Raw genomic sequence first — 72089 nt, 5'->3', positions numbered from 1 at the left:
ATATAATATCCTAACCCCTGTCCTGGTTACTCTTAGTGCCTAAGCTAATTTCAGAGATACCATTCTGATTAAACAATGCAACTGTCCACTTAAGACTAAACTGTCATAAGAATAATAAAAAAAAAACTGCTGTCAGCAACACTGAAAACTGGAAACTTTCCTATAAATCTGCCTTTACTCTTCATTCTCTTCTAACGCAATCATGACTACAGGAATGTTTTATTTTTAGAATTAAATTAAAACTTGATTTCCTGCTTTCAGTATGTTTTTGCTTACATGTGCTCTGGACAGGTTCACCATATGAGGCTGAATGTAAAGCCAGGATGTTTCAGTAAGAATCAACAATCTGACAACAACATTGGTGACACTGTCATGTGATGCTGTGGGGTGGAGCAATTTTGAAGCTTTATGGTGTTAACATATTAGATTACAGAAAGATCTCCACTATTTTCACTGAACTAAGACCAGTCATCATGTTCACTGTTATATTCATGTATCTGTGGCTTTCACTAGGTGAGTTAACATTGACTTTTTGTTATATTAACTATAGAAAAATTAACTATATTATGTTAAATATTAGTCTGTGTGGTGATGCAGTGTGAAAATGCAGAGTGTGGGTTTGGGTCTTATGTATTTCCTATTGATTATTTAAAGATTAAAAACATTATGTTCTCTTCTCTATGACAGGTGACTCCATGGCAGATTCAATAGAGCTACGTTTCACTCATAAAGCTGTAGATGAAGGTGATGATGTTACTCTGTCCTGCAGCTACAAATAAAGTAGTACATTAGACTACTTGTACTGGTACAGGCAATATCCAAAATCTACACCTGAGTTCCTTCTTTATATTATTCAAACTGGAACTCTAAAGTCTGACAATCCCTCAGGAATGTCTGTCAAAGTTGATGATAAACAAGTGGATCTGATCATCTCCTCTGCTGCTGTATCAGACTCTGCTCTATACTACTGTGCTCTGCAGCCCACAGTGACAGGAAATCCAGCTGCACTGTACAAAAACTATGACATAGTTTTGTTATATTGAAACAAGTTTTACAGATAATTTTGAGTAATTTACATGCTTTTTCTATGCTATTATCTATGCTTGTGGATACTGCTGGAAGTTGTAAATTTCCCATTGGTATGAATAAAGTATCTATCTATCTATCTATCTATCTATCTATCTATCTATCTATCTCTGAGGAATTCTGTTTCTCTTGCAATTTATACAAAATACATAAATATATTATAGTTTGACAAATGGTGGATTATTAGAAGGCAGCTTATTGGTTTTTTTAGCTTCATTAACCATTTTATTCTGCTCAGAGTTCTATAGATTTTCTGGTGAAAACTGGGAATGAGGGAGGAATGTGAGAAAACCAGAAAAGCCAGAGAAAGCCCATGGACATACAGAGAGACACTGCACAGACAGTAACCTGAGCTCAATTTCAAACTGGGGTCCATGGAACTGAGGCAGTCTTGTTCTGACAGCTCAACAGTCCCTGAAAAGTTTTGTAATTAAATAAGAAGTGCATTAAAGAAATATATATAGGCTTTGCAGGACATAGGAATTAGACATGCTTTATCGCTTCTGATAGGATGGAGAATATTTGTGAAATTTAACACATGCAATGTGTGTGATTTTTTTTGCTTCATGTGTGTATTTTAATTTGTTTGTGTTGAAGCTGCTCTCCACATAACATTATCTCTACAGATGTTATAACCACTACAAACTAATTCCTGTTATTTTTACACAATTTATTAGTGCATCATGTTTTCTGCTCTTTTGCACAGAGTCCAGTGTGAGGAACATAAATGTAATTTGAACACTAAACACTGTTACAAACACAGAGAACACAGATTATTAGATATGTCCTTATTATGTAATGGCGTGGAAGCAGAGACTCTGGCAAAAGTGTGGAAAAGAAAAAGTGTGAAGCAAAGACAATCATCTCTGAAAAGTTTTGAATGGTTTAAAATATTCTGCTGTAATTCACGATCAAGCATTTAAGTGATTTCATCTAAAGAGAATTTGTGTGCTTAATCCCCTCATAGGACAGAATTTGTCAGGTGAATTACCAGATTTCTCAACAGCAATTGCAGTTTAGTTGTTGAGGTTTACGACTGTTTTCAACAACTGTTTCCTGTTAGTATTTACCTTCTGTTATACATTTAGAAATGTTATTGTTTTTATACAAAAACTATACAAAAAAACTATACAAACTCCGCAGCATTTGAGATAGAAATTCATTGGGATTTATAAATCCATTACACACTAGCCAGTGCTGTAAGTGCAATTTAAATATAAGATCTAATGTTAAATGATTAATACAGAACAATTGTGTGGATGTACAGAAAAAAATGAACAAAAATGTCTTGTACGTCATATATACATATACATACACCGATCAGCCATAGCATTATGACCACCTGCCTAATATTTTGTTGGTCTCCTTTTTGCTGCCAAAACAGCCCTGACTCATTGAGGCATGGCCTTCACTAGATTCCTAAAGGTGTGCTGTCGTATTTGGCACCAAGACGTTAGCAGCAGATCCTTTAAGTCATGTAAGTTGCGAGGTGGGGCCTTCATGGATTGGACATGTTTGTCCCACAGATCCCACAGATGCTCGATTGGATTGAGATCTGACAAATTTGGAGGCCAAGTCAACATCTCAAACTTGTTGTTATGCTCATCAGACCATTCCTAAACCATTTTTGGTTTGTGCCATGGTGCATTATCCTGCTGAAAGAGGCCACAGCCATCAGGGAATACAAATGCAAATGCTTGTACATGATCTGCAACAATGCTTAGGTAGGTGTTATGTGTCAAAGTAACATCCACATGGATGGCAGGACCCAAGGTTTCCCAGCAGAACATTGCCCAAAGCATGACACTGCCTCCGTTGGCTTGCCTTCTTCCCATAGTGCATCCTGGTGCTATTAGTTCCCCAGTTAAGGTCCAGTTCTGATGCTCACCTGCCCACTGTTGCCGCTTTTGGAGGTGCACAGGGGTCAGCATGGGCACACTGACTGGTCTGCAGCTATGCAGCCCTTTTACACAACAAACTGCGATGCACTGTGTATTATGGCACCTTTTTATCAGTACCATTATCAAAACTGCTGAAGTTCTTCAGAGCTCATCTGTTGGATCGGATCACATGGGCCAGCCTTCGCTACCCATGTGCATCAATGAGCCTTGGTCGCCCATGACCCTGTCGTTGGTTCACTACTGTTCCTTCCTTGGACCACTTTTGATAGATACTGACCACTGCAGACCGGAAACAACCCTCAAGAGCTGCAGTTTTGGAGATGCTCTGATCCAGTGGTCTAGCCATCTGGCCCTTGTCAAATTCACTCAAATCCTTACGCTTGCCCATTTTTCCTGCTTCTACCACATCAACTTTGAGGACAAAATGTTGACTTACTGCCTAATATATCCCACCCACTAACAGGTGCCATGATGAGGAGATAATCAGTGTTACTCACTTCACCTGTCAGTCAATTTTATCAGTCTGTCAACGTTTGTCAGTTTTATTGTTGATTGGTATATAAATATGTATAGGGATGTAGTTTATTTACAGTTTCTTATGATTCTTTTTAACAAATGTTTATTCATCTATTTAGATATTCACAGTTGCATGTTATGACATGGGCTTGATTGTATAAATAGATGAAATGGATGAAAAAGACTGTCAGTGGAATTTGCTTTCCTTTGTTTTATGATCATATTTGACCTGATTATACTACTAGCACTCATACTTTGTTGAAAACATCGTTTTCATCATCCAACATTTTAAGCTGCAGTTGCAGGGCACAAAGCAGCTGCTTGTATTGTTTGAGGTAGAGAGAGTTTGTGTGTGATTATACATGATTATACATACATAGGTATAACTGCTGTTGGTAGGTCATTTATATTTATTTATATTTATTATTTATATTATATTTATCATTATTTTATTTTCATATTAAACAAAATGTTTCTTTGCAGTGGTGAATGTAGATATAAATCTGTCATTTACATAAGAGAGCTCACAAGCTGACAAAACAATGTTACTTAACCACCCTGTTATACCAGCTGTTATTAATATCAATTAGTCTACATTAACATGGCATTCTAATGTCTATTTGAATGTTTTTCATATGTAAACAAGATACAGATTAATACAAATGCATTTAAATACAGGTAAACAGTTTAATAATGCAAGCTATGAGGAAGCATTCTACAGAATATATGAGCACTTGTATGATAAAGAATTAAAAGTTTAATAGACAAACGTAATTAGTCATGGCTGTTAACTGATGTGTATATTCATGTTGTATTATTTGACTGCAAATGAGTGAGAAAAGGACAATAATAATTCCCAATGTGGTTTTTATATATGTTAAGCTACAACAGCATCACTTCCTGGGTGTGGCCTTCTAGAGACATGTAAAGTTCAGCACATACAACACTATTACACAGAATCTTCACAGAGCTGTGTTCAGAAATGGCTCAACTATACAACTTACTGTACATAGTGAGATACATACCACTGATTCTCACTGTAGTTACAGGTAATTTTCTTATTTTTATTTTTTTATTAATTGATACTCTTTACTTTGAATTAAAAATAATGCTTTATTATTGTTTTTATATCTGTATTATATATTTATAAATATTTTCTGTACACAGACGGTTTAGCAGATAAAATTTGGCCGAAGGAGGAAGATGTCAATATTATGAGGAAGGAAATGGACACTTTTAATCTGAGATGTTCATATGAATCAACCAGTAATAACGTTATTCTTTACTGGTACAAACAAAATCCCAACAGCGCACCACAGTTTTTACTGTTTAAAGGCGCAAAGTCAAGATCTGATGGTTACAACCCCTCTGGCTCTCGATTCAATGCAGAAACAACCCCAGACTCTACTGAACTCACTATCAAAGATCTGCAGATCTCATATTCTGCACTCTATCACTGTGCCCTTATAGTAGTAGCACAGTGATACAGAGTCACTGAGAGACTGTACAAAAACCTATGAAATAATTCATTTGAAGTTCAACGTTTAATATCAAAGATACTTCCTTTACCAACTTATCTCTTAACCACAGAAACAAAAAACATTTGTGGTAACATATGCAGCTGAAGTAACAGAAAAAAATTAAAGAGGCACTGTGTCACTTGTTGCTGGTGTGCACTGTTAAATTAAATTTATTGTACCTGCTGGTCAGTTTTTCCAAGGATTCAGTAAAATTAATTTTTGTGGAACTTGTTTGTGGAAATATCGGCAACAGTTCACAACCTTCAGAAGTGTCTAAATCAAGAGGTGTAGTATAATCTAGTGAAGGAGAATATTTTTTTAAGTTATCATAAAGTAACACTGTCAATCTGGCAGAAAATCGTTCATTGTGGTGCACTAATTACAACTAAAAAACCCTGGCATCACTCTGCCCACTGGTGACACATATTCTGATCAACAGTGTCAGCTGCAGGAAGGGTGGAGCTCCACAGGTTATGACAGTAAACTCCACTCCTTCAGCTTTATCTTTCAGCAACTTATCATCTCTATCATGCTGCTCTTTAATCCTTGTCTGTTAATGCTTCTTCTAGGTATGTTCATCTTATGTTATCATCTTAAGTCTAGGGGTGGAATGTGAGAAGTATGAGAAATGGCACAGGTTTGTATATATATATATATATATATATATATATATACATAGAGAAGGTAGAACAGGATATGTATGTGATATGTGATGCCCCAGAGTTAACAGGAATCGCACAACACAGCAGTGAATTAAAGTGATATATTGTTATAAAGTGATATGTACAGCACAGTGAAGACTTCACTGGGGGGAAGACTTCAGGGTGGACCAACATCAAAATAACAAAACAAACACATTGAGATTAGCTATCTGACCTAAACAAAAAAAGAAATGAACATCAAAGTCAAAGTCAAAAGTCAAAGAAGCTTTATTGTCACTTCAACCATATATAGCTAATGCTGTACACAGTGAAGTGAAACAACGTTCCTCCTAGACCAGAGGTGCTACACATACAAAGACAAAGTACAGTGACACAGATAAACATAGAGCTAAACATAGAGATAAAAACTAAACTATACTTAAGGTGCAATAAATAATCTAGACATACAACAGAAGCGTACAAGATGACAAGACAAGACAGTGCAGACAAACAACATATAGACCGACTTTTGTGTGGATAGCAGTGTATACAGTGAGTGCAAATAAGAAATTGACATTTTGTGCAAAGAACAGTGTATACAGTGAATGCAAATATTAAAGTGACACATGTAAACAGGATTAATATAAAAAAATGTAAAGTGAAATGTAAAGTGACATGTGTGTGCAAACAGGACAATTTAGTGTTTGTGTGTGTGTGTCTGTGTCCAGCACAGTTCAGTTCTTCTTGGAACACAGTTCTCAGCTTTTGTGCATGTGTGTTATGTGTGTGTGAGTACGTGTCCAGCACAATTCAGTTCTCCTGTTGAGATCAGATCTTGGATGTGTGTGTGTGTGTGTGATCAGTTCAGCTCAGTTCTCTGTTGAGATACCTGATTGCCTGAGGGAAGAAACTGTTTAACAGTCTGGTTGTGCAGGTCCGAATGCTTCGGTACCTCTTTCTGGATGGCAGAAGGGTGAAGAGTGTGTGTGAGGGGTGTGTGGGATTATCCACAATACTGTTAGCTTTGCGGATGCAGCGTGTGGAGTAAATGTAATAGAGGGAAGAGAGACTCCGATGATCTTCTCAGCTGTCCTCACTACCCTCACTGAAGGGTCTTGCGATCCGAGACGGTGCAATTCCCATACCAGGCAGTGATGCAGCTGCTCAGGATGCTCTCGATGGTCCCTCTGTAGAAGGTGGTCAGGATGGGAGGTGGAAGATGAGCCTTCTTCAGCCTTCGCAGGAAGTAGAGACACTGCTGGACCTTTCTGGTGATGGAGCTGGTGTTGAGTGACCAGGTGAGGTCCTCCGCCAGGTGAACACCAAGGAATTTGGTGCTCTTGACGATCTCCACGATGGACCCATCGATGTTCAGTGGAGAATGGTCAGTCTTTGTTCTCCTCAAGTCAACAACCATCTCTTTAGTCTTATCGACGTTCAGAGACAGGTTATTAACTTTACACCAGGCTGCTAGTTGTTGCACCTCCTCTCTATATGCTGACTCGTCGTTCTTGCTGATGAGACCCACCACGGTCGTGTCATCGCCGAACTTGATGATGTGGTTGGAGCTGTGCATTGCTGCACGGTCATGAGTCAGCAGAGTGAACAGCAGTGGACTGAGCACACAGCCCTGAGGAGCTCCAGTGTTTAGTGTGGTGGTGCTGGAGATGCTGTTCCTGATCCGGACTGACTGAGGTCTCCCAGTCAGGAAATCCAGCATCCAATTGCAGAGGGAGGCGTTGATGCCCAGCAGACTCAGCTTCTCGATCAGGCGCTGAGGAATGATCGTGTTGAATGCTGAACTGAAGTCAATGAACAGCATTCGTAGGTCAATTATTAAGTGTCATTATTGTCCAGGTGTATGAGGGCCAGATGGAGGGTTGTGGTGATGGCATTGTCTGTGGAGTGGTTTGGATGATACGCAAACTGCATGGGGTCGAGTGAAGGTGGCAGCAGGTTCTTAATGTGTCTCATGACGAGCCTCTCGCAGCAGTTCATGATGATGGGTGTAAGTGCAACAGGACGGTAGTCATTGAGACAGGACACTGGAGACTTCTTCGGCACGGGGATGATGGTGGTCGACTTTAGGCACGTTGCAGATCCGCGTCTCACGATTTGCGACTTCATTAATCCACGAAATTTTCATTAGAGCCTAACTAATTTGCATCTGCAAATTTTTTGCAGACCTGCGAAATCCTTGCAAAATACTGCAAAAGTGTTTACGGCTAATTTTGTGGAAATTTATACATTGTTATGCTTTTTAATGCAAAATTATTAAGAAAAATTTAGTTTATTAATTTAGTAAAATAAATATAAACAAATGAAAAAATATATTTTAAAATATATATAAATTAACAATGTCATCTCTGAGCTCTGGAGGAGCAAGGAGGCGCAGGCTCGAGGGGACAGAGGGGACCAACCTAAAGGACTAAACACATAAGACAGAACATGCAACACAACCTCACTTGGTTGTAACACTTAAAATTAGGTCTAAGCTGTTTGCGTATTACTTTCATTTATAGAAGAAAATTCTCTTTTTTTCCACAGGAAGCAAACGACTGAGCATCTTACATAGATTTTGGTGAGAGACTTCATGTGGATTAGGGGGAAAAACGACAAACACAAGATCTGGTAGAAACTGTTTTTAAACCACTGACTGTAACTAGTGAGGAAACTCACAGAAATGTCAGAACAGACACATGAATCATGTTCATATACTCAGCTGTGCGTTTCTATTGTATTCTGTGTAAATAATACTTTACTTTGGATAAAATCAGCCATCAAATTAAAGAAAACTGCAATTTACTAATGCATGAGTTATGTTGTATATGTACTACATGTGTGGCTGCTGAGAAAATCCATCAGACATTACTGTGGCTAATAAACTCTGGAAAACACAAACATTATGAAAAAGATTGTGCTTGATAAAGACCCATATTAACAAATCTAGCAGTAAATACAGTCAGTCTGCCTAAAGATGTCTATAACCTGGTTAGTTATGCTGCATTTCTTCAGTAAAGACTTTATCCTGATCAGGGTCACGGTGGCTCCAGAATCTATCATGGACACACTAGGCACAAGGAGGAAACACACCATATCACAGGAGTGGAAAAAGTGCTGAGAATCAAGCACATGGACACTAACACACATCATGAAGCCTTGCACACTGTTACTATTTGTGTAAGCCTTTTTTTATGTTGGCTACTGGAACCAGTGCTAGTTGACTCTAGCATTAGCAGTGAAAAGAGATTAATCACTTTTAATCAGTTAATGTTGACCGAGTTTGTGAACATTGCAAGACTTTTGTCAAATTTAGATGGTGTTCATTCCTTCTGAGACAAATAGGACTCATTTTGTCAAGTATTTGTTTACTCCAGCACAGTGAAACATTTTATTTAGGTGTGTTAGAGAGGCTCATTCTCAGGGTAGATACTGCAGTCTATCTTTAGACACAGACAACATTAACTAGAATGTGTAGCATGTAGCACTACAGAATAATTGAAAATAATTTGAATATATATGTCAGGAACAGCTGGACAGTTCCCTGCCAGGCCTGGATAGGGTGCTGGCAGGTGAATTTTGGAAGCCTGCTTCTTTGTGTGTTTTGTGCCATGCCCTTCCTATTGTTCACATGGGGCGGGGGCATCCGGACGTGACAATATGGTTGAATACCGTTATATAAATCTATCAATATTCAGCCGACTTAAACATATATAAACATGACAAAATATTTTATGAACATTCATTACTTGTTTCAGTCAGTTAATTTAAACAATGGATTTAGCACATATAATACCAGAGCTGACATGAGTATGACTAAGTAAAAGTGGGTGGAGCTAGATGTGGTAAGATACAGTTTGTAAACAGCTAGAAAGAGAAAAAACATCAGCGTCTCAGCAAGCAACATTAGGAGAAAGAAAGTTTGTCTGAAGCTCTGTGTGCACACACGCCAATTCATTGTTTTGGATAGGAAACATGACAGAGGAATAAGAATTTAAATTTAAATTTAAACTGGCCAGTGCAGGAAGCTAGCGTCGTCCGTTCTAAGCTTGACGACCGCTTCCTCACCATTTTTTTTTCCAGACCTCCATGCTGAGGTTTCGAGGTCCTGGAAGAACTCATATTCGGTGCACCTATACAACCAGGGTACAGGATCCAGTTCGCCACCCGTCCTCTTCCATTTCAGGCAGTGTTGCCCACAACCGTCTGCACACACCAAACTAAGTTCCTCCAAGAGGAACTTCTCTCTCTTCTGAGAAAATGTTCCCCTTCCAGATCAAGACTCGGGCTTTTACAGATGTTCCAAGAGAGAGGGGAGGCTGCGTCCAATTTTTAGCCTGTGAGCTGAACCCAGAGATGTTTGTACTTTCTACTTCTCAGAGAACCACCTTCTTGGGGGTGATTTTGGATTCCATCAGATCTCCTGCTCGGGTGGCTTCCAAAATGTTAGCACTGGATGCTATTCGGCTAGCGCACTTTTACAAAGTACATGGATGTTTCCCTGGAGCCACTGTGTCTCCAAGGTGTCCTGTTCCTGGTCTGCTCATGCTCTCTCACAGCCCCTGGGACAGACATCGATTGGTGTGTGGCGGCATGGGTATTGACATTCCCATAGCGTCAGTCATGACGCAGTGTTGAGTTCCCTCGAGAAGGGAACTACAACAGTTTACGTATATAACCCGGTTCCCTGAGAAGGGAACGAGATGCTGCATTGCTAGCCACACCCTGAGCATCCTTTAGTGCTTCATTCAGACAAAGGCAAGCTGAATGAATGTGACGTAGATGCCCTTATATGGACATGCTGGCGCTTCAGATACACTTCCTTGACAAAGTGTTCCCATAGCATCAGTTATGACACAGCGTCTCATTCCCTTCTCAGTGAACCGGGTTACATAGTAACCTGTTGTAGTTTTTTTTCATTGTTTTCAGACATTGATGTTGATTTGCTTTGGATATCAGCAATGGTCCTCTTACATATGCTGGTAACCAACAACCAGATAAGAAATCCTTTTAAATAAATGTTAATCTTTAATCAAAAATAATTTCATGCTGTTATTCTGTTATTCCCCTGATGTAATAAAAAATTAACACAAAGTTCAATAACAATATATATTTAAATAATTTAAGATGCTGATTTTTAATGTAACACTACTGTACTGAACACTTCACCCTTTGTTATTTAGCAGCTTATAAAATAGCACTTAATCCAGCACTGATATTAGCCAGTTAGCTTTCTCTGGCAGCTGTGTGCTCCTTCTGTCTGTTAGTGTTGGTGTTACATGTTATTTGTGATCAGTCAAGAGCTGACAGCACAAGTTAGCAAGCTCATTAAAACACAAGGCCGTGTTGAACAGAAAAGTCTTCTCTGCTCTAAACCCTTCGAGCTGCCAGAAAGATATTCAGCCAAAATATTTAGATAAATCACAAGTTCTGGTTGAAATGGAAATGGTAGCAGCTTTTAGCCGACTGACTTTAGGTAGCTTAGTAAATGACAGCGTAAAGTTCACATGCCAGAATACCACAAAGTGTTACACCATTCCAGGAATAATGATATTGAATATTAATTCTGATGAGCAGTTATTTCTTTGTTTATTTTGCTTGAGATTTGATGTGTTCAACATATGTTTCATTGCAGGTTTACTTTGGTCTTGAGTCTTGAATAATAAGAATGTCCCCTAGTTTGATTGCCCAGTATGATTTTGATATTGAAATACTTCAGCACTTAATTGCTGTGGGTATTGGGAATATACACAGTATGTTACCCTTTGAGAACCTGCATCTGCAGAACCTGTAAAAGAAAGCAAGTCTGTATTGGAAACTTCGAACACTGGGCCGGGATCCATCACTGGATTTTGGACCTCTAGCGTTCTTATGTTTTGCATGTAGAGAGTCTGAAAAACACACAAAGAATGTGCTTAGATTTAATGCTTGAATCTTAAATGAAAAGATGGCTGGTTTAATGTGATGAATTCTCACTGGATGTGAACATTTCCCTGCTCAGATGCACACTCCACTGGACTGGACAAGGCTGGATTTCAGAGACAGAATCATGTAAATGACCCTGTAACTACTGTCATGCTGTTTATAGTTAAGAAATCATGAACATATTTATAAATTAAGTGTCAATACTCACAAGCAGTTGAATTTACATTAGCTCCAGCTACCTCAATCTGAATGGGTTTAACTTTCAAACCCATAACTACTGGCATTGCTAGCTCTTTCATCTACCAGCTTGGCTACAGGAACACATTTCCACTATAATTATCTATAACATTATTACAGTCAGTAATACTGGACTCTTCCACAGTTAATAAAATGGAGAGGAAGCTAAATTTAACCTTTAAGATGATCCCTAATATTAGCTTGCCATGTTAGGTCACTAGCATTTAGTTAAAATGCTTGTTCGGTCACTTCTGCTAACATTACAGTTGTAAATAATAACATTTATTTTCTTATGCTGTGCTATGCTAAAATTCTATAACAGGCAACCATGTAACACTGTCTGAAATAAACAGCAGCAAAACTTTAATTCTGAAACTTTTACTGCATGCTTGCTCTAATCACATCAGGGAGCTTGCAAGGACCATGTCGCAGTGCAAACTTACTAGATTAATGTTATGTTTATGAAATTATTTCTTCTGTCTTCCTACTAACACTCTCTCTCATTCTATATGCAGTACTTGTATGTCATAATATTTTGTATTCTCATAATGCTAATCAAATGTACCTCTCCCATCTGTTTCTTTCCAAACAAAGAAATTCTTTCTCCTAATGTTGCTTGCTGAGACGCTGATGTTTTTTCTCTTTCTAGCTGTTTACAAAATGCCCCTCTGTGAACTTTGTAGCTGGGTGATTCTGGCCATTTATCAACATACACACACAGCAGAGTTGACTTTCATATAGCGTATGCAAGCATTTACCCAGAAGCTTCCAGAAAGAAAGGTCCCAAAAAGTATTGAAGTATTGTTAGTTATTGAGGCTGTTGGTGTTAGAGTCCTTTGACACGGCTTTGACCTCTAACTCCAAAAGATATGTTTAAGAGGTGAAGTCAGATGAAGTGGGTTGATCAGCAACAGTGGAATAGTTCTGTGTTGTATTAGTGACTCAGTTCACTGTCACTGATACTGTGAAGTGATGATCTGTGTAAAATTATGCTCCAACAGCATCACTTCCTGGGTGTGTCCTTCTAGAGACGTGTAAAGCCTAGTTCACATTACAGGATTTTAAGCCCGATTTAAGCACGATTTGCAAATTAACGAGCTCGCCGACAGATCGGTCTGTGATCGTGGGAAAATCAGCGGGTGATCAGCTCTCGGCAATCTTTATATGTGAACTATTCAACGACGCATCAAAGAGGCTCACTGACGCGTCGGTGACACCTCGCAGACAAAATCCAGATATCTGGCATGTTAAGGCTAGTTCACACTACAAGACTTTAACCGTCGGCAGATAGCTTTGCTGTTCAGACTACATGACTTCACTGTATGTCTTTTTGTCCTTGTGGTGTTCACACTACGCGATGCTTCGTAAATGATCCACAAGAGGGGGTCGCACACCACACGATCTGACAACAACTCTGCTGCTTTTCTTCCGGTGACCTCAACCTGTTGACTTGCTCCTCTCATTGGCTGGAGGTCGTAGCTACAATTGACACCATGTGATGTCGAGTCAGCTGACCATCCCAGATATTTAACATGCCAGATATCTGGATTTTGTCAGCGACGCGTCAGTGAGCCTCTTTGATGCGTTGTTGAGTAGTTCACACATAAAGATTGCCGAGCGCTGATCACCTGCTGATTTTCCCACAATCACAGCCCGATCTGACGGCGAGCTCGTTAATTTGCAAATCGGGCTTAAATCGGGCTTAAAATCCTGTAGTGTGAACTAGGCTTTAAATATCTGGGACTGTCGGCTGACTCGACATCACGTGGTGTCAATTGTAGCTACGACCTCCAGCCAATGAGAGAGCAAGTCAACAGAGTTGAGAGTTGTCAGATCGTGTGGTGTGCGACTCCCTCTTGTGGATCATTTATGAAGCGTTGCGTAGTGTGAACACCACAAGGACAAAAAGACATACAGTGAAGTCATGTAGTCTGAACAGCAAAGCGATCTGTTGACGGTTAAAGTCTTGTAGTGTGAACTAGCCTTAAAGTTCAGCACATACAGCACTATTATACAGAATCCTCTCAGAGTTGTGTGCAGAAATGGCTCAACTATACAACTTACTGTACATAGTGAGATACATACCACTGATTCCCACTCTAGTTACAGGTCATTCATTTTCATCAGTTTATTAATTATTACAATGATATTTCATCAGTTAAATAATTTCATTAATTAATAACCATTTTTGCATTACTCTAGTAATTTCTTGAATTCTCAAGTCAATATTTGATTTACAAGAAATACTTCACTGACATATTTCTTTATATTTTTTGTCATACCAGGTAGTTTTGCAGATAAAATTGAGCCAACAGATGCAAACATTGTCAGGAAAGAAACAAAGACTGTTACTCTGAAGTGTTCATATGAGACAAGCAGCAATTACATTTTGCTTTACTGGTACAAACAATATCCTAACAGCGCACCACAGTTTTTACTCAATAAAGGTGCAAGGTCAAGAGCAGGTGATGATAGCGCTCCTGATGTTCATCAATTAGAGGCAAAAACAAGCAGAGACTCTACTGAACTTACTATCAGAGGTCTAAAACGCTGAGATTCTGCACTCTCTTACTGTGCTCTGAATCTTTACAAGGCTATACAAAAACATCAACATTGTATATATGAAGTTTCTTAAACCACAGAAGATGAAAGAGACTCACTGAACCAATTTATCAGTTAACCACTGATCTGCAAACAACATTTGTGAATACATTTGTAGCTGGAGCAAATAGCAAAGAAGAACAATGAAGGATTAACACAACTATACTTTATTTGACAAATCTACATGTTTTAGTTGTTACTGTTGCATCCAGTGTGTAATTAAATTAATAAACACACCACAACACACTGTAATATTTTTTTATTTGTTCATTAATTTATTAACTCTTTCATTAGTACATGTGTTTATTATACATGTAGGTATGTTCTTACAAACAGATGTGACTTTGATCATACAGATACAAAAATGTTTGTTTCATGACAAGATTGGACTGCACACAACTTCGATACATCATGTCTATAATCTGCAGCATAGTTATGTGATCAAGGGTTGATGAGCTAGCACTTTTTTTCTTATTAGAATTGTGATTTAAGCTTTCAAACATACAGCTCTGGAAAAATAAGAAGAGACCACTGCAAAATAATCAGTTTCTTATGTTTTTTTCTTACAGGTTCATGTATTGGTGAGATGAACAGTTTTGTTTCATTTTTTGTGAACTGCTGACAATATTTCTCCTAAATTCAAAATTTAATTATTGTTATTTAGAGTGTATATTTAAAGGAAATGACAAAACATTTACCTAGATCCTATATGCTGGAGTCTCTGTGTTTCTTACATATCCCTATCAATTGATTTATATATGCAATTGATTTGATTTTCATGTTTTATTTCTGTATTTCTATAAACACCACACAAAAAGGTAGAAGCTTATAGTATTGAATATATATTCTGTGTTCAGAAATGGCTCAACTATACAGCTTACTGTACATAGTGAGATACATACAACTGACACTGTAGTACCAGGTAATTCATTTTCAACACTTAATACACTGTACTTAATTTCGTACATTGTCAGGTCAGTATTTGATTTTGAAAAATACTTCACAGATTTATTTCTTAATGTTCTTTACAACAGGTAGTTTTGCAGATAAAACTGGGCCAACAAATGAAGATGCCATTGTTGGGAAGGAAACAGACACTGTTAAATGTTCATATGAGACAAGCAGTGACCACATTCGGCTTTTATGGTACAAACAATATCCTAACAGCGCACCACAGTTTTTTACTGTATAAAGGTGCAAGGTCATACAGTTCTGGGAGAACTCCTGATGATCATTGAATAGAGACAGAAACAAGCAGAGACTCTACTGAACTTACTACCAGAGGTCTAAAGCTCTCAGATTCTGCACTCTATCATTGTGCTCTAAGAGTAGTAGCACAGTGATACAGAGTTAAAGAAAGGCTTTACAAAAACTTATAAAACAGTATAAATGAAGATTCTAAAACCATATCAAAGCTCCTCCCTTTATAAACCTGTTATCAGTTAACCACAGACACAAACAATGTTTGTGGTAATTCTGTGGTATAAATGAACAAATAAAAAAAGGAAGCAAGCAAGCAAACTATTAATTATAAATAAAATGACACAATACCACAATAAAGTCACAAATCTACATTGTAATGATCAAAAAGTTTTTTATAGACACTAACAGATCCATTGTGTTAATAGTGCATAGGACATAAAAATTAAGTTCATTGACCTTTTCTTTTGTCAATGATTCACTGTAAGTAAGTTAATTAATTAATTAATTAATGTATTTATTCCACTGTATGTCTGTTATGCATGTATGTAAAGATCCATATTACTTTGTTGGATGTGAGTTAGAGCAATGGTCTTTTACAAACCCCTCAGAACAGAGTAAGATTGTAGAACAGTGAGTTTGATTGTACAGATACACTTGTACAGACTAAACAGAAAATGAAAAGGATAAATAAAGAAACTCCAATAATGAGTAGAAAGTTCAGTAGAAGGTTTTTTTGTCACATTAACTGCATGTACATTTGATTAATAAAGCTCAATGTGTCTTTTATTGTATATATACTAAAACATGACTGTGAGTTTATGAATGTCTCTGATGTTTGAGTTAACTCTGTTTCTTCTAGAACTGTGAAATTCAGGATTTACTGAACAGAATTTTATCTGCCAGTATTTGTTAGGTTGTAGCTACAGGACTCTAAACACCTGTTTATAATGTTTAGAAGGGTAAAGAGGGTTTGTATGTGATTATATAATATGTTGTAGTTTAAATAATGTCATAGACACTGTTACTTTCCACGTATGATGTGTATATTGTGTTTATTTTTTGCTCTCCTTTCCTTTTGTGCTATTCTTTACTCTGCCTCTAGGTTGGGATTATTGGCTGACTCGGCAGTCAATCATAATTGTGCCAATCAGTCAATCATAAATGTGAACTGGTAACTGTATCCATTCAAAGGTGAAACTATGGTTTTGTTCAACATATGTTGATTTATGTTCATCAAGAAAACTATTGTCCTTATGTGCAACAGAATTAGTAGAAAAACTTCCAAAATTAATAAATTATATATAGACACCTATAATCTTCAATTAAACATATAATCAATTCTATTTCCCCTTTTCTCCTGGTGTGAACTACACAGTAGAGTTGAGTTTAAAGTGAGATTTTGTTCAAATATGCTTCTAGTGTTCTATAACATTATTCTAATTATTTAAATTATTCTCCAAATGATATAAAAAGCATCCAAACTGTCAGTGTCAGTTGATAATATTCACCCCACTTTTTCTTTGTGTTTAGAAAATGTTTTAATAAAGACTGGTTGTGTTGTGCAGTAATTACAATTAATAAAACCCTGGTGTCCCTCTGTCCCTTGGTGACACATATTCTGATCAACAGTGTCAGCTGCAGGAAAGGTGGAGCACCACAGGCTATGACAGACACTCCTTCAGCTTTATCTTTCAGCAACTTACCATCTCTATCATGCTGCTCTTTAATATTTTTCTGTTAATGCTTCTTCTAGGTATATTCATCTTAATATTAGTTCAAATATGTTTTAATATTTCATTCATTTAAAAACAAAATCTCTTATTCCAGGGAGCACATCAATGCAAATGTCTGAGCAGCCTGTATTGATTTTGGTTAGAGCCTTAATATGGATTAGGGGAAAACAACAACAACAAAATATATCTGGTAGAACCTTTTTTCAGCTACTGACTGTAACAGTGAGGAAACCCACAGAAATGTCAGACTAGACATGATGAATCATGTTCAAATACTCAGCTCTGTGTTTGGATTATTTGTTCATTTCATTTCATTGTCTGTACCGCTTATCCGATCTAGCATCAGGTCACAGGGAGCCTGTGCCTATCTCAGGCGTCATCGGGCATCAAGGCAGGATACACCCTGGACGGAGTTCCAACCCACCGCGCACACATACACTTATTCACACACTATGGGCAATTTAGAGACTCCAATCAGCCTAGAAGCAGGTAGGAGGAAACCCACCAAGCACAGGGAGAACATGCAAACTCCACACACACAGTGAGTGGGAGCGAGACTCGAACCCAGGAGGTGTGAGGCGAACATGCTAACCACTAAGCCACCATGCCACCTTGTTTGGATTGTGTTCTGTGTAAATAATACCTTACTTTGGATAAGTAAATAGACTTGTATTAAATGTGTGGTTGCTGAGAAAATCCATCATATATTACTGTGGCTATCATATCACAGGAGTGGATAAAGTACTAAGAATCAAGTCCATGGACACTAACACACATCATGAATCCTTGCACATTGTTACTTTTTGTGTAAGCATTTTTTATGTTGGCTACTGGAACCAGGGCTAGCCCACTCTGTTATTATGCTACAGACACAATATGTATGCAATTCAAACAGAGGTTTTTATTCTAGTAAACTGCTAAATATTATCACTAAATACAGCAAAAATCAGTCTCATTAGATTTAAACATGCTATAAAATGTATTATGAACATTCATGGTTTGTTTCAGTCAATTAATTTAAACAATGGATTTAGTGCATATGATACCAGAACTGACATGACTATGACTAAGTAAAAGTGGGTGGAGCTAGATGTGGTAAGATACAGTTTAGAAGGTTTCACAAAGATCCTGCCATTTATACCTACTACAAGAGAGACACAACAGTATGTTGTGTTATTGGTAAGTAATTTATATCATACACAAACTTTAGATAAATGCTGGAGATTTGAACTGATACCTAAAATGACGATTCAGTACAAAAATTACACAATGAAAGTAGAAATGTTTATGTTGTTGCAATGTTTTATAGCAGGTGCTGTTGACAGCAGCATTACACCAGACCAAACCATCATATCTTCAAGTGAAGGCAGCAACATCACACTGACCTGCACATATGATAAATCATCTACCTTTACTGGTATCGACAAAAACCTCAATCAAGACCCAGGTTTCTGCTGATGATTTATGAATACACAGATAGTGACACTAGAGTTGTACATAAGCTTGACCCACGACTTTTTACTTCGAAAAAGGAGAAGAAAGTAGATCTGGAGATCTTTCCTGCTGCAGTATCACACTCTGCACTGTACTACTGCACCATGGAGCCCACAGTGACACAAAACTCAAACAGACTGTACAAAAAGTCAAGCTTGATTTTTTTCTCAGCAGGGGGAGCTATTTCCCTCAAATACAGTTTTCTTTCTTAATTCTCAGAATTTTATGTTTATTTGATTTGAATATCAACAATGATCCTCATATGATGGTAATGCTTATTGGTTGAATAATCAGAGAACAAATCCTTAATGTTTAATCAAAAAGAATTATTTCTGCTAAGATTCATGCTGTTATTCCCCTGATGTAATAATAAGAAAGTAACAAAAATTCAATAACAATAATTATTAAACTTAATTGCTGTAGGTATTGGGAATATGTCTGTTACCATCTGAGACCCTGGATCTATAGAATCTGTAAAAGAAAGTCTGTTAGGAAACTTCTAAGTGAGATTTTTGGAATATTTAGGAGCGAGGAAATTTCATGACTGGATTTGTTGCACAGGTGGCATCCTATCACAGTTCCACACTGGAATTCACTGAGCTCCTGAGAGCGACCCATTCTTTCACAAATGTTTGTAAAAACAGTCTGCATGCCTAGGTGCTTGATTTTATACACCTGTGGCCATGGAAGTGATTGGAACACCTGATTCTGATTATTTGGATGGGTGAGCGAATACTTTTGGCAATATAGTGTATGTTTGAGGTGAAGTCAGATTCAGTGGGTTGATTAGCAACAGTGGAATAGTTCTGTCTAGAGACGTGTAAAGTTCAGCACATACAGCACTATTATACAGAATCCTCACAGAGCTGTGTTCAGAAATGGATCAACTATACAACTTACTGTACATAGTGAAATACATACCACTGATCCTCACTATACTTACAGATCATTCCTTTTCATCAGTTCATCAGTTAATTACTACAATGATATTTGATCAGTTAATAAATTGCATTAATTAATAATCATGTTTGTATTCATCTAATGATTTCTTAAGTGAACATCTGGTTAACAAAAATACTTCACTAATATATATCTTTATATTCTTTTTTACACCAGTTAATTTTGCAGATAAAATTGGACCAATAAATGAACATGCCAACATTGTCAGGAAAGAAAAAGACACTGTTACTCTGAAATGTTTATATGAGTCAAGTAGTGAAAACATTTATCTTTACTGGTACAAACAATATCCTAACAGCGCACCACAGCTTTTACTGTATAAAGGTGCAAGGTCATATAGTGGTTTAGGGAGCACTCCTGATGATCGTCAATTAGAGTCAAAAACAAGCAGAGACTCTACAGAACTTACTATCAGAGGTCTAAAGCTCTCAGATTCTGCACTCTATCACTGTGCTCTGAGGCACAGTAATACAGAGTCTTTACAAGGCTAAACAAAACATCAACTTAGTTTAGTTGTTACTGTTGCATCCAATGTGTAATTAAATTTGATTGCACACAACTTCGATAAATAAGAGTCATGTCTATAATCTGCAGCATAGTTATGTGATCAAGGGTTAATGAGCTAGCTTTTCTTATTAGAATTGTGATTTAAACTTTCAAACAATTATTTAGGTAGACTGGAGACACTAAATTGCCTAAGTCTGAATGAGTGTGTGAATGTGCCTTTGCTTGGTGTCCTGTATTGGACTGGTGTCCCATCCAGGGTGTATTCCTGCTTTTTTGTTTCTGTTACGTCTTGTTTGGTCTCTGAACACCAGAGGGAACCCTCGCCCGAGTTTTGAACATGAACACATGGTTCCCTTCTCCGTTTCAGACGGACATTTAAGCTCCAGGCACACACCATTATTCACGAAGTATCACTTCTTGATTACTAAGTGTTCTCGTGCTATCGTGTGCTATTTGTGTATGACTTTGCCTTTTTGACTTTTGCCTACCTCTTATGCTGTTTCCCGTGCTTGACCTTGCCTGTTTTTTGACTTTTTTTTTTTTGCGTGCTGCTTTTTGGTTTTGTTTGCTACGTTTCCTCTTTCCGGTATTTTTAAATATTTCTGCCTTGTATCCTTGTTTCCGATTATTGTCTGCTATTTTGTGATGTTAATTCTGCTTATGGATTCTACACCTTCTGCCTACGGCAGATCCTTACAGGATACTTCGCCTGTGATGAATCCAGCGGATTACCAAGCTGCATTACACCGCCAAGGTGAGCTTATACTCGCTTATCAGAACCAAGTCGCGCCTCTCCAGGCTGAAAACAGCCAACTGCAGCAGGCCGAGGCCTGAACCCATGCAGCTTGGGAGGGCGCGAGTTTAAAGGAGGAGCGCCTCCACCATACTGAGAAGCACCTATGCTACTACTGCGGCAACCCAGGACACCAGGTTTACCACTGCCCTGAATGGACCTCCAAATCTCAGATGGGGTTCCAGTTTCCTCATGTCAATGTTTCTGTACCTGCTGTGTTGAGTCACACTCATGACCATTTCTCTGTATCAGCGTTAATATATTCTGGGGCGGCCTTCAACATCATTCACAACATGCTTGTAGAGAAGTTCCATCTACCCACCATTCCCTGTGTTCCACCTTTACGAGTGACAGCCGTCCACAATCAACTTATTGGAGAGGGTTTTCTCTACTGTCACACTATGCCACTGGTAACTTACTGTGGGATTACTTCACAAGGAGAGGATTTCCCTCTATGTCATCAACTCTCCTGCCTACCCCGTCAACCTGGGACTACCCCGGTTACAGCTACACGATCCTCTCATCTCCTGGAGGGATAAGGAAATACTATGCTGGTCATCCCACTGCTTGCAAACCTGCGTGTCAGGAGTTCAGCCTCATCCATGTCTCACCACGTGTATCGAGAGCCCCATAACCAGCTCTACAGTCACCCTCCTCATTGACCCTGGAACTGCGCCACTGAGCTCTTCCCCAATGCTACGCCACTCAAGAATCGCGTATACCCTCTCTCTCTCCCTGAGACTAAGGCGATGGAGGATTACTTCGAGGAAGCACTCTCTGCTGGCTATATCCGCCCCTCTACCTCCCCGGCAGCAGCAGAATCCACACCACCATAGCTGGAGCATTAGTGAGTCCATAGTCATGCCTTATGGACTCACTAATGCTCCAGCTGTTTTTCAGTCTATGATCAATGAAATATTCAATGATATGCTCAATCTGTTTGTCATAGCATACATAGACAACATCCTGGTTTATTCCCAGTCTAAAGAAGAACACATCAACCATGTCCATGCCATGTTAACACACCTCAAACAACATAACCTCTACATGAAACTTGAGAAGTGTGAATTTCACTGCCGAACCATGATGTTTTTGGGATACGTGCTCTCCCCCAACGGGGTGGAAATGGATCAAAAGAAGGTGAAAGCTGTCACAGACTGGCCAGAGCCCACCACCATCAAGGAACTCCAGTGGTTTCTGGGGTTCACCAACTTCTACTGCCAGTTTATAAGGAATTACAGCACCATTGCAGGCCCACTGACGTCTTTATTAAAGGGCAAGCCCAAGAAACTCTCATGGTCTGAACCACCACAAGAGGCATTCATAAGGCTTAAACACAGCATCACGACCAACCCTATCCTCCGCCACCCTGATCCTGAAAACCCTGTTCGTGGTAGAGTTGGACGCCTTGAGCTCAGGTATTGGGGCCGTGCTTTTGCAGCATCAGAGAGACACCAGTAAGCTTCACCCTTGCGCCTTCTTCTCAAGGAAATTCATGCCGGACGAAGCTAACTATGATGTGGGTAATCGTGAACTCCTGTCCATCAAGGCAGCACTGGAGGAGTGGCGCCACTGGCTAGATAAACGTTATCCGTTTCTCGTTCTCACAGAACATTGGAATCTGGAATACCTTCATCCCCGCAGTGGATGACTGGGCCAGGCATAGTCAGGAGATCTGGAAATGAGCCACGTACATCTACAGAGGGCGGTTCGTCTACAGAGGCTTCAGGCAGACCGACGTCACTGCCCACATCCCACTTACCGGATAGGACAATGGGTCTGGCTATCGACAAGGAACTTATGGCTCCAGTTACCATGCCATAAACTCCACGTTTCATAGGGCCATTCGAGATTATTCGCCAGGTCAATCCTGTATCCTATCGCCTATGGCTCCCTCCTACCTACCGCATCTCCCCCACGTTCCACGACTTACTTCTCTAGCCCGTACATGAATCTGTTACTCTCTGTTACTTCTCGTTCGGTCTCTGAACACCAGAGGGAACCCTTGCCCGAGTTTTGAATGTGATCACATGGTTCCCCTCTCCGTTTCCGATGGACATTTAAGCTGCACGCACACACCATTATTCACAAAGTATCACTTCTGGGTTGATTACTGAGCATTCTCGTGCTATCATGTGCTATTCGTGTATGACTTTGTTTGCCTTTTTGACTTCTGCCTTTTGCCTACCTCTTATGCTGTTTCCCGTGCTCAATCTTGCCCGTTTTTGTGTTCTGCTTTTTGGTTTTGTTTGCTACGTTTCCTCATTCTGGTATTTTTGAACCGGTAGTTTTCCGGGTTTCCGATTATTGTCTGCTGTTTTGTGATATTAAATCTGCTTATGGATTCTACACCTTCCACCTCCAGCGTTGCTGGCTATTCAAATATTATTATGGTTCATTTAATTGTCTGCTATAGTATACTGGAGTTGAAATTAATGAATGGATATGAGATTAAAGTGCAGACTTTCAGCTTACTCTCACTTTACTAAACACGCTCTAAGTGAAAACCAATGCACTACAGATATGCACTGAGAATTAATTTCTGCATGAGTGATAGATTTAGGCAATGTTACTTTATTAAAAATTAATTTTAAAAAGAAAACATTTTTTGTCTACTGTCAGTGGTAATGGCCTAACGTATTACTTATTAGTACTACTGCCTTATTAACTTTAAAAACACATTTTTACCATAGGTCTGTTCAAACTGGCTCAACATTTAAAAAGTAATATTCTTTGATTTAAATATTTGTCATGCTGTAGCTCACACAGTTCTGCTCTACAGAGCAGCAAATCACAAAAAATAAATTTTAGGCTTTTTTGACTTTGCGTAATTATTGATAATTAAGTTAAGTTGTTAATTGTTATATAAAGACAATCAAACATGCATAATGCAGTAATACACAGCTTAAGCATAAGTAAATCTGCCAAAATATAATGAGATGGCTATTTTTGTCAACTATAAACAACATTTTATTGATTTGGAAAAAATATTGTTGTTTTGAAAAATACTGTAGTTCCCTAGTTTACTCAGTTACATTAGATAGAACGTTTTCCAGAAATGTCCACAGAAATTCTGAATTTAATTAAAGCAGCTAAGGCTCTGTACAAGTTCAGAAGTTGAATATTTCTAATTTGTCTAATTATTATTATTAATTGTTATGATTTGTGAATTAAAAAAAAAAGACTTCTTTGTTGAAGTCTTCCTCTTTTCTCCAGAAGATGGCGTAGTGAGTTATCTTATTGTGGGCCAAATACTAGGACCCTGCTCACATCTCCAAAAATGTAGACTTCTGTGATTATAAATACTTCTTTGCAAAATAATATAGACTCTATCTATTATTCAATCCTACATACATAGTGCTAGACCTATATGTAGAATTTGCAGTTATTACATACAATTTCATTAAAAATGTGTGATCTATATTAGTAATATATTTGTCTCCAGGAAGAACAAGCACAGTACAGCTGTACTAAATAAAATGGGCTCTGGTCAGATTCTCTTGCCATAGGATAAGGTAAATACTCCACCCTTTCTTTATAAACACAGTTTCATGTTTAAATGACCAATCAGCAGATATGAGATCAAGTCAACTAGTTTTACACAGCGGTTTTATTAAGCAATGAGTTAAATGGCAATAAAGAATAATAGATAAGAGAAAGAGCCTGTTTGTTCCACACCTCATAAAATACCACCTTATGAAATGTAATCCTATTTAATAAACATGCTTTATCACAACAGTCAAATACCCAAATGCCCACACACCACTTATAAACTGACAGCAGGAAAAATATTCTATTTTATAAAAATTTACTAATAATTAAAATGAGTAAATATTTTAATTACCAGTTACCAGTTCATATAAAACAATTGTCCACTTTAGACTAAAATGTTTTTTTTTCTGATTATACCTCAAATGTACTTGTAATAATGTTGTATCTTAACCTTGTGTTGTTAGAGCCTTCCTGTCCACCTCACTCTTGAATGTAAAGCCACACACTGCTGACACTGTCATGTGATGCTGTGGGGTGGAGCTTCATGAACCTTTATGATGTTAACATACTATTGTGCAGAAAAACCTCAGACATTTTCATCCAGCTAAAACCATTCATCATGTTCACTGTTATAATCATGTGTCTGTGGCTTTCACTAGGTGAGTTTTTTTTTTTGTTTGTTTGTTTCAAACAATTTTAAAATGAAGTGATGAAACAGTGACTGATTAATCAGTGTGTTAAGAAAAGGCAGAATATGAGTCTGACTTATGCACTCTTGACATTATGTTCTCTTCTCTATAACAGGTGACTCCATGGCAGATTCAGTAGAGGCACTTTTCACTCATAAAGTTGTAGATGAAGGTGATGATGTTACTCTGTCAGAGTAACTCTGTTACTCTGCAGCTACAAAATAATCAGTGGCACAACAAACTACCTGCAGTGGTACAGGCAATATCCAAAATCTAAACCTGAGTTTTTTCTTTACATTCACCAAAATGGAGATACAAGTCTCAACAATCATTCAAGAATGTCTGCTAAACTTTATGAAAATAAACAAGTGGATCTGATCATCTCCTCTGCTGCTGTATCAGACTCTGCTCTATACTACTGTGCTCTGAGGCCCACAGTGACAGGAAATCCTGCTGCACTGTACAAAAACTTTCACACAGTTCTATTATATTGAAAAATTTACATGAACTTTTGGGGGAAATTCTCTCTCTCTTGTGATTTATAGAGTTTATATTTTTGAAACATGTTGCATTATTAGAAGACAGCATATTTATAGAGAAAATCTATCACTAGCTATCCTCAGTGATCAATATGTGCTCTGTTGCTGGTCTTGGATTTTTATTTTTATTTTATTTTGTATTACTATACAGTATACAATATTACTTACAGGCGCAGTAACTGAACTAATATAAATGAAACAATATCTAATCAGCATGACAGGTCCTCTGCTAAAGCACAGGATTCTGAGTAGTTTTTGTCAGAAACTAGAATATACTATATCAGTACCCAACAGTTTTATGTTTTAATACTGATAAACAAATAAAGTGTTGTTTCTAGATAACATTCAGATATTGTACAGCTGATCTTTATTACTCAGTCAACTGGTCAGTAAACATTAATCACCAGCACTTAGCTATTTTTAATTGAAAATTAAAAATTAGCTATTTATAATTAAAAATAAACAATAACTAAATAAACATTCAAATATTTAATTAAGTTAACTAATAATAAAAACATGAAAAACAGCCAATTGAAGGTATTTTGTATGTGTAGACAGAAAACAATTGTTCACGTGCACGGGGCGGACTTAACCAATAAGCGAGGTAAGCAGCCGCTTAGGGCCCTGGGGAATTACTGTAGGAGTAATACCAAGAAGCCTATATAAATCATATAATACTTATTACTTTTCTATCATATATTGTATGTTCTGTCTATAACCATTAAGATTTTAACGTTATTATTACATCATTTCACATGCGGGGCCCCACTATGATTCATGAATAGTGGAAAGTTGCTATCGTACTGCACATGCGCGAGATTCCCATACATGGAATCACTTAGGGCCCCCAAATCACTAAGTCCACCCCTGCACATGCATATACCTGCTTTACTTTTGAGAATGTTTCTTGTAAGCGTACAGTAAACAGACTAATTAATCAATTTCCAACCTGAAGTTTTGACCTCTATTTGTAGCTACTGTAGGTTTCATTCATTTTCATACTTAAATAGATCAGATTAGTTAAACTGAATTAGTTAAATTCAATTCATCATTTATTTATTGTTATTAGTTATCCAAGATTATGATCCTGAACAGCAGCTCTTCCTGGGTGTGGTCTTCTAGAGACATGTTCCCTCAAATTCAGCACAATGTTGTAATTGCAACAATATATTTTGTAAATTAGAAAAGGTTTACTTTAAAGAAATAGTAAGTATAGGAACTAAGAGTAGAAATCTTTTCCTTGTTGCACATCCTGCACTCTGATAAAACAGAGGGATGCTGCAGTTGAAGCTTTGTACACAAGAAATGCTTAGATGCTTCACTGAAGACAGAGTAGAAGGAAACTTGACATTTACAGTAACATAAAAAGGAGACTTACAGAAGAACAGAGGAAATTAAAACATGATGGTTTTCTGTACAGTTCTGTTTTTTACCATGTTCATAGGTAATCTTATATTTTATTTATCCCACATATCTTGATTAAACGATTTATAACTAGTAAACAAATGTTTCCATGTGTAAATGTTTTAGATTGTAAGCATGTACTGCATGTATGCTGTATACTATATAATAATAATATTTTGAAATAAATGTCCTCTTCAGGTGAGAGCACACAGGACAGCATTACTCCAACATCTTCTGCTGTCTATGTTAAACAATATACAGTGGTATCGACAATATTCCAATGCAGCACCAGAATTCCTCATTCTATTTATGGAATACAGAGCCGTTCAAACAGGTGATACTCCTCATCCTCATTTGTCTGCTAAAGTTCATAAGAGTCTGAAGCATGTAGATTTGGAGATCTCGCCTGCTTCAGTATCAGACTCTGCACTGTACTACTGCGCCTTTCAGCCCACAGTGACAGGAAAGTCAACTTCACTGTCCAAAAACCTACAGAGACCTCAAACATGAAAGTGTTAAAGAATCACAATAAGAAGAAAAGACTGTATGCATAACATCAGCATTCTGATTATTGATCCAATAGAAATGTATGTATATAACCTTATATGAACACTTTATTTGAATTGAATAGACAAAACATTCTAAGTGAATCCAAATACAGATAGAAACATTAGGTATGTGTTTTAAGAAGCCACATGTTCACTCACTCTGCAGTATTAAGTGCAGTTCTCATAAACAATTAATCAGTTCTTGAGATGAGCTACAACAGCTAAAGACCACATCAGGTTCCACTCCTGTTCACCAAGAACAGAAATCTAAGACAGTGGGCACAGGATCATATATTTGTGATCCAGGATTCTGTCCTGAACACATAAATTAAAAATGATCAAATAATGTTAAATCATGAAACATAACACATATATCTAACTCCAAAAGATATGTTTAAATGGTGAAAGTCAGATGCAGTGATTTGATCAGCAACAGTAGAATAGTTCTGTGTTGTATTAGTGACTCAGTTCACCATCACAGATACTATGATCTGATAGTCTATACAAGGTTATGCTACAGCATCATCAAGTCCTAGGTGTAGCCTTCTAGAGACGTGTAAAGTTCAGCACATACAGCACTATTATACAGAATCCTCACAGAGCTGCGTTCAGAAATGGATCAACTATACAACTTACTGTACATAGTGAGATACATACCACTGATTCTCACTGCAGCTACAGGTAATTACATTTGATCATGATATTTAATCAGTTAATTAATTGCATTAAATACATCAATAACTACATTTATATATTAATCTATTCATTAATTTCTTAAGTCAATTATTTGTCAATTATTATTTAACTAGAAATCCTTCAGTGATATTATTCTTTATATTCTTTTCATAGCAGGCAGTTTTGCAGATAAAATTGAACCAGCGGATGCCGATGCCAACTCTGTCAAGAAAGAAACAGACACTGTTACTCTGAAATGTTCGTATGAGACAAGCAGTGAAGGCATCTATGACAGGCAACTGTCTGAAATAAACATTAGCAAAACTTTAATCAGAAACATAACTCATAATCATAAACATAACTTTTACTACATGCTTGCTCTAATCAGATCAGGCAGCTTACAAGGAACATGTTGCAGTGCAAACTCACTAGATTAATGTTGTATACTCTCTCTCCTTCTATATAAAGTATATGTATTTGTCATAATATTTTGTATTCTTATGATGCTAGTCAAAAGTACCTCTGCCATCTGTTTCTTTCCAAACCATGAAATTGTTTCTTAATGTTGCATGATGAGACACTGATGTTTTTCTCTTTCTTGCTGTTTACAAAATGCCCCTGTGTGAACTTTGCAGCTGTTACTAAATTCTGTGGCTGCACCTGGTAATTTCTGGGTGACTCTCGGCACTTATTAACATACACACAGCAAAAATTGCTTATTCAAGCATTTACAAAGAACTGTCCTTAGGCCCAAAAAGTATTAAAGTATTGTGAGTTATTGAGTCTTTTGGTGTTAGAATCCTGATACACAGCGTTGACCTCTAACTCCAAAAGATATGTTTAAGAGGTGAAGTCAGATGCAGTGGGTTGATCAGCAACAGTGGAATAGTTCTGTGTTGTATTAGTGACTCAGTTCACTGTCACTGATACTGTGAAGTAATGATCTGTGTAAAATTATGCTCCAACAGCATCACTTCCTGGGTGTGTCCTTCTAGAGACGTGTAAAGTTCAGCACATACAGCACTATTATACAGAATCCTCACAGAGCTGTGTTCAGAAATGGATCAACTATACAACTTACTGTACATAGTGAGATACATACCACTGATTCTCACTCTAGTTACAGGTCATTCATTTTCATCACTTAATTGCTTAATTGTATTAATTACCAATATATTTAAGAATGTCTTCCACTGTTTGGGTTTGCTTTAAATATACTTAACAGATTCTTTGTGTTACATAAAACAGCCAGTTAAAATTGGGCCAATGGATGAAGTTTCCAACATTGTCAGGAAAGAAACAGAACTGCTTCATTTGTGAATAAAATGATTACACTAAGAGAATGAACAAGGATTTGCTGAATCACTGATGCTGTTTTTTCAGATCATCACCCTTTCAACAAGAAGAGAGAGGATGGAAACGTGTGTTTGAAACGTGTTGCACTTATACAATCTGCTATAAAACAAAGATGTAAAAATGACTAATGGATATATTTAAAAATTATTTTTGCATTGAAAACTTTTTCATACACTGAAGTAAAATGTTTATTTTTAGTTACATTTGTTACATTTACATTTGTTACATTGTTACAAGTTACATTTGTATTACTCAATCACCAGAGCTTCCTTAAATTTGGATATGGCAATTTGAATAAATTATAATACAAAGATTTGACTCTTTTAAACTTAAAAAAAAATATTAATGAATGTATTGAGGGATTAAAAGGCCAACTGGCGTAATGATGTAACTTAGTGAAAGAGTCATCAGCAAATTAATTTGAGCGAATCTTTTTGGTGAACAGAATCAAAAAATCCCACAATTCCTTATCTTATAATGAAGGTTTCATCAATACACATACATTTTACATTTTATTTTTATAACATTTTATTTGTGTTTTCTGTAGCTGAGTAATTTACCCATTTAGTTGATGACACCTATACCATTGTCACATAATCGAGGTGAAGTGCAGAATTCTTTTATAAACAGTGTTGAATAAACTATTACAAAGAAACAGAAACTGCGGTAAAATAAAACAAACCAACAATAGATTCAGAAATATGTTACTCTAGGCTAGGGTAAGTGAGACTAGGCTAAATGAGGCTATGCTATGCTAGGCTAGGCAAAGAAAAGTGCATCAAACAGAAGCTAGGCAACTACAAGGAGCTTAAATCGTGTAGTAAATTCCTGCATCACTACTCACATAACACAAAACAGGTGAACCAACTGAACAGGTGAAAGGAACAAACAAACCAAAGAATTCAACTCTTATGTACAGGGTTGTTCTCTGGTGATATGGGAAGGAAATATCCCAGATATCCATGATACTACTCATATGCTGCATTTTAAGATGGGTGTGCTATACTCAAAGTAACTGAGGCAATCGGTTGCCACAAAATTTTTAAGTTGTGAGCCAAATAATTTCGAGTTTATTAAGTCAAATTGTTTGACTTAAGTGTAATTAAAAATAACCACATAAGAGAACAAATAAATCAAGTTCCATTAACTTAAAATTGTGTGTTCTTGTACTTTTAAGGCAAGCAGTTGCCTTAATTTTTTTGAGATCTGTTAACTTATCGGGGTTTACAAAGAAATATTTCTACTCTCATGGTACAATTCCATATTCACTGATAACAAGTGCACTAAATCCTCTTTAGTGCACTAAATGCTCAATCCTCTTATTAAGTTTTACGTATTTTGATGCCTCAGCTTTAACAAGCCATAAACATATTTGCCCAAAACAATATTTAATTCTTTTTATTTTCTTTCATAATATTTCCTAGGCTATTGTCACTGACCCTTTCATTCTACACAACTTAAATTGCATGTGATAAGTTTATTGGTGTTGTAGGGGTGTGTACACTACCTGCTCACTCGCAGATGATGTTCACACACTACACCATATTTCACCTGCTGAAGTGTGCCTGAATCCCTCTTTCTCATGAAAATAATCATGAGATCTGTGAAAGTCAAGCTTTGTTTATGTATTTGTGGTGAATGGAATGTGTTATTATCAATATTAGAGTTTGGCTTAAGAGAGAGTGTGTGAGTCTGTCTTCAGCTCTCACAGCCTGAGTAGCTACAACATGTATAATGTAATGAATTGGAAGCTTAAGCGTTCTTCCTCATGTCATCTCAATGGTTTTTTCCTTGTAACTGTTACCTCTGGGCTACTCATGAGGGATTTAAATTTACATTTGCATAGAGTTTCATTTAAATAAAGTATCTATAATTATTTAATGAACCTGTTTTCCTAAATCATTAGTTTACAAAAAATTCACGCTAGCATGAAGCCAGAACAACAGAGAAACTAGTTTCAACAAGAAGAGAATAAAATTCCTCTCCAGGTTTCTTCCTCATATCATCTCAGGGAGTTTTTCCTTGTCACCATCGCCACAGGCTTGCTCATTAGGGATAAAATAAAATAAGGATAAAATAGTTTATTTTTTTTTTTTTCTTTGTTCCTCTTCTGTTGTAAAGCTACTTTGAGACAATGTCCATTGTAAAATGCACTATACAAATAAATTGAATTGAATTGAATTTTTTTATTGTGTGGCTTGTTGTGTATTGCTAGAATGTACTATATTCATTTATTGCTAGTTTATTTAAGCATTAAACAGAGAAAATGGACAAACGATTGGGGTTCCTAGAGGGGGGTCCTGCACGGCCATAAAGAGCAGAGCGCACATCCAGTACGACACGAAGTTTCGTCACTCATGGACTTACTAAGCATTGCCTTTTGGTTTACCATTTGTGGATTACCTTGGACTGTTTTCTGATTACGTTTCTCTACCTAGCCTTTGATATAGTTTATGAATGTTATTCTGACCCTGGACTGTTTTATTCGCTAGTCTTTTCCCCTTTGGATTATCTTCTGTGTTGTTTGGTTTCCTGGATCGCTACTCTCTGCACATGGATCCAGCCTCCTCCACCTCTGATGGACAACTGCAACAGCACTCTGGTCAGTGGAACAAAAGCCACACTAAAGCTTGTCTAAGGGAAATCCCTGAAGTAAAACAAAACGTGATCAGGATTAATCTGCAGCAAAGTCCTTGATCAGGTTAGTAATTTAGTTCAATCACTCTACATGAAAATAACATTGCAACAAGTGCTCCTGATAATAAAAAATAACTTTGTCAGGTAAGGCAGATGAGCACCCAAATGCAGAACACAGTCAAAGTTCAAAATAAGAGTCTTTAATAAAGACAGGCATTGAAAATTCAGAGTTCTCAGATAACACCCATAGAACAACTGAAAACCAGGGTAAAGCAAGCTGGGCAGAATCAGCAACAGAAAAACAGTCCAATAATCCATAATGGTGAACAGGGTAAATACAATGCAGGCAGAGTCAGCAACAGAATACAGTCCAATAATCCAAATCCAGAGAACAGGGAAAACACGGGTCAGGCAGAGTCAGCAACTGAATACAGTCCAATATCCAAAATCCAGAGAAAAGGGTAAACACAGGGCAGGCAGGGTCAACAACAGAATACAGTCCAACTAGCGAACAGGCTTGGACAGGCTTGGGTATGGAGACATGGAAAGTAGGGTGGATGCAAAGGGCCTGGGGGAGCTTGAGTTGGATGGATACTGGATTGAGCACTTTAGAGATCGGGAATGGACCGACAAAGTGAGAAACAAGCTTCCGACAGGCGATTTTCAGGGGCAGATCTTAAGTGGACAGCCAAACTCATTGGCCAACATGGTAGGGGGTGCCGGGTGGCACTTATGATTGCCCCATCAAGCATAGCTTTGGGATGAACGGAGAAGCGCTCTGTGGGTCCTCTTCCAGAACCATCGACACCATTTAAACAGAGCAAGGGCAGAGGGAACTGAGGCTTCTACTTCTTAGAAGGAGAACAGACGTGGTTGATAGCTGTAAGCAGCCTGGAAAGGGGAGAAGCCTGTGGCCACCAAGGCAAAAGAGTACAGGCATATTTGACCCATATGAGGTTGAATGACCAGGGTGTAGGGTCTTCAGAGCAGAGGATTCTGAGCCCAGTCTCCAACTCTTGGTTTAATCACTCAGTCTGACCATTGATTTGCGGGTGGAAGCCAGATGAAAGGCTGATGGAGGTACCCAGGAGGTGGCAGAACTCCTTCCAGAATCTCGAGGTGAACTGCAGACCCCGGTCCGACATGATATTGCGGGGCAACCCGTGTAAGCGGAAGACATGTAATAGTAGGATTTAGGCAGTCTCCTTGGTGGAGGGAAGTTTGGCCAAGGGCACGAAATGGACCATTTTGGAGAACTGATCAACCACAGTAAGAATGGTGGTGTGGCTGGCAGATGGTGGTAGTCCGGTGATAAAGTCCAGGGAGATATGGGACCAGGGTCATCTGGGAGTCGGAAGGGGGCGCAACAGACCAGCAGCCACAAATCTCTGGACATCGTGCTTGAGTGACGGCCACCAGAAATGCTGCTGGAGGGTGGATAAGGTGCGGGAAACCCGATGACAGAAGAGGTGACTGCTGTGGCACCATTGGATTACCTGAGACCTAAGGTGATCTGGGACAAAGAGTCTGTTCCTGGGGCAGTTGTCTGGAACCGGTACCCCTGAGGTCACCTGATGCACTCTCCTTTTGATCCCCAGGCGGAGGGTACCGATGGTCACAGATGAAGGGAGGATGTGTTCAGGAGCCGGGACATCCTTGTCGGGGGCAAACTGTTGTGAAAGGGCATCCGGCTTACCATTCTTAGAACCGGGGCAGAATGAAAGGGTGAAGTTAAAACACCCGAAGAACTGCCCCCAACGAGCCTGTCGAGGATTGAGTCGCTTGGCTGTCTAAAGGTATTCTAGATTTCTATGGTCTGTTCATACAATGAAAGGCTGCTCTGTACCCTCCAACCATTGGCACTACTCATCCAGGGCCAGTTTCACTGCCAGAAGCTCATGTTCACCGATGGCATACTTCTGTTCAGCTGGGGAGAGGCGGTGAGAGAAAAAGGTGCAGGGATGAAGTCGACTGTCCATAGGAGCCCACTGGGACAGGATGGCCCCCACCTCACAGTCTGACACCTCCACTTCCACCACAAACTGGCAGTTTGGGTCGGGAAGGGTCAGGACAGGGGCAGTAGTGAAGAGCCTCTTAAGTTGGGCAAAGGCTTGCTCAGCCTCTGGAGTCCATGAAAAGGTGTGCAGCGAGGAAGTGAGTCAGTGCAAGTGTGCCACAACAGCACTGTATCCTCTGATGAACTTCCGGTAGAAATTGGCGAACCCCAGGAAACGTTGGAGCTGCTTCCGGCTTTCAGGGTGCAGCAGTCCCTCACTGCCTCCACCCAGCTGGGATCTATCTGTATGCTACGGGCCGAGAGAATGAAACCCAAAAAGGTGGTGTGGAATTCACACTTCTCGGCTTACAACTATACAACTTACTGTACATAGTGAGATACATACCACTGATTCTCACTGTAGTTACAGATAATTTATTTTCATCAGTTAAGTCACTATATTAACTAATTGCAAAGCTTTTAAGTATCAATCTAACAATCTCTGAAATGCTTGTTTACAAAATACTTGAAAAATGTCTTACATTTATTAGATTTTCTTCCTTATAATAGACAGTTTTGCAGATAAAATTTGGCCAACAGGTGAAGTTGCCAGCATTACCAGGAAAGAAAACAACACTTTTACTCTAAAATGTTCATATGATACAAGCAGCAATAACATTTGGCTTTACTGGTACAAACAATATTCTAACAGTGTACCACAGTTTTTACTGTATAAAGTTGCAAGGTCAGAGTCTAGTAGGAAAAGCACTCCTGATGATCGTTGATTAGAGTCAAAAAATATAAAAGTGAGGTCCACTCAAGGGGGCCCAATAAGGGCAAGACTAGAAACAAGAATGTGTATGTGAGGACAATTTGAACAACAAAAGGTACTAATCCATTCAGGCGGGCCCCACAAGGGCAACACTAGAAACTTACATGTCTAAGGATGACTAGAGACATCAGGGCTGGACTAAAAGGGTATTTGTCAGAATAACTCTCCTGTCACCAAATGATTCAACTTGACTCATAAATATCTCACCTTTATGCACCATGACTATTTGGAATCACCATAGTTGTAATCGATTTCAGTTCCTGCTTCTATTTTCCTCACAGCGAATAGACACAAATGTGGCCTGTCATTTACTATGACTTTTTTTATTACACAATTTGGGGATTTGTTGTTGTCATACACTAGTCTTCTAAAAGATCCATCTTCCTTGCATACATCAATACTAAACAAAATAATAAAAGTCACTGCATGAAAAGGCAGATTTTCGTCCCCGTGAATGCCTGATGACCTCTAAAATCACCGGCAGTTATCGACAATTCACAGCCTGGGAAGTTCCCGTTCGCGAGTGACAGAAACAGTTGTTATCGTACCAGGGGGTGTATGGGGAGGGAGGTGTGTGTGGAGGTCCAAGGTGCGAAAGGCAAATTAGCATATGGATGAAACCACCTTGAATGTTCTACAGTACCTACTGGATGAAAGCACAATTTTCAAAACAGAAAGATCACCTGTGATTGGCTGAGACATGTGTTGCTATTGGTCAGTCTGGGCAATTATAATAACGTTTTGAGTAGCCACCCCCTTTCCCTTATGTTATTTTTGTTATGTTATTATTTTGTTATATGTATATATATATATATATATATATAAGAGTTTTATTAAATAGACATATGAAATATAAATACACAAAAAGTAGCCAGAGATTATTGTCATGGCATCACATTTGGCATCAAATGTCTTTTTGCTGCCTCAGGGTCATAGGTATGCGGTGGCATTCTGTTAGATGGCAGCCCCGTTCACAGACACCGGTGATGCAGTGCTGCATACTTTGGACTGGCTTCTAGTCTCATCTGCAGCTTAGCACACAGATTGCTGAGCTCCTGGCTGCTGAACAATGGAGGTCTCACAATCCACCCTGAGACTCCATCAACGGCACCGTCTTCTTCATCTGACATCATGTCAGTGGTGATTCCCCTCCAGAAGTCCACTTCGTTCGCAGCCAGTGCACTTTGCCTCGCCTCCAAAAGCTGAAAACACAATTGTTACATATATTAAGCAACGTGTACATTATTACAGTTTATACTGATGCAACAGAAATAAGTAAAACAAATTTATTTCTAATCTGTCTTACCCTCTTCCTCCTCTGGCAACTCCGGGCTGAGGTCTTATTAGCTGCATCCACATTCGCTAGCTCAGGCTGGCTGGACTGGAAATTTCCACGCACGGTCTCGTAGTATGTCTTGCAGGCAACTAGAAAAAAAAAAAAGGGTTTTTTAAAAACTACAACCAACCAAACATAACTACACAGATAAATAACAAAAACAGAATTAAGAACAACAACATGGTGACAACAAAATATAATAACACTTTACACTTTATGTGGCTTGAACGAACTTTCGGTCCTAGCTTTGTGTTGAACTCTATGTTGTATGTTTCTGTAGTACCAGGTCCTGGAGAAACATTGTCTTATTTCACTATGTTCACTATTAGCTATATGTGGTTGAAATGACAATAAAGCTTCTTGAATCTAACAACTAAATAACAACAACACAGTGAAAATTACTTACCAACAATGTCATTTTTATTCAGGCCTTCATCGCGCAATTCTGGGCTTATGGACAGTGCTCCACTAAAACGAGCTTAATCTGTGGAGGCAAAAGTACGGAGTTAAAACATGTTTATTTGCTTCTGAAACAACAGAGTGCATGTTAGTCCATATCTTTCATCTGTACCCTTGCTCCGGGTCATAGTGCCTACAGTTTACCTCAGAGTTGTGTAGCGGACGGACTGCCTCCTACAAAATACAAGTAAAAATGCTTTGTTACAAAACTTACACTGGTTCTGCGAAATGAAAGCATGGGTTATGTCATTAGAAGAATTTAGACTTACTGCGATTTTAGGATTGTGCAGCCGCCTCTTCTTCTTCAGTTCCTTGTCTAGCCATTGTAAACAGCGAGGTAAATGTAAAGAGCGATGTAAATATAAACAACGAAGAAAATTAAAAGAATGAATAAAATGTAAAGAGCGAAGTAATTGTAAAGAGCGGTGGTAAAAATGAAAGCAGTGGCGAATTCCAGGAAAGAGTAACATCTCTGTTTGTATGTTTTGGTTCCACGCCGTCTCATTTCCTCGGCTGTGATTGGAGGAACATACCCGCCACCATGACCTAGCACCTGATTGGCGAGGCTCATCACATGCAGTGGCGTAACCAGGAAGAGCTCGTAGAGCATTAAACTGTACAATGGAGCCTCTGTCTCCATTTCAGCAAACAGTCTTGGATGAGGATGACAGAAATGCGATGTTGACCATGTAACATCAAATGTACCCTGAAAATTGTATGAGATTGACTGTTTTGCCAAGACATGCAAAGGGTAACCCACCATTGACCCTGTAGCAGAACCACAGCTGGCTATTATCAAGAGGTTTATTGTTGTACATGTTGTGTCAAAGGTAATAATTTAAACATGTCATTGCACAAGTCTTCTGGCCTCATCCCTATCCAGACCGTCATTTTTATGAAAAACATAGAAATTTGGAGTTTGCGGGGAAAGACATCTGATACCCAGCATCATTTCTCCCTGTTGAGCACATTGCTGGAAGATGTGTGTTAAACACATCCACTGTGCATTTAAGCAAAACAACAGAAAAAGTTACTGTAGTCATGCCACTATGTACAGTGGTTGAGGTCTAGGAGTGCTGTGAGGATCAGACTATTGTCTTAAAATGTTATACTATTTTATTGTTTTACTTTATGTAATCATTTGCTATATCCTTTGTTAGTTGTATACAATAAAAAGTATTTATTTGTTTATTATTATTAATGTTTTGTGTCTTTTAGTGGTACAGAAGGTAATTAGTCTAACTAGACACGACGTGATATGATTCCAGCAATAGGAAATTTGTGTCCATACTGAACACGATCAATCATAAAACACAGCCAATCATAACAGTTTTCTCTGTTTGTGTGCTTTCTCATACTGCAGCTGAAGAGATCGCAGTCCACACACATACTTACATACAAGAGCACACATGCATAGAGAGATACACCCCTCCACTTCTTATGGCTTTCCTTATAAAACTTGAGGGATTCATTATATATTTCTGCTATTAAACGTCTATAATCAGTCTCTCCTCATCCATGTTTGATGATTAATATTAATAATGTGCAGAACTTTCATTGAGATCTCTGTATAGGAGCTGTCAGCCATGGCGTCGCAGAAAGAAAAACAGTTTCTAAAATTGGCTGGTCAGGACAAAAATGGATTAACATGGAACGCTTGAGTAAAATGTATCACGTCGCGTGTAGTTAGGACACGGTGTAAGACAAATCTCAATTCAAAATTCAAGCAACAATTTAAAAGTCTATAATTAAAATAAGACTGATCTTTTTATACTAGATTTTCTTTACATTTGGGTAATAAGCCCACTCTCAATCAGTGAGTGCCCCCTCCCCAAACTACCCTGGTTTGCATTTGTATAGCTCACTGTAGTCATTTACATATGAAAGCTAAACCCAGGCCAAGGTGATAGGAACATGGGGGTCAACTGCCAAGCCTATTTCACGTCAATTTTTGGCAGTTCCCGACAATTATCTGTGCTGCCTGCACATTCTCGTGAACAGTCGTTAACCTGAAATTCTGTGGCAATTTACAGTGTCGTTAACTGATGAAAATCACACTCTTCATGTAGTGCAATCTGGAAATTCAAATTCAAATTCAAATTTTATTAGTCACATACATAATCGAACACAGTATGATATGCAGTGGAATGCTTACACGACCGTTATGACCCTAGGAAAAGGAGAAGGAATAAGGACAGAACAAAAGACAGGATAAAATATAAAAATAAAATACAAAAATATGAAATATAGAAAAAATAAGAATATGAATTATACTAAAATACAGAAATATAAAATATAAAAATAAGTTCACAGTAAGCAGAACAATATAATAGAATAAAAATATAATAAAATATAATAAATATAAATAAAGTAAGGTATGTATATATCTATATAGAATATGTATATAAAATAAGATATGTTAGAATAAGAATATGTATATAGGAAGTGTAAAATGTACATACAGGAAGTATAAAATACAACAGCTGTGATGCAAAATTATATAAAGTGAATAGTGTGTAGTGCAATAGTGTCCAAGGTGCAGACAGCAGCAGTACAAAATTATTGCAAAATTATATAAAGTGAAGTGTGTAGTGTGCAATAGTGTCCAAGGTGTCCAAGGTGCAGACAGCAGCAGTGGAATGAGGTGATGAGAGCAGTGGTATTGTCCATCTTTAAAGTGCAGATGTGCAAAAGTCCTCTTTGTATGTAAATGGGAGCAAACTGTACAACATGTATGTTTATGTGTGTATTGTGTCTTGAAATGTGCAAATGTACATTGTGTGTTTATTGTGTGCCACAGTCCTGTAATGTGCAATGTCCAGTTTGGTTGGTTGGAGTTCCAACACATGCGTGTAGGAGCATAGTAGGTCTAATCAGATGAGTCCTATGTGAGGTTTTGATTGAGAGACCATATAGCCTGTGGAAAGAAGCTTCTCCTCAGTCTCACTGTGTTGGCCTTCAGGGAGCAGAAGCGCTTCCCTGACCTCAACAGAGAGAAAAGTCCATTGTTGGGATGGCTGAGGTCCTTCCACGATCTTCCTGGCCCTGGTCCAGCACCGCTTGTTGTAGGTCGAGTGCAGGTCAGGGAGCTCGGTGCGGATGGCGTGCACAGCTGATCGCACCACCCTCTGAAGAGCTCGTCTGTCCTGCATGGTGCTGTTCCCGAACCAGGTGGTGATGTTTCCCGTCAGGATGCTCTCTATGGTGCAGGAGTAAAGTTCCTTAGCACCTTAGCAGGCAGTCTAAAGTCTCTTAGCGTCTGAGGTGGAAGAGATGCTGTCGGGCCTTCTTCACCATGGTGTTGATGTGACAGGACCATGACAGATCCTGCGTGATGTGAACACTGAGGTATCTGAAGCTGTCCACTCTCTCCACTGGGCTGTTGTTGATCACAGGGGTCTGGTAGTTCCTCTCCTGCTTTCTGCTGAAGTCCACTATCAGCTCCTTAGTCTTGCTGATGTTAAGATGGAGGTTGTTCCGCTGGCACCAGTCCTCCAGGGTCTTAATCTCCTCCAGGTAGGCCATCTCATTGTTGTCGGAGATCAATCCGACCACCACGGTGTCGTCAGCAAACTTGATAATGTTGGTGGAGTTGGTAGTGGCCATGCAGTCATACATGTACAAAGAGTACAGCAGTGGGCTCAGAACACAACCCTGGGGGCTCCAGTGCTGAGGGTGTGTGAGGCTGAGACATGTCTGCCCATCCTTACTGCCTGTGGTCTGCCAGTTAGGAAATTGGAGATGCACTGACAAAGAGATGGGCTGAGTCCCAGGTGCTCCAGCTTGGTGGTGAGTGTGGAGGGGATTATAGTGTTAAACGCTGAAATGTAGTCAACAAACAGCATTTTAACATAATTCCCCTTTCTAGTGTCAGGTGAGTGAGTGATGTGTGAAGGAGGTGGGAAATGGCATCATCGGTTGAGCGGTTCAGGCGGTAGGCGAACTGTAGTGGATCCAGTGTGTCTGGTAGTGAAGTAATGATGAAGTCTCTGACCAGCCCCTCAAAGCACTTCATCACTACTGAGGTCAGGGCAATAGTCGTTGAGGGAAGCAGGATGGGGTTTCTTCGGTACAGGAACAATGATGGACTCTTTGAAGCACGTGGGAATTGCCGACTGGGTTAAGGAGAGGTTGAATATATCTGTGAACACAGGTGCTAGCTGGTCAGTGCAGGCCCTGAGGACACGACCTGAGATTCCGTCTGGTCCTGCTGCTTTCCTGATGTTCACTCTCCTGAAGGCTCTCCTCACGTCATGCTCAGAGATGATGAACGCATTGGTGTTGGCATTCTCTTCCTGTGTACAGCCATTAGCATTAGCTGTAGCATTAGCTTTAGCATCGTTAGCTGCAGCCTTGAAGCGGCGTAGAAGGTGTTCAGCTCATCTGCCAGAGTCACTTCGCATTCATCATACCAGATGTTGGTGCTTTATAGTCTGTAATTGTCCTTAATCCGCCACAGGCTCCTAGAGTCACTCTATTGGGTTGTGACTCTAGTTTTCTCCCGTAGCGCTGCTTCGCCTCCTTCACTGCTTTCCACACGTTGTATGGCGCAGCCTTGAAAGAGGTCATGTCACCCGATGCAAGTCCCGCGTTGTAGGCAGCAGTGCGAGATCTCAGGCGTCGTGGATGGTCTTATCCACCCACAGCTTCTGATTGGGAAAGCGTTCTGATGGTGGTTTTCTGCACAGTATCATCTGCTAGTTTCGATGAATCCCACAACTGCTTCCGTAAACACACTGATGTCATCAGAGCTGTGCTGGAACATGTCACAACATGCGTCATCCAGAGCATCCTGTAGAGTGGCCACCAATTGGTCCATCCTGCGTGAGACCTCTCTCTGAGCCGGAACTTCCTGCTTAAGCCTTTGTTTATATTTAGGCATCAGGAAGATGGTGGCATGGTCAGACTTCCCAAATGGTGGGCGAGATTGTGCCTTGTAGCCATCTTTAACTGTAGTGTAGCAGTGGTCCAGTGTCCTTTCACCTGGTGGGCAGCTGATGTGCTGTTAGAAGTTTGGTGCTGTGCGTTTGAGGTTGGCGCTGTTAAAGTCCCCACCACAATAAGCACAGCGTCCCAGTGCTGAGTCTGGTGTTGTATGAGTGCTTCATGCAGCTCGCATAAAGCAGTATCCTTGTCCGCCTGAGGTGGAATATAAGCGGTGCAAACTCCCAAGGAAGATAAAAAGGACGACATTTGAAGGTCAATAGTTCCAGGTTAGGTGTGCAGGAGCGTGTGACAGGAACAATGCTAGTGCTGTTGCACCAGCTACTGTTCACCATTAAACACACCACCGCCCCTTGACTTCAGTGTTCAGTGATTCCAGTGTTCTGTCCATGCGATGAACCAAGAAGAACTCAGCCAGCTGGATGGCATGGTCGGTACCGCTGGGTTCAGCCATGTCTTGGTGAAGTAGAGAGATTGCAGTCGAATGTCTCTCTGGAACTTTACCGGGCCCTGAGGTCATCGAGTTTGTTCTCCAGCGATTTGACATTGGCGAGCAGGATGCTAGGCAGAGGTGTGCGGTGTGCATGGGCTCTCAGCCTGTTCCTGATGCCGGCTCGTTTCCCCGGGCCGCCGCTTGGTCGCGTCCTTTGTTCTCCCTCAGGATCTCACTCGGCCAGCTTGGATCTGGGGTTAAGCGTCAAATTGTGAGTACATTGTATACCAATAGAAATAAGAGTATCTCTATCGTACTCAATGCACTCCATTTGGAAGAAATTGCCGGTTTAAAAGTACTGTAGGTTAACTTAAAATACAAAAACAAAGAAAGAGGGGTTGGAGCAGTCATGATGGCAGCCGACCTCACGGCGCCATCTTGCAACTGGTGACCATGGAACTGTGAGGCAGCAATACTACCTGATGTCTTGGTCTGATTCAACAGTCCCTGAAAAATAGAAAATAGGTGAATATTTGGCATTCACTAATAGTATGATATTTGGTTTAGAGAATAATTATTAATATAACTTTTAAGAGTAGTTTTACCTTTGGTTTTGGTACTCAGTGTATTTAGGTATTTCTTTAGATCCTAAAATCACTTCTGACCAGAGGCGTCGTAAGTGGGGAGAAAATGGTGACTGAGTGCATAGGGCCCTGGCATCAGTGGCAGGTGAGGGCCCTGGCTGCCCTGCCCTTCAAGATCCTCAAATAGTATTATTATTATAGTGAAATTGAGTGTACAGTGCCTGCGCTTGCATGCAGTATTCTGATCCTCGCTGTTTTAGCAAGATTCAGCACACCCACACGTTTGTGTCGACACCTCCTATAGGAAGAGGGTGCACGCAAATATGAATAATTTAATTGGTCATTCAAGAACAATGCCAAATGATAACTGGCTGTGAAGGAGCACCGGGCGTGGATTCGGCAGTCAGAACTAAGTGGCGCTGGCGGGCAAGTCGAGACCGATGCTGCGATATGTACAATGTCCAAACAAAAATCAGGCTACCAAAAAGAGGGAGAGAGGAAAGGAAAGGAAAACAAAATGAAGGAAAACAACTTCTCCCAAGTTTTTTCCCCTAAGAAACAGGTGAGAACATGTTTTGTGATAAGAGAAACAATGTTCTGAAGCTAGCAAATAAAAATCTTAGCTTACTCTAAACTTTGAAATAACATGTAAAGTGTTTGAATGTGAGGCAGTTTTTAAGAGATAAAATATGAAGAATAATATGAAATCTATGTGTGTACTGTACAGTACATTACAGATTTCATGGATCTTACTCAAAATATTAAAATGAGAAACCCTCTGTTCACGGCCCTGTCTCAGAGAGTGCAGCAGTGGGTCCATCACAGCAAGGTTCTACTGCTAGTTTTCAGCCTTTTTCACTTCTGATTATTTTATTTATTTTTAATTAGCCAGACATGCTTTGAAAGAAGGCAAAGTGGTGATTTGAGTTATATTGTGTTTATTTATTTATATTACTGATTGAAAGAATAATAATGTTCTGGACAACGAGCACAACGTCTCTTAATAAAACACAATTCAAATAAAAAAAAATCATTAAGCTGTCATTTTTATCTATAAGGGGATACCTGAGGTACTTTATTTATAGCAGGGTGTCCGTTCTTATCTGCAAAGGGCCGGTGTGGGTGCAGGTTTTCATTCCAACTGAAATCCATTTGTGCTGAAGAGAAGAGGAATGAAAGTTGTGTGTGAATGAAAGGGAGGCAAGTGGAACAGTTAGATTACAGGGTGAAGAGGTGAAAGAGGTACAGGAGTTTAAGCACTTGGGGTCAATGGTCCAGAGTAATAGAGAGTATGGGAAAGAGGTAAAGAAGTGAGTGAAGGCAGGTTGGAATGGGTGGAGAAAGATGTCAGGAGTTCTGTGTGATAGAAAAATATCAGCGAGAATCAAGGGGAAGGTGTACCAGACAATGCTGAGACCGGCCATGCTGTATGGTTTAGAGACAGTGTCACTGAGCAAGAGACAGGAGTCAGAGCTGGAGGTAGCAGAGCTGAAGATGTTGAGGTTCTCTTTGGGAGTGACAAGGTTGGACAGGATTAGGAGCAGTACATCATAGGGATAGCATTTGGGGAACAAAGTTAGGGAGGCCAGATTAAGATGGTTTGGACATGTTCAGAGGAGGGAGAATGAGTATATTGTTAGGAGAATGTTGGACATGAAGCTGCCAGGCAGGAGGCAAGAGGAAGGCCAAAGAGGAGGTATATGGATGTAATAAATGAGGATATGAAGCTAGTGGGTGCAAGTGTTGAGGATGCAGAATATAGGGATAGGTGGAGAGAGATGATTCGCTGTGGCAACCCCTGTAGGGAAAAGCCAAAGAAGAAGAACAGGAGGACTGTGAAGGATCATATCACTGGTCAGACATTCTGAATGAACATGCCTGAATAAATTTAGGCCTGAATAAGAAAGCAAATCACACCATAACTGTGAAGTTTACACCTAAGCCTAAACTATCTTTCAAAAGATCTCCAACAAGAAGGTTATTGAAAGTCTCCATAGTTCTTTAAGGATGCAGGACTGGTATTCCCATGCCATTATACTAGCAACAAGAACTTCAGCAACAAGAACTAACATATTAGTCTCTGCATCTCGAACAATTGTTTTGAATTAACGTCAGTAATATGCTCAGTTCATTAAACCTAGGCTGAATAACAGTAGGCAAAGCATCAAGGGCACAGTGGCACACAGCATTGCAGGCAGATGTATTTGGTCTTTCTCGTGCATACAACATCATTGCATCTGTTTGAATTTTTCACCTGGTTGAGTTGGGATCAGTGATTTCCTGTGCGAAACCTGACCTCACAGGGTACTTTGGTGACTGCTCTGCACTTCACCGGAGGTGGGTCCCACTGGGTATTCCTCTTTTGCTTTGCTGGAGGGAGCCTGCATTTATCAATGCACGAGCTACAGAAGGTTTGAAGAGGAGGAGATTCACCTTTTCCATTCTAGATATCAGGCATTTACAACAGTCACAAACAATGAAAAACACTCGGATGTACCACCGCTTGTTCCTACATCTGAGGGCTACATTGCCACACATTGGTCAACAAGATCGACCCTAACCTATATGTTGATTGTAAAGGGCAACAAAGGAGGGTCCCTGAGCATCATTTTTTCCTTCTTGACCCATCTGTTGGCGACATCTTCAGGGAGTGATCAGCACAGGGCGGGGCCATGTGGATGACTGAACTGTCGAGTCAACATGTGACAGTGAATATAGCAAATATACACTGACTTACAAACAAAGAAAAGGTGAAGCAATTACATGACTTGTGTTGGAAATATACTTGGCGATGCATGATGTCTACTCCATTAGATACATGGTTAATCGTAATTTACTACTTATTTGAAATAAATAAATAAATTGTGCAAAAATAAAATAATATTATTACTTAGATGTTACTGTGTATTTATATATATATATATATATATATATATATATATATATATATATATATATATATATATATATTACCTCAAGTGTATTTCTGGAGTAGAAGGATTGACAGGATATGCCAGCAGCACTCAACAAATGTGGCAGTTTGTCAGCCATCTTGGATTCAGAGGAAATTCACTTGCAGTTACAACAACTGACCACTGAATTAACCTCAATAGAGTTGTGCAGCAGAGAGCACTCTAGAGGCTGATATGCAACTCCACCATAGAAACCATTGCATTTAGGAGAAAAAAAGATTTTAATTAGCTGTCCACTGCAATGACTACTATGCATCAGAGGATAAATTCACCAGACATTCTCTTAAATATTGGACTTTTTAAATGAATGTATTAAGTCACTGAAACATGAACTGGTGTAATGATGTAACTTACTGAAAGGGTCACTGAGAACATCAGTAAATGAATTTGGCGAATCTATTTTGTGAACAGAATCAAAAGATCCCACAATTCCTGTTCTTATAATGAAGGATTCATCAATACAAATACATTTTAAAACCTTTTATTTTTATAAGTGCAGGATTCTTTTATTAACAGTGCTGAATGAACTATTACAAATAAACAGAAACTGTGGTAAAATAAAACAAACCAACACTAGATTCAGAAACACGATAAGCTAGTCTGGGCTAGGCTAGGCTAAGCGAAGCTAAGCTAAACTAAACTAGGTGGGGCTAGGCTATGCTATGCTAAGCGAGGTGGGGCTAGCCTAGGCAAACAAATGGGTATCATACAGAAGCTAGGCAACTTCAAGGTAAGACAAAGGAGCTTAAATCAAGTAGCAAATTACTGTCACTACATAATTAACATAAAACAGGTGAACTATTAGAACATGGGAAAATAAGATACAACATAAAAAGAGTTCAGCATAAATGTTCAGGGCTGGCTTCTGGTGGTCTAGCAATGAAATATCCCAGATATCCATGATACTACTCATATGTTGTATTTTTAGGTTGGGTGTGTTATTGTTATTTTTAAACCATCCAGGTCTTCAGCCTGTAGTATAGCAAAGCAATAAAGAAGCAGGTTTGTTTGTAGCCTTTTCTACATTCAGGCACATGAAAAAGATAACCAATTATTTAAAATTAAATTGGGCTAGTTTTTTAGTACACAGTGGAGGTATAGATATTTTAATGATGCTGATGTTGGAATAGAATTAAATGTGAAAAAAAGTTACTCAGTAAATTTTACTCTGAGTAAGCTTGAAATGAGTTACTTTACTTTTACTTTTTACTTTAGAGCGGAAACTTTACTTGTACTTAAGTAAAATTTCATTGAAGTAACAGTACTTGTACTTGAGTAGGATATTTTATTACTCTTTCCACCTCTGATCATTTTGCTTGCAGCCAATTTACATATTTGATATCTCTTTAAAAAGGAGCACCCACAGTACAGATTGCTCTTGACAAGCAAAACAAAGCAAAAAAAGACAGTTATGATATAAAAACTGAAGATTTTTCACCTTTAGGAAAAGTTTGACTCTCTGACAAATGACAGAAATGATCTCTGACTAGTTAATGTTAAGTAACAGGGTTGTGAACTTTCTTTCACGTTGTGTGGCGTCACTTGTTGGCTTAGTTTGAAAATACAGAGGCATGTGAAACAGAAATTTTGATGTTTTAGTGACCCAAAACATGAGCAGTGTAACTGTTGAAGGATTTAAAGCCAGCAGACCTGATTAACATAGACCCAGTAGTAAAAACAAGAACAGCCACACCTAAGACTAAAACACAGGAAAATAATATTACAGAACTCTAGTTTTAAATGTTAAAAAATAACAGCATCTGGTAAATAAATGAATGTTATAGTATTAATTCCACCCTTGTGTTCAAAGGAGCAGAGAGCTGGACCTGAGCCATCAAGAGCACATAGTAGTACTACAGTGGGATTGGAAGATAAATGAATGGAGAAGGATGCAAATGGGTTGAGATGAAATTATTGGTGTATATTATTAGTGTGTTCTTCTCTGTTTAAGAAAGAGGATCAGAGTACATTATGAAAGTAATCCAGTGTCATCCACTGTTGTTTGTATGTGCAGCTGCATGTGGCAAATTATATAAATGAACAAACATGTATGTAAGGTGGTATTATTCCCACATGAATTCCTAAAACTCACAGCATAGTTAAGGTTGAGTCTTTATTAGTTGGTGATTAGTACATGTACATACACAACTCTTCATTAGATTTTAAGTAAGTAATTTAGATTTAAGTAAGTAATAATTCAGGTATTAATTCATGATTATTCATGTACTGTTACTGTAAAATGTTACTATAAAAATAAAAATGAATTAAACATGACAACTACACACAATCACACTCAATTCAGAAATCATGATTACAAAAATATTTTCTGACACTACAATAATCAAGAATCATACAGACTATAAGGCAGAATGTGGCACAAATAGCACCAAATAACAGCAGCGACAACGGAAGTATCATTTTTTTTAATTGTGATTTAATGTTTGTTTAATAATTATTTCAATAATAACATGATGAAACTATATTATAATGATTGATAGCATTTATTGTCAGTTCCTGCTTTTAGATTTGCTTTTTGTGTTTGTTTAAACAGTAAAGGATACAGCAAGGGGCAGAGCATTCTAATCCCCACCATTATGGAACAACCTTCCATTTAATGTTTGGGACTCAGACAAAGTCTCAATGTTTACGTCCACATTTGTTTACTGAGGCTTTTGAGTCTTCCTCATATTGTCTCAGGGAGTTGTTTCTTGCCATTGTTGCCTCAGGCTTTCTCATAAGGGATGAATACATATTAAATTTTAACTTTGTAATTTCTATTCTGAATTTCTATATTCTGGAAAGCTGCTAAGAGACAATGTCCATTGTTAAAAGTGTTATAAAATAAAATTGAAGTGAACTGAATTACCTTTTGTGCATACACAAATCAAATTTACTTGTTATAAAAGATTTTGTTCAAATGTGTTTCTATTATTATATGATGAACACTGTGAACATTTTACATTCATCAAAATAGCATGATAGTTGCCAGTGAACCTATTTATCACATTTGCCAATCCACATCAAAATATCCTAATTATTTACAGGTTTAAAAATAATTTAAACACTATACAAACACGTAGAGGCTTATAGTATTGTATAGGTGATAAATCTTTAAATACAACACCAGCCACACTAATGTGTGAAGTGATGATCTGTACAGAGTTACACTACAACAGCATCACTTCCTGGGTTTGGCCTTCTAGATGAGTGTTCCCTCATGTGTAAAGTTCAGCACATACAGCACTATTATACAGAATCCTCACAGAGCTGTGTTCAGAAATGGCTCATCTATACAACTTACTGTACATAGTGAGATACATACCACTGATTCTCACTCTGGTTACAGGTAATTCATTTTCATCAGTTTATTCATTGTAATAACTGATTGCAGAGTTTTAATGAATTAATCTAACAACCATTAAACCTTTCTTAAGAAAATATTGCATTTACAAAACAGTTTTCTTACATTTATTACATTTTCTTCCTTACAACAGGCAGTTTTGCAGATGAAATTGGGCTGACGGGCAAAGTTGCCAGCATTTCCAGGAAAGAAACAGAAACTGTTACTCTGAAATGTTCTTATGAGACCAGAAGCAATAACATTTGGCTATACTGGTACAAACAATATCCTAACAGCGCACCACAGTTTTTAGTGTATAAAGGCGCAAGGTTGAGTTATACCCAGAGCACTCTTGCTGATCGTCGATTAGAGGCAAAAACAAGCAGAGACTCTACTGAACTTACTATCAGAGGTCTAAAGCTCTCAGATTCTGCACTCTATCACTGTGCTCTTAGAGACATAACACAGTGATACAGAGTCACTGAAAGGCTTTACAAAAACATTAACATGGCACGTACACATGCAAGAGGTTTCTAAAAACCACAACAACTTGTTATCAGTTAACCACAGACATAAATAAAAGCTGTGGTAACATATACAGCTGAAAAGAAATACCAACTAAAAATAAAGAGTTTTCAAACAAGACAACTACACACTAGTCACAGTAAATTCACAAATCTATGTTTCAGGCTAAATTTTTTTTTTTACTGACTCTATCAGAGCCATTGGATCAGGTGTGTTTGCTGTCAATTTTGAATGAAAGTTATTGACATTTTCTTCTGTTCAATTTTCATTCATTCATTTTATGCATTATGCATGTACATACTGTAAATGCTTGTTACTTGGCTGGATGTGTGATAAGGCGATGGCCTTTTACAATCAGAGCAGATGTGAGTTTAATCATCCAGATTAAACAAACATGAAATGGATGAATAAAGGAAACAGCAGCAGCTCAATGCATACAATCATGCAGATACAGGTCAAGTGCTTCATTTATTATTTATATCAATATTTTAGTACTTCACAAACTGTTAATCTCCTGGATTTTCATGCACAACAGTCTCCCAACAAAACCCTCTTTAAAATCACGGTGAACAGAAAAGTATCTATAAAAGCACATGTCTAATCTTTATGTGGATCAGCTACAACACAGGAGGACAGTACAATGAAATCTTTTTTCCCATATCCCACAGGGTCAGCCTTGATACAGATGTGGCATTTAAAAATGCGTGCTTTTTCCCACGGCATGCCTTGAGATTCTGCAGTCGGCGCTTTGGTATTTAAATGCATGTGTTGTACTTCACAGAATTCCCACCAGGTGGCACATGGTACAACTCATTATACAGTATAACGCAGTTCTTATATATATATTTTAATACTTTAATACATATATAATAATATTTACATTTTAAATGAATATATATAAATTTACCCGTGACTGTGTGAGTGTAAAGCTGCGAAGTATTTTATGTGCTTTGTAAATACTTAATTGCGCTGGTGTTGTCCTGCCATTTGCACATAACTTGTTTTTGTTCAACTTTAAAGATGCCTGTGCAAAGATAAAAATTAAAATGGAAAACCTCTTCAGATTAAAGTCATTATAATGCAAAATTTAACTGGTAGTTATTCCAGAAAAAGTCAAATTAAATAAAATTGTGTCAAAGTAGTAAGATTTTGCGAATAAAGTTAACACTATGAGAATAACGTAAAAATCACGAGATTCGTAGCAATACGGGATTAAATTCATGATATTTTGAGAATAATGTCATTATTTACATTAACGTGTTTAGAGTGATGAATAATATATTAGGCCTATTTGTGTATAGTGAAATTAAGGTATTAATAAAACGACTTAATGCATATGAGAATACGCATAAAAGTGAAACTTTACTCGTTACAGTTACTCTCATTGGTTGGTGATTATTGTTTAGCGCGCAGAGCAGCGGAAAAAGAATGGTTTATTGATCTACCTAAATAAATATGATATTTTAAAAATGTCAAAGAGACTGTCAAACATATTTTTAATTTTTTAAAATCCATGAGAAAAGCTGATGGTGTGCCTGATCAAAGAGATCCTGAGAAGATGGAACTGCACACCTTTTATCAAGATAGTGGGAGACAGAAGCAAAGCGAGTTACACGGAGACAGAAACCTCCACTGATCAGATAAATGATACTGAGCACAGTCCTACTAAATCGCATATGGTAGCAGATAGCAGAAAGCATATGGTAGTAGCATGGACGACGCCAGGCCATGTTAAGGTGGGCTTTAGCCCTAACAATTTTACTCAGCCATTCTCCATAAACTCTACACCAGGAACGATTCTAGGATTTTCATTTAAGGGGCTCAGCCCCAATGTGGGTATAATAGTAAAAAAAATAATTAATTAAAATAAAGTTTTGACTAACAGGGTAGGATGGTAAACGTATTGCAGCATTCCACTGTATTTCATAGATGTGTATAACATTTGAGAACTGAACAAGCCAAATATGAGTCTTCCTGATCACACACACACACACACACACACACACTTGTCCTGTGATCCTCGCTCTGTGACGCCGCGGTCTGCGGATTGAACGCGCTGAAAGACGGGGAGGAGCCGAAGTCTGCCAGTGTTTTCATATGAAATTTGAGGAGGTCCTAAGTGATAATATTCCCCAAGAATGAATGCTACACTTCAAGATAAACAAGTGGATCTGATGATCTCCTCTGCTGCTGTATCAGACTCTGCTCTATACTATTGTTCTCTGGCACCCACAGTGATAGGAAATCCAGCTACACTGTACAAAAACTGTGTCAGAGTTTTGTTATATTTAATAAATATAAGTTATATAATATAAGTTATATTTTATATTAAACAGTTTTTATATTTAACAGTATTTAACACCGATATATAGCATCTAAGATCTTTCCATAAACTAGCTATGAGAAAATGAGATAATCTCCAGAACTAAGGAGTGAGTTTTAGGCTTTGCAGAAATAAGAATTAGACCTCACATGCTTTGTCAATTCTGTTGTGATGGAATATATCTGGTTAATTTAACACTGCAGTGTGTGCGGTTTAAGGTTTTGTTGCTTCATTTTATATGATGTGTGTACTTTAAATTGTTTGTGTTAAAACTTTGCCCAGGAAATCTGCTCTCCACATAGCATTATCTCTACAGATGGTATAACCACTAGAAACCAGTTATTGTACACAAGTGACTAGAACTGCCTTATTTATTAGTGCATCATTTGTTTTCTGCCCTTCTGTATAATTTTTAGTGTCAGAAAGTTCAATTCAATTTCAACAATGGTAATAGGATTAATAGGGGACATCTCATTAATTAATTCATTCATTAAGCTGTAACTACAACTGTAACTGTAACTTTATTTAATCTGTCCTAGGAGAAAAGTGGATATTAGAAAAACATTCAAAACTCTACACAGTAACCTGAGCTCAAAATCAAAAAGGATTTACAATGTTTTTAAAATGAAATATGCTTTTATTTATAGAGCCATCAAGCTATAGCTCACACTATCCACATGCCACGCATGAAAACATTATTGTTAACAGAAAATGTTATTTAAAAACATCAGGTAAACAAATTTTACAGTGATTTACTGAACAGAATAATGATATTAAAAGAAATCAGTCAAATTAAATTGATAAAAAATTATAAACAAGAAAAAGAAAAGAGGCTGGTAAAGCCAGGATGTTTCAGTAAGAATCAACACTAACATCACTGACACTGTCATGTGCTGCTGTGGGGTGGAGCTTCATGAACCTTTATGATGTTAACATATCAGAGTAAGGAAAGAATATTTTCATTCAGCTAAGACCAGTCATCATGTTCACTGTTATATTCATGTATCTGTGGCTTTCACTAGGTGAGTTAACATTGATATGTATATTCAGAAATTGTGTTTAATTAGATTACTTAGTCTTATTAGTTAATTGTGTGGCATTAGAAATCCTGACTTAAGTAATTCTGGCTTGATTGTGTAAAGTCTAAATACATTATGTTCTCTTCTCTATGACAGGTGACTCCATGGCAGATTCAATAGAAACGCTTTCCACTCATAAAGTTGTAGATGAAGGTGATGATGTTACTCTGTCTTGCAAATACAAAGCAAGTACTATAACAAAGAACTACCTGCAGTGGTACAGGCAATATCCAAAATCTAAACCTGAGTTCCTTCTTTATATTCACCAAGATGGAGATAAAATATCCAACACTCCCCTAGAATGTCTCCTAAAGTTTATGGAGATGAACAAGTGGATCTGATCATCTCCTCTGCTGCTGTATCAGACTCTGCTCTATACTACTGTGCTCTGCAGCCCACAGTGACAGGAAATCCAGCTGCACTGTACAAAAACTTTCACACAGTTTTGCTACATGACCTTTTGGAAAAGTCTCTCTCTTTCTTTCTCAAAATTTATAAAGAGTTTATATTATTATAATGTTTGATTATTAGGAGACAGCTCATTCATTCATTCATTCATTCATTCATTCATTCATTCATTCATACATAAATTCATTCATTCATTCTTCAATAACTATTCTATTCTGGCCAGGAAACCAGAACTTTCTCAGTTACATTAGATAGAAAGTTAAACATAAAGGTACATAGATGGTCCAATTAGGATCAGTTCTGATCTTCAGTGAAGCAGCTGAGGCTCTGTACAGGTTCAGGAGTTGAATACACTTTGTTCTGCAAATTATTATTGCCATAATGTGTTAAAAAAAAAAAAAAAAAACATGGCTTCTTATTCCCAGCAGGCTTTTTTTCTGTGGAAATTGGGGTACAGTATTATGATTAAGTAAAATAAATAAATAAATAAATAAATAAATAAATAAATTCAAACAGAAAAGACCTTGGTGTGTTAAAGTCTCTTTCCTTTCACCACAAGATGGCGTAGTCTGTTATCTTATTGTTGGCTAGGTACTAGGATTCTGATGCTGACTTCTTTGATTATGAATACTACTTTACATAATTATAATAATAATACAGCTATTTTCAGCCTTACATAGATAGAACTTTTATATATAATGCATTGACTAAAAACAGACTGTAAATGAGTTTAATGCAGTCTAGAACCAATCAGAATGTTTTAATAATCTCTGATTGTACAATCAAACCATTTAGTGTCATTTTCAACACATCACCTTGCCTTGAATACAGTTTACTTTAATCAAGAAAGGAAACTGAAATTGCAGTAGGCATATACATGCAAATTCTGTAAAAAGGCATGACCTATAATACATAAAAATTTACTCCAGCAGAGACAAGCACGTTATAGCTGCAATAAATAAAAGCACCTCTGTACATGTTCACTTGCAATGTGATGTTTGTCATGAGATACTCAAATACTACACCCTTTATTTGTACACAGTTTCATGCTAAAATGACAAAATAACGATATTATAATCCAACAATTCAGATGACACTGATTTAAAAAATAGATAATAAATAGATAAGAGAAAGACAAGAGGTTGTTTGTTTCTCACCCCAGTGGATAGGGTTAGGAGCGAGTACATCAGAGGGACAGCTCATGTTGGGCGTTTGGGGACAAAGTTAAGCGAAGCCAGATTAAGATGGTTTGGACATGTTCAGAGGAGGGAGAGTGAGTATATTGGTAGGAGAATGTTGGACATGGAGGCAAAGAGGAAGGCCAAAGAGGAGGTATATGGATGTAATAAATGCGGATATGAAGCTAGTGGGTGCAACTGTTGAGGATGCAGAAGATAAGGATAGGTGGGCGATTCGCTGTGGCGACCCCTGAAGGAAAAGCCAAAAAAGAAGAAGGTGACAGAACACAGCGGGAAGAGAACTCTAGTTCAAATATACAAATATGTATAAATATACAAATTTACTGACACAAACTCCAAGTCCCAGAACACACACACAAACACAAACTTTCCAGCTGTGACTTGCCTTGCCACAGATTAAGCACAGGTGTGCCAAGCGATACACATTTCATTCAAAGAAAGAAAAAAAAAAACACTGCTTTATTTGTGCTCACATTTTGTACCATAAAGGTTAAAAAATCACAAAAACAAAGATAAATTGTAAAAAAAGTTACATTTTACCAGGAACCAGATAAAGCATTTTATCCCTTTACATTGCTTTCAGACATGAAAACTATGTTGACTTTTAGGTTTTGAACAAACACTGAAGAAAGAACAATAAAAAAATCTTTACTTATCTTTAACATAGATAAATTTTAACATAGATAAAGATTTAACTGTAGCATTAGTGTCATTAGCTGCAGCCTCGAAGCGGCGTAGAAGGTGTTCAGCCCGTCTGCCAGAGACACTTTCGCATTCATCATACCAGATGTTGGTGCTTTATAGTCCGTTATTGTCCTTAGTCCCTGCCACAGGCTCTTAGAGTCACTCTGTTGAAGCTGTGACTCTAGTTTTCTCCTGTAGTGCTGCTTCACCTCCTTCACCACTTTCCGCACATTGACATCAACAGTTTACTCCCACATTTGAGCACCACTAAAAACCACCCTGTTTTTGTAGAGCTCTAATTTTGTTGCACACATAATTTTCACACCAGTCCGTGTTCTCTCCTTCAAAGCCTCCATCGCTGCTGCTATGCATTTTCACAGCCTTGCTTACCAGGGACTTTGCATCTCTTGATGAACTCAATCACATGCTTTCCTACAGCCTTTATCTCTTTTTCCTCCCACTTCAGTTTGAAAAAGGCTTTGAAATATCTGTTACAATTAAAAATAAAAAGCTACGTAACTAATGTCAAGGTAAATTCAACATAAAATCAATATCGATCCAACAAGTATTTTAACATTGTACTAGAGCTTTAAAAAATAAATTTTAGAATTTTTGGATTAGTACAATTTTTCTTGAGAGTAATAAGTGTGAAGATATTGTCTTTCAGATTAGTTTAAAACCTGATAGCCATAAAACCACAAACATAAGGAAGTTGGCTTTTTACTATCTGTGATACTAAAGGACAGCTCCTTTTTATCTATATTCAAATTCAAATTTTATTGGTCACATACATAATCGTACACAGTATGATATGCAGTGAAATGCGTACAAGACTATTTGCTTTGACCCTTGAAAAGGAAAAGGAGTAAGGACAGAAAAAGACAGGGATGAAATGTAAAATATAAAATACATAATATAAAATATTAAAAAAACTACAATTATAAAATATAAAAAAGGTAAATAAAAAGAGAATATAACATAAATAAAATAAAAATATAAATAAAGTAAGGTGGGGTATCTGTGTATACAGAATATGTATATAAAATATAGAATATATATAAGAAATGTAAGATATGTAAAATGTAAACAACTGTATTATACAGAACTATATAAAGTTTAGTGTGCAATAATGTGCAATGTGCAGACAGCAGCAGTACAGGGTGGTCATTTAGTGAAATAAGGTGATGAGATGATGAGAGCAGTGGTATTGCCCATCTTAAAGCGGAAATGTGCACAAGTCCTCTTTGTGTATAACAGGACCAGAATGTCCCATATATGTGCCATATATGTTTATGTTTTATGTATTGTGTTTCACAGTCCTGTAATGTGCAAATGTGCAAATATGCAGTGCAGTTTGGTGTTTTCCAACACATGCATGTAGGAAGCATTGCAAGTCCAATCAGTGAGTCCTATGTGGAGTTCTGGTTGAGAGACCGTATGGCCTGCGGGAAGAAGCTTCTCCTCAGTCTCTCTGTGTTGGCCTTCAGGGAGCGGAAGCACTTCCCTGACCTCAACAGGGAGAAAAGTCCATTGTTGGGGTGACTGAGGTCCTTCACGATCTTCCTGGCCTTGGTCAGCACCGCTTGTTGTAGATTGAGTGCAGGTCAGGGAGCTTGAGTGCGGACGATGCTCTCAGCTGATCGCACCACCCTCTGAAGAGCTCGTCTGTCCTGCATGGTGCTGTTCCTGAACCAGGTTGTGATGTTTCCCATCAGGATGCTCTCTATGGTGCAGGAGTAAAAGTTCCTAAGCACTTTAGCAGGCAGTCTAAAGTCTCTCAAGCATCTGAGGTGGAAGGGATGCTGCCGGGCCTTCTTCACCACGGTGTTGATGTGACAGGCCATGACAGGTCCTGCGTGATGTAAACACTCATGTATCTGAAGCTGTCCACTCTCTCCATTGGGCTCTCGATCACAGGGACCTGATAGTTCCTCTCCTGCTGTCTGCTGAAGTCCACTATCAGCTCCTTAGTCTTGCTGATGTTAAGGTGGAGGTTGTTCCGCTGGCACCAGTCCTCCAGGGTCTTAATCTCCTCCAGGTAGGCCGTCTCATTGTTGTCGGAGATCTATCCGACCACAGTGGTGTCGTCAACAACCTTGATGGTGTTGGTGGAGTTGGTAGTGGCCATGCAGTCATACATGTACAAAAAGTACAGCAGTGGGCTCAGAACACAACCCTGGGGGCTCCAGTTCTGAGGGTGAGTGAGGCTGAGACATGTTTGCCCATCCTTACTGCCTGTAGTCTGCCACTTAGGAAATTGGAGATCCACTGACAAAGAGATGGGCTGAGTCCCAGGTGCTCCAGCTTGGTGGTGAGTGTGGAGGGATTATATTGTTAAATGCTGAACTGTAGTCAACAAACAGCATTCTAACATAATTCCCCTTTCTAGTGTCCACGTGAGTAAGTGATGTGTGAAGGAGGTGGGAGAAGGCATCATCGGTTGACCAGTTCGGACAGTAGGCGAACTGTAGTGGATCAATGTGTCTGGTAGTGAAGTGATGATGAAGTCTCTGACCAGCCCCTCAAAGCACTTCATCACTACTGAGGTCAGGGCTACAGGGCGATAGTCATTGAGGAAGCAGGATGGGGTTTCTTGGGACAAGAACAATGATGGACTCTTTGAAGCATGTGGGGATTCAAGCTTTTTTGGGACTGTGCAGGCGTGTTTTCTGAGCTCCATCAAGCTGACCTACAATTTCGCAAAGTTTTCTAGATTTCTTTCCTAGAACATAACTTTTATAATATTTTAATTGGCTGATAGTGTCACATAACATTCTCATTCCAAGCGCTTTTTAAATCACTAGTTTTATTTGTTTTCCTGAACACCTGCTTACAGCTGGTTAGCCCACTAGCACACTAACACGGCTATTAGCATGCTAACCCACTAGCCTGGCTATCTCGAGTCTGTTTAGATTCTACATTTTTCACCAATTATCTCTGTTATTCTACTTCGTTTTAACATTATGTCTGTCGTGGGTTTGCCTTTGAGTGCAGGTGAGGATTCCTTTGAGCTGCACTCGGTGGATGTGGAGCTGGAGGCCGTGGAGAAGCAGATCTGTGACCTTCAGGTGAAGCTAGCCCAGCTGCGACAGCGGAGAGCCACGCTGGAATCATCCGGGCTGGCGCACCTGTCCCAGGTAAATCCGAGGCATGATCACGGTTACTCCCACTACCTCAACACCGCATGTTTCTCTGTCCAGGCCCAGCGCAGCTGGATTGCAACCTGCCCAGGTTTTGTTCACTCCGGCGCCGGGTACCCACGAGCCTGGATGCAGCAGCAGTGGAAGACACGCGCCTTGCCCCAGCCGAGAACCTCTCCCCTCCGCCGCCACCTGTCTTTGAGATCTCGACACGCATAACCGCCGCTCCCCTTCGGCGAGACAGCGCGACACGGTGATCATCAGAGACTCCATCGTCCGACACGCCCGTGCTACCGCGGCTAAAGGTAAGGTGCGCACTCATTGTTTTCCTGGTGCTCGTGTTGTTGATGTTGCTGCACAGGTACCCGCAATCCTCACCAAGAACATTGGAGCTGTGGTCCTCCATGCTGGCACGAGCGACATCAGGCGGAGGCAGGCGGAGATCCTGAAGGACTTCAGGAGCCTGGTGGAGAAAGGTTTGCACCACATCGCCCCCAACAAGGATCATGTCAGGACCACTTCCCACGTTCCAGCGAGGAATCGAAAGGTTCAGTAGGCTATTTGCATTTAATGAATGGTTACAGTCTTGGTGTCAAGAACAGAAAATACCATTTGTTGATAATTGGAATGTTTTCTGGGGCGCCCTAGGCTCTACCATTACTATGGCCTGCACCCAAGCAGAGCTGGAGCAGCAGTCCTCTCCGACAACATATCCAGGACACTGCGCACCATCTGACTGGTAAGTCATACCTCAGATTACATCCATAATAGCTACTGTTCAACTTGCCAGACTAATACAAGCAGGTTAATCCGACCGTCTGCTAGCTGCAATGAGTCGTCACTCAGGGTTCATAACATTGAGACTGTGTCTATTCCCCAAGCCAAATGAAAATGTTTTAACAGAAATCAGAAAATTTGTTTTAGTAACCTGATTAACATAAAAAATGATCATAGTGAATGTACAGCCAGCACCTTTAATCTGAAGTTAGGACTGTTAAATATAAGATCTCTGTCAACTAAAGCACTTATTATTAATGAACTGATTATTGATCAGGAGTTTAGTGTTCTTTGTTTAACAGAAACATGGATTAAACAAAATGAGTATGTAGCATTAAATGAAGCTTGTCCGCCTGGTTTTAGCTATATGCACCAACCACGTCTAACAGGCAGGGGAGGAGGTCTCACAGTTTTTCATGATAATAAGCTAGGCGCCACACAAAAACCCATACATCAATTCAACACATTTGAAGTTCTTTATACTAACATAACGTATGCAGCTACAAATAATAAGTTCACAGAGTCAGTCACACTAATTGTTATTTACAGACCCCCAGGGCCATACTCTGAATTCCTCAGTGAATTTGGAGATTTTACTTCAAACCTTTACTTCGTAAAGAATTAATAGTAGAAGACTTCAACATTCATTTTGATAAGCCAGAAGACCCTCTGAGAACAGCAGTTGTATCCATCTTAGATTCATTAGGTGTTAATCAAAATGTAATAGGACCCACTCATAAAGGAGGTCACACTTTGGATCTCATTTTTACATTCAGATTAAATATAGAAAACATAGTCACTCTTCCACAGTCAGAAGCTATCTTAGATCACTATCTTGTTTCATTTAAAATGTGTCTTAGACACAAGATGCATAATCTGCCACGTTACCGTATGGCGTACATTTCGTCTGCTACTGCAGAGAGATTTACCAATAGTCTCCCAGAATTATCTCACATGATTGGTTCGGCGTCTGACCCCACAGAACTTGACCAGGCAACTGATTACCTGAAGTCAATGTTTGAACACCCTATACACTGTAGCTCCACTTAAATGGAAAATAATTAAAGAGAAGAAACTAGCACCCTGGTACAATGACCACACCACGAGCTTTAAAACAATCAGACTATCAGACAAAAATTCAGACTATAAATTTAAAACCAAATTATTTGTTAGATAATTCTTTAGGTAATATAGCTATTTCTGATCAGAGCTTAGAATGCTTCACTCCACTTCAAGAACCTGACCTAATTTCACTAATTTCCTCTTCAAAACTCTCTACCTGCATCCTTGATCCTTTACCCACGTCTTTCCTTAAACAGATATTACCAGTAGCTACCAAACCCCTTCTAAAAATCAACAATTCTTCCTTACGCACTGGCTATGTGCCTAAATCCTTTAAGCTAGCAGTTATAAAACCCTTGATTAAAAAAATGGACCTCGACCCTGGTCAGCTGTCTAACTATAGACTAATATCAAACCTGCCCTTTTTCTCCAAGATCCTAGAAAAGGCAGTAGCACAGCAGTTATGTTCATACCTGCATAGAAATAACATTTATGAAAAAAAATCAGTCAGGATTTAGGCCTCATCATAGCACAGAGACAGCACTGGTTAAAGTGGTCAATGATCTGTTACTTGCTTCTGATCAGGGTTGTGTCTCCTTACTGGTGCTACTGGAGCTTAGTGCAGCTTTTGACACCATTGACCACACTGTTCTACTTGATAGAGCTAGAACATTTTGTTGGTGTAAAGGGATCAGCCCTCTCCTGGCTCAGGTCTTATCTGACTGACTGATATCAGTTTGTAGATCTAGATGGTGACTTCTCTCGCTTACCAAGGTTATGTTCGGTTGTTCCACAAGGTTCTGTTTTAGGCCCACTGCTTTTCTCCCTATATATGCTACCACTTGGTGCAATTATTCATAAACATGGTATTAGCTTCCACTGTTATGCCAATGACACAGCTATATGTTCAGCTAAGTCAGATGAGAGAAAACAGCTTATTAAGATTGAAGAATGTGTAAAGGACATTAGACATTAGGCCACTGCTTAATTCGGACCAGACAGAGGTGCTAGTACTAGGACCACATACAGCTAAGTGAGCTTTCTGATTACAGAGTAATGGTGGATGGTCTTTTGGTTTCATCTTGTCCAGCAGTAAAAGATCTTGGTGTGATTATTGACTCTGGTCTTTTGTTTGAAGCTCATGTAGATAATATCACTAGGGTAGCCTTCTTACATCTCAGAAATATCGCTAAGAAAAGAAATATGATGTCACGTCATGATGCAGAGAAACTAGTTCATGCTTTTGTTACCTCTAGGTTGGATTATTGTAATTCCTTACTGTCTGGATGTTCCAGTAGGAGCATACACAAGCTCAGTTAGTCAGAATGCAGCAGCTAGAGTCTAACTAGAACCAGAAGATATGAACACATCACTCCTATTTTAGCCACACTACATTGGCTCCCAGTAAAATTTTGCATTGATTATAAAATACTGTTACTATACTTTAAAGCACTAAATGGTCTCGTGCGCAGTACTTGGCGATCTTTTAGTTTTTTATGATTCGCCACGCCTACTCCGATCAAAGGGTGCTGGCTACTTGGTAGTACCTCAAGTAGCAAAGGCTACAGCAGGGGGCAGAGCATTCTCTTTCAAAGCCCCAAAGTTATGGAACAGCCTTCCAATTAGTGTTTGGGATTCAGACACAGTCTCAATGTTTAAGTCTAGGCTGAAGACACATTTGTTTAGTCAAGCTTTTAATATATAGTTCTTAGGAAAAGGAGCAGATCTGAAAGGTTCATGGGCGTTTGGTGTACTGGGATGTTTGGCTGCTGTCATCTTTCCACCCTACTTAAGTCGCTCAGGTTTTGCTGACTGTGAAGTGGTTCGGCGTCTTATGTCCCAGGAAGCCTTCATGTCTGTCACCTTCTGGCTCTCCCTTTTAGTTATGCTGTCATAGCTAGTCTTGCCGGACTCCCTGCCTGCACTTTATACATCATCTGCATTGTCTTAAACATCACATGATCAGAATCTTTCTTAATATCTTTCTCTCTCTGTCTTTCTCTGCCAGGCTATACACCCCACTCCTGAGCTCCCACTGTTTGCCAGTTCCATTGTGACCACTGCCCTACCCCTGGTGGAGTCTTGTCGCTTGTTGGTGCCCACTGATGCTGTGGATGGATCTGTGTGGACCAGGGAGACAGCCATGGACAGAGCCACTTGGGGACTTTCACACCGTCACAGATCTGCCATTACATCTGTCAGCTTGTGACAGCAAAGAATTAGTGTCTATAATGACCTTAGAAACTACACTGACCTAATAGTTCCTCATGGGCCATTGATTTCTGTTGTAGAAAGGACATTAATCAGTTACAGTTACCTTATTTCCTGTTTACTGTCACCCAAATGAGGATGGGTTCCCTTCTGAGCCTGGTTCCTCTCAAGGTTTCTTCCTTTTCCATCCCAGGGAGTTTATCATTGCCACCATCGCCACAGGCTTGCTCATTAGGGATAAGATTTCTAGTCTCTAAGATTTCTTATTTCTAGTTATTTAGTTTTTATTTATTTTGTTTTATTTTAATCCCTCCCCTTTCTCTGTTTTTCTTCTTTTGTAAAGCTGCTTTGAGACAATGTTCATTGTAAAGGCGCTATACAAAATAAACTGAGTGAATTGAATTGAAAATTGCCAATTGAGTTAAGGAGAAGTTGAATATGTCTGTGAACACTGGTGCTAGCTGGTCAGCGCAGGCTCTGAGGACTCGACCTGAGATTCTGTCTGGTCCTGTTGCTTTCTTGGTGTTCACTTTCCTGAAGGCTCTCCTCACGTCATGCTGGAAGATGATGAGCGCATTTCCGGTGTTGGCATTCTCTTCCTGTCCGCAGCTATCAGCATTATCTGTAGCAATAGCGTCATTAGCTGCAGCCTCGAAGCGGCGTAGAAGGAGTTCAACTTGTCTGCCAGAGACACTTCGCATTCATCATACCGGATGTTGGTGCTTTATAGTCCGTTAGTCCCTGCCACAGGCTCCTAGAGTCACTCTGTTGGAGCTGTGACTCTATTTTCTCCCGTAGTGCTGCTTCACCTCCTTCACCGCTTTCCGCTGCGTTGTATGGCGCAGGCCTTATGCGAGTTCATGTCACCCGACTCAAGTCGGGTTGTAGGCAGCAGTGCAAGATCTCAGGCGTCGCAGATGGTCTTATCCACCCACGGCTTTTGATTGGTAAAGCGTTCTGATGGTGGTTTTCTGCACAGTATCATCTGCTAGTTTCCGATGAATCCCACAACCGCTTCCGTAAACACATTTATGTCATCAGAGCTCCGCTGGAACATGTCTAGTCTGCATCATCCAGGCGTCCTGTAGAGTGGCCACCTATTGGTCCGTCCAGCAGGCAACCTCCCTCTGAGCTGGAACTTCCTGCCTGAGCCTTTGTTTATATCTTGGCATGAGGAAGATGGCGGCGTGGTCGGATTTCCCAAGCGGTGGGCGAGATTGTGCCTTGTAGCCATCTTTAACTGTTGTGTAGCAGTGGTCCAGTGTCCTTTCACCCCTGGTGGGGCAGGTGATGTGCTGATAAAGTTCGGCACTGTGCATTTGAGGTTGGTGCTGTTAAAATCCCCGCCTCAATGAGCATAGCGTCCGGTGCTGTGTCGGTGATGAGTGAGAGCTTCATGCAGCTCGCATAAAGCAGTGTCCGTGTCTGTCTGGCGGAATATAAGCGGCGCTGACTATGGCCCATGTAAACTCCGAGGAAGGTAAAGGATGACATTTGATGGTCAATAGTTCCAGGTTGGGTGTGCAGGAGTGTGTGAGAGGAACAACATTTGCGCTGTTGCACCAACTACTGTTCACCATTAAACACCACGCCCGACTTCCCTTGAATTCTCCGAATCCAGTGTTCTGTCCATGCGGTTAACCTGAGAAGAATACCGGCGTGGTCTGGTACCTCTGAGTTCAGCCATATCTTAGTGAAGCAGAGGAGATTGCAGTCCTGAATGTCTCTCTGGAACTTTGCCCTGGCCCTGAGGTCATCGAGCTTGTTTTCCAGCGACTGGACGTTGGCGAGCAGGGTTACATTTCACAGTATTTTATCTAACCAGTCCCAGTTCAACAGCTTATTAATGTTAACTCAGACAATCCAGCCATTGGTTAAGCTACAAAGTGATGGCATAGAAGGAAGTACTTTGACATTACAATTTTGTATTTATTATGTACTTCAACTTTAACCAATAACCAACAAGCATGCTGGGGCTGCCATTTTATGTTGATTTCAATCATTTGAATATTTTTTATTAATGGTGATTGATTACAAATTTATCTTCCTTGATCCTGTTATGACCCTAAAAGTTGAAAGGTTTCTGCTGCTACTGTAGGTTCACTGCAATCTTTATCATTATCACTTGAACTGGGACCAGCTAGGGGCTCTATTTTTATAATAGAGAAATGAACAGAAAATAAGTGTTTTAAAAGCATCTTTCTAATATACATTTACTGCCCTCGTTATTAGTTACATTAATGTATATGGCCAAAAGTATGGGCGTCTTACAGCAATATGTGATTCTTTCCTAAGCTGTTACCACAAAGTTGGAGGCACACATTTTTATAGATGCCTTTGGATGAAGTAGCATTTCCTCTTCTCTAGCAGAGTCAAATCTGTTCCACCATGAATACCCCTGTGTGCAGTGAGCTCCATAAAGATATGGTGTACATGGGATGGAGTGGAAGCGATGAGCTCTGACCTCAACCCTATTGAACACCCTACATCAGTACATGACTTTTACACCCTTGTGGCTGAATAAGCACAAATCTCCACAACCACACTCCAAAATCTAGTGGAATATAGAGTACAGCTTATTATAACATCAAATGGGGACTAAATGTGGAATGGGACATTCAGCAACACAAACAAATCTTATGGTCAGTGTCCACAAACCTGCATATAATGCATAATTCTGAACAGATTTGAAAATATGTACAATATAAACAAATGCATGTGCGCTCATGCCATTCGTTGATTTCAATATGAAGTTTCTTTCCTTAGTAGTCTGACAGTGTTCCCTTTTCCATTGCTATTAGGACCTTACTCAACTTTGCCAGCTGCAGTGTCCCCTCTGACAATCGGTAATGCTCTCTGTGCGCTCTGATATTATGACCCAGAAAGTCAGCTAATTGTTCTGCTTCATTTTCATTAAGGTTAAGAATCTTTGACATTGTTGCTATATGCTTCCTGAGTCTAGTTGATAATGTTTGGGGATTCTTAGCACCACAGTCACAGGCAGCTCTGTAAATGCATTCTCCTACTCTGTGGGCAGACATTACTCCTGATCTTGCAAACATAAAAGGATTCTCCAGTGGGGCACCACAAGCCTCATGTGTTTCAACAAGCAGCTCCATTGCAGTAACCATTAAAGGCTTGAGTAGCACAGAAACCTTCCTCCCTTGTTTACCATGGATCTCAACAATGATGAATTGCAAACATAGTTTCCTCTCAAACTCAGATGGCTATTTCTTCATGTAGCTCAGAAGAGTCTCTGTTTTTAAAGGCTGACAAAAGCATTTGTAATGCCTCACCTTATTTTCTTCTGTTGAATAAGATGACTTGTGACAGTGTAACCTTGGCACAGACAGCATAACTGTAGAAGGGCTGTTTCTGAGCATACTCTGGAGTTCATGCTTTTCTGCAAACACAAGCATAAGGAAGTTGTCTTTTTACTATCAGTTATTTTTAATGTCACTGTTGGACATTAGAGAAATACCTTTTTTAGAATGTTTTGATATCCATATTATATCTTAAGCAATATTTCTCTCTATAACAGACAGATTCACAGATAAAATTGGACCAAAGCTGAAGTAACAGCAGAAAATAAAGAGGCATTGTGTCACTCAGTTTTCCCATGAGTCATTCTAATTAATTTTAATTAATTTATATGTACAAGCATAAATTAAGATTGGTTATATATTCAAAGAGGCACAATATTGTACAACTTTTTTATGGATTCATTCAGAAATGTTTAATTTAAGAGGTGTAGTATAATCTATGGCAGGAGAATATTATTTTCCAAGTTGTCACAAAGCAAGAAAAAAAAACATCACAACTGTCTCTAAAGCTGTGATCTTAGAGCCACTGTCTCAGAGACCTCCTCTGTCCTGTACTTCCAAAAGTCATCAAAATGGAGACAGCAACCATAAGTATCCATAAGTGAGTGGTGCAGGTGCTCTAATCTGCCAGGCTGTTACAGATTCATAGTTGCAGGTCACCATGTCAACATGACAGATGAAGAATATCCAGATTGTATTCATACTGTATTCATACAGATTGCTTATAAAAATGTGATTTCATTGCACATACCAAACTTAATGAAAAGAAGTTTCTAATTATTCTATTGAATTACAGAGTAAGCATGAACTCACTTGGTATTAATGCAAACCTATTAAATCTCAAGAAATCTCATGAGGAAGCTTTAACTGTAGAATAAATTTAGTGTGTTTAAAATGTGTAGTAGATTTTTGTTTTTAAATACAAAAGATATTATTTTGAGTAATTTTTGTCATACATCTGTTGAGACTTTTCACTTGTTATGGTATTGCCCTCATGTAAGGAAACTTTGGACATTAGAGAGAAAACTTTGGCTACATTTATGCTGTTCTTTTGGCTGCTCCCTGCATGTGTGAGGGAGTCGCCACAGCGGACCAACTGGGCCGCACAACAACTTGGCGCAGGTTATCGCCGGATGACCTTCCTGACACAAACTTCCCATTTTTATCCGGGCTTGGGACTGGCACTGGATGCAGTGTCTGGGAGTTAGGGCAATGGCTGGGAATCAGAACCAAAGCCTTCTGCATGGTATGCCAGCAGTGCACTCCTTTGGCTACATGTAGAATTGATAATATTCACCCACTTTTTCAATGTTATAATGAAGACTGGTTGTGGAGCAGTAATTACAACTAAAAAACCTGGTGTCCCTCTGACCCCTGGGGACACATATTCTGATCAACAGTGTCAGCTGCAGGAAGGTGCAGCTCCACAGGCAATGACAGTAAACTCCACTCCTTCAGCTTTATCTTTCAGCATCTCTATCATGCTGCTCTTTAATCTTTTTGTTAATGCTTCTTCCAGGTATGTACATCTTAATATTAGTTCCATTGGTTTACATGTTTTCCTATTTCATTAATTTGCTTATTACTTTTCTTGTTTTTCTATAGGGAGCACATCAGTGCAAATGACTGATCATTTTATAACAGAAAAGCTGGTCTTGAAAGTTAGTGATGTCATTCTGTCCTGCAATTTGACTACTACTACAGGTGATTATATACAATAGTATCACCAATATCCCAAATCTCCCAGACTAGAGTTTTGTGTCTCCATATATATTTCTGATACTGGAAAGCAGTCTGTCAAAGCTGAGAAAAAGCCTGAGGATCTGAAGATTTCCTCTGCTGCAGTATCAGACTCTATAGTGTACTACAGTGCCCTGAGGCCCACAGTAACAGGAACCAGTAACACTGAACAAAAACCTCTTGCTAGGCAAAGAAAGTGCTTACACACTGCTTTATACTCAAACACTACATTTCTCTATTGGCAGAAATAACAATGCAGTGGAAAACAGAGTAACATTTTAATGTGTCATCAATACATGTACAGTGACATGGCTACATATTTTGAAGAAACAAGATAAAAGTTATTGTTGTTTAAGGGACTCTACAAATAAACAGTGTAATTCACACACTTTTAGCTCTTCCACACATTCATTTATTCAATGATTATTCTGTTTTAAAGCACTTAATTTGGAAGAATCAGAAGAGTGGATCCAAGCCTATTCAGGGTATGACTTTCATCTTAACTCTCTCTCATTCTCATATTCACACACAAACCTGTGTATATCTAGCAGCACTAGTTTGCCTTAAACTGTTTTGAGACATAAACTCTGTGAGATTTCCTGCTGGAACTGTTGCTAGATTTGAGTTGTATCCAAGGGTGTAACTTTGGTTTGAGAAGTGGGGAAAATTTTTCTATTTGAATCCAATTTCCTGCATTTACATACATTTAAGTACTATGTTGATACAAAATCCAGGAAAGAATTAAGTGCAATCCCAAAAGCCACCTCCTAAAGAAAGGACTCTATTATATTATAATATAATATATATATATATATATATATATATATATATATATATATATATATATATATATATATTGATATATATATATATATATATATATCTTGAATGTTTATCCATTAACATATTCTTATTTTATTAATGAGAGAGAGAGACACCCAAAAACAAGTGATGTAACTAATAATGTCAAAATATCACAGGAAAATTGATTAAATGGGATGAGTGAATCCACAGTTCTTAGGACCACATTGTTTAATTAATACAAAAACATTTCTACAGATTTATATAAGCAGTATACAGACCAGCACAGTTGTCATAAATATGCATAAATACAAGTAGGTGGAGTTAGAGGTGGAGATGTACATCAAGTAGTAACATTGACATTCATTTCTAAAGCTAGAGGATTGAACTAAACACTCAGGAAAACAATGTTGTTCCTCTTCGTGGTGTTTTTCACTCTTGCTGATGTTGGTAAGTCATATACACTGCACACAAAATATTATTCTTTCTAATTAAGAAAACACAATTTTCCATGTGAAATGTGTCATTTATGATTAAAATATCACAATATTGTTGTAATATTTTTATAGTGGAGTCTGCTGACAATAACATTAAACCAGATCAAACCAATGTATTTTCAATGGAAGGTAGCAACATATCACTGTCCTGCACATATACTGGATCAGTTAACAGTCTCCACTGGTATCGACAAAAACCTGGATCAAGACCTGAGTTTCTGCTGCTAACTGATGAAAGCGGTACACTTTTCATACAGGCTCAGCCACCTCATCCACAATTGTCCATAAAACAAAATAAAAAAGAAAGTGGATCTGATCATCTCCTCTGCTGCTGTATCAGACTCTGCTCTATACTGCTGTGCTCTGAGGCCCACAGTGACAGGAAATCCAGCTGCACTGTACAAAAACTTTCACACAGTTTTCACACAGAAACCACCTCCGTCAATGCTTTAGTGAAAGTTACATGCCCATTTTGGGGGATTCTCCCTTTCTCTCTATTGGTCAGGGTCATAGTGGATACAGAGTATCCAAACTCTTTCACATACTCATTCACACAAATGTGCAATTTCTCCTGGCAAATTTTCCTACTGTCATGTTCTTTTGGAGGTGATGCAAAACTGCACACAAACTGACAGTAACCTGAACTCATCATCAAACTGGGGATCCTGAAGCTGTGATGCAGCAACACTACCTGCTGTGTCACTGTGCTATCACACTGTTAAAATCCTTCTGCTTAAAGTGTTTTCTTGTAGTGTGGTGTTGTGTCATTTTTATAATAAAGAAAGATTTCTACCCTCATGGTACAATTCCATATTGACTGATAACAAGTGCACTAAAGACAAGGCTCAGGTCAATCCTCATAGCAGAATTCCACAATGCCAGTGGACTCATGATCCTCTCTGTTCTGTCTGGAGTAATTACTCTGCAGATGAAGGGCATTTTATTGTCTAAGTGTCGTAACTTCACATATATAATAGTCAAACTGATCAGATTTTTGAGTAAAAAGAATTAAACCTCAACAGAATGAGATAATCTTTCAAACTAAGATATGGTCTATTAAAAAATAAGGTCTAATATATAATTATTAAGATCATCATCATATATGTGTGATTGTATGACCTGTTTGCACGGTTTTATTCATTTATTAATGTGTTAAGGTTTTCTCTTTGGTGAACACAAGATGGTGCAGTCACTTATCTTACAGTGGGTCAAGTACTAGAGCACCACACAACCTGCTCACATTCTCTGAGATGATGGAAGCTACTTTTCACAGGAAAACCTAAATGTGACATAGAGTATACTTGTTCTTCTATCATACATACTGCTGATATAATATCCTAACCCCTGCCCTGGTTACTCTTAGTGCCATAGTCTTAGTTAATTTCAGAAATATCATTCTGATTAAACAACACAACTGTCCACTTAAGACTAAACTGGCATAAGAATAAATACTCATCTAATGTCATTTCTTTGATAAACAAAATCACCTGCTGTGTCAGAAACAATTTTACAACACTTCTCATATTTAGAGCCATCTCTAACATACATAATTAAAATAGTTGACAATGTAATTATTAGATTAGATTTTTACTAGATTAATAGATTGATCATTTTACATCAATGTTCTGCTTTCAGTATGTGTTTGTAAAGCCTGGATGTTTCAGAAAGAATCAACAATCTGACAACAACATTGGTGACACTGTCATGTGATGCTGTGGGGTGGAGCAATTTTGAAGCTTTATGGTGTTAACATATTAGATTACAGAAAGATCTCCACTATTTTCACTGAGCTAAGACCAGTCATCATGTTCACTGTTATATTCATGTATCTGTGGCTTTCACTAGGTGAGTTAACATTGACTTTTGTTATTGCAGAAATATTAACTATATTATATTAAATATTAGTCTGTGTGGTGATGCAGTGTGAAAATGTAGAGTGTGGGTCTGACTTAAGTATTTCCTGTTGATTATTTAAAGGTTAAAAAGATTATGTTCTCTTCTCTCTGATAGGTGACTCAATGGCAGATTCAGTAGATCCACTTTTCACTCATAAAGCTGTAGATGAAGGTGATGATGTTACTGTCTCCTGCAGATACAAACCTGTTGGCTCAGGAAACTACCTGAAGTGGTACAGGCAATATCCAAAATCTAAACCTGAGTTCCTTCTTTATACTGTTCAATGTTGAACTCATAAGTCTGATTCTCCCCAAGAATGTCTGTTAAATTTGATGATAAACAAATGGATCTGATCATCTCCTCTGCTGCTGTATCAGACTCTGCACTATATTACTGTGCTCTGGTGCCCACAGTGACAGGAAATCCAGCTGCACTGTGCAAAATCATTGACACTGTTTTGAAAGCAGTTCTACTGATAATTTTGAATGTACATTCCATAATTGAGGAAAATCTGTCTCTACACTAAAAAATGTGTTAGATTTACTTAAAAATATAATGCATCATTTTTGCAAGCCCATTTTTAAGTAATTTACACATGGGATTGTAAGCAATTGTAACTAAAAATTGTTAGTAGGTGATGCTTAAACATTTGAGTATCCCATCAAACATTTTCTGAAATTTATTGGTTGGTGCAACAAAATATTTAGTTTTTTGTTTAATAATAAAATGAATCCATTTCCACCATAAAGCTTCTGTATAATCCACTACAAAATTTGATAGATAATCTATATTATATTATTAATTTTAATTCTTGAATTTTAAAATACCTAGCTATTAATCTAATAGTTATATATAACAATGAGTGGAAAAAAACAACAGTCAATTGAAGAATATTAAAATACTTCTTTTTTGTTTTGACAAATGTAACTTGTTTTAAAACATTTAAGTTCAGCAATTTACACCTTTAATACAAATATGCATCTTTGAAATATATATTAGTTAACATTCTGTAACAACAGTATTGCAGCTTTAAATTAGTTAAAGTCCAAAGCTAAATTTTTAAGTAAAATC

General features: G+C 38.6%; 1 long non-coding RNA gene across 1 annotated transcript; it reads right to left on the bottom strand.

The window, feature by feature from the left end:
- Nucleotides 1-36598: 36598 nt before the first annotated feature.
- Nucleotides 36599-37451, bottom strand: LOC131350153 (uncharacterized). The gene is made up of 4 exons (XR_009204141.1): nucleotides 37350-37451; nucleotides 37225-37254; nucleotides 37028-37105; nucleotides 36599-36710 (listed from the first exon to the last, which is right to left on the bottom strand). It is a non-coding gene; the product is annotated as an uncharacterized LOC131350153 (long non-coding RNA).
- Nucleotides 37452-72089: the final 34638 nt, after the last annotated feature.

Source organism: Hemibagrus wyckioides, unplaced genomic scaffold (genome assembly GCF_019097595.1).
Source record: "Hemibagrus wyckioides isolate EC202008001 unplaced genomic scaffold, SWU_Hwy_1.0 Contig24, whole genome shotgun sequence".
NCBI lineage: Eukaryota > Metazoa > Chordata > Actinopteri > Siluriformes > Bagridae > Hemibagrus > Hemibagrus wyckioides.
Note: the sequence above shows the minus strand (reverse complement) of the source record. Positions and strands in the feature narration are given on the sequence as shown.